The 72,089-nt window shown below is 44.7% G+C and overlaps 1 protein-coding gene and 1 pseudogene across 1 annotated transcript; one reads left to right on the forward strand and one right to left on the reverse strand.

Moving 5' to 3' along the window:
* The first annotated feature begins 22,791 nt into the window (after positions 1-22,791).
* On the forward strand, positions 22,792-24,891 carry LOC149523215 (butyrophilin subfamily 3 member A1 pseudogene; annotated as a pseudogene).
* Positions 24,892-29,724: 4,833 nt separating this feature from the next.
* LOC102462613 (butyrophilin-like protein 2) lies at positions 29,725-59,755 on the reverse strand. Its single transcript, XM_075914244.2, has 6 exons — positions 59,588-59,755; positions 48,085-48,247; positions 45,637-45,987; positions 44,341-44,691; positions 43,372-43,722; positions 29,725-29,963 (listed from the first exon to the last, which is right to left on the reverse strand). The coding sequence occupies exons 2-6, from the start codon at positions 48,155-48,157 to the stop codon at positions 29,854-29,856; spliced, it is 1,236 nt and encodes a 411-aa protein (XP_075770359.2). The 5' UTR covers positions 48,158-48,247; positions 59,588-59,755; the 3' UTR covers positions 29,725-29,853.
* Between the last annotated feature and the right edge of the window lie 12,334 nt (positions 59,756-72,089).

The raw sequence follows: 72,089 nt of genomic DNA on the forward strand, positions 1-72,089 counted from the left end.
CGTATTAGCTCTGAATTTGGTGTACAGAATCCCATGCTACTGTGCCTGATTGAAAGAGAAAACAGGACAATGTAGCACTTTAAAGACTAACAAGGTGGTTTATTAGGTAATGAGCTTTCGTGGGCCAGACCCACTTCCTCAGATCAAATAGTGGAAGAAAATAAGTATGACCATATATACCAAAGGGATACAATCAAAAAAAGTGAACACATATAAAAAGGAGAAATCAAATTTCAGAACAGAGGGGAGATGGGCGGAGAGGAAGGAAAATGTCTATGAGCTAATGATATTAGGGGTGATAACTGGAGAAGCTATCTTCGTAATGGATAAGATCATTAGTGTTTTTGTTAAGACCCTAGCGTAAAGTGTCAAATTTAAGCGTGAATGACAGTTCAGAGGTTTCTCTTTCAAGTCTGGTGTTAAAATGTCTTTGATGCAGGATGCAGATAATCAAGTCGTTGAGACAATGCCCTTTCTGGTTGAAATGGCAAGAAACTGTTTTTCTTTGTGATACTATCTGATATCCGTTTTGTGTGGATTGATTCTTTGGTGAAACGTCTGAGATATTTGTCCAATGTACATAGCATAGATGGACACTGTCGGCACATGATGACATAAATTATATTTCTGGATGAGCAGGAATATGTGTTCTTGATATTATAACTGATTTGGTTAGGTCTAATAATGTTGTCAGCTGAGTAAATATGTGGACAAAGCTGGCCACGAGGTTTGTTGCAAGGGAAAGTTCCAGGGTTGGTATTAGTGTGGTATGTCCTGTGGTTGTTTGTAAGAATCATCCTGAGGTTAGGTGGTTGTCTGTAGGAGACTATGAGCCTGTCTCCCAGAGCCTCTCAGAGTGCAGTATACTGTTCCAGTATAGGTTGTAGTTTATTGATAATGTGTTGGACGGGTTTAAGTTGGGGGCTATAGATGATGTCAAATGGTGTTCTACTGTTGGTTTTCTTGGGTCTGTCTTGAAGTAGATGGTTTCTGAGTATTCGTCTGGCTCTTTCAATTTGTTTTTTTATTTCTCCAGGTGGGTAATTGAGGTTTATAAATGCTTAGTAGAGATCCTGAAGTTTCTGGTCTCTGTCAGTGTGATTAGAGCAGATGCGGTTATATTGAAGGGCTTGGCTATAGACAATGGATCGTATGGTGTGTTCTGGATGGGAGCTGGAGGCATGAAGGTAACTGTATGAGTCACTCGGTTTTCTGTAGAGAGTGGTGTCTAATTTAGCATTTGTGATTTGTACTGTGGTATCCAAGAAATGGATCTCTTATGTATAATGGTCCAGGACGAGATTGATGGTGGGGTGTAGGTTGCTAAAATCTCTGTGGAATGTCTCCAGTGTTTCTTGGCCATGGGTCCAGATCTTAAAGATGTCATCAATTTAGCGTATATAGGGAAGGGGTAAAAGGAGACGAGAGCTGAGGAAACATTGTTCTAAGTCAACCATAAAGATGTAAAGTTACATAATGTCTGCTGCCAGATTGGCAGTGATGTCATCTGGGATAATGTTTCTAATTGCTTGTAATCCATCTTCATGTGGGATGTTGGTGTATAGAGCTTCTACATACATGGTAGCAAGGATGGTGTTATCAGGGAGGTTATCGATGTTTTGTATTTTTCTCAGGAAGTCAATAGCATCTCGAAGATAGCTGGTAGTGGTGGATGTGTAGGGTTTGAGAAGAGAGTCTACATAGCTGGATAACCCAGTAGTGAGTGTGCCGATACCTGAGATGATGGGATGTCCGGGGTTTATGGATTTTGGGAAGCAGATAGAACAATCCTGGTCAGGGTTCAGGAGGTATTTCTCTGTGGATTTGGTCCCAAGTAGACGTAGAGAGGTCTTTAAGGAGATAGTGTTGTTTCTTTTGGCATTCTGAGGTGGGTTCAGAGGAGAGAGGTTTGTAAAATGTGGTGTTGGAGAGTTGTCTGGTTGCCTCCTGGTTATAGTCAGACTTATTTATAATGACCACAGCACCCTCTTCGTCAGCTGATTTGATTATAATGTCCAGGTTGTTTTTGAGACTCAGGATAGCACAGTGTTCAACGTGGCTGGGATTGTGTGTTGTTTGTTGTCGTTTGTGAATAATGTCAGTCTGTGCATTGTTGCGGAAGCTTTGTATATAGAAATCCAGATTGTAATTCCAACCATCAGGGGGAGTCTATATAGAGTTATTTTTCCTTTGGTGTTGATTGAGAGGATCTGATTGGTCAGACTGATATTCACTGGCAGTTTGGAAATATTCTTGTACGTGGAGGCGGCGAAAGAAAGCCTCAAGGTCACCACAGAATTTAATCCAGTTTGTGGGAGAGGTGGGGCAGAAAGAGAGACCCTGGGATAAGACAGACTCTTCTGTGGGTTGAGTTTGTAGCTGGAGCCGACAGTGTCCGTCTGCTATGTACATTGGACAAATATCTCAGACACTTCGCCAAAGAATCAATGCACACAAAATGGATATCAGACAGTATCACAAAGAAAAAACAGTTTCTTGCTATTTCAACCAGAAAGGGCATTGTCTTAATGACTTGATTACCTGCATCCTGCTTCAAAGACATTATAACACCAAACTTGAAAGAGAAACCTCTGAACTGTCATTCATGCCTAAATTTGACACTTTACGCTAGGGTCTTAACAAAGACACTAATTATCTTATCCATTACAAAGATAGCTTCCCCAATTATCACCTCTAATATCATTAGTTCACCTTCCCCCCCCCCCACCCATCTCCCCTCTGTTCTGAAATTTGATTTCTCTTTTTATATGTGTTCACTTTTTTTGATTGTATCCCTTTGGTATATATGGTCATACTTATTTTCTTCCACTATTTGATCTGAGGAAGTGGGTCTGGCCCACGAAAGCTCATCACCTAATAAACTATCTTGTTAGTCTTTAAAGTGGTACATAGTCTTGTTTTTTGTTTCAGTTAGACTAGACTAACACAGCTATATCTCTATTACTATTCTACGTGATTGAAAGAATGAATTGATACAGTTATACCAGTGTTCCTCAAAGCGGGCCACAGGCTCAGTCTCAGAAAGCTGCTTCCGGGCCCCTCCCCTTTGTTCACTTACCAGGTCCTCAGCCATAGAGCCTCGTGGCTTCTCTTGGCTGTGGTTCACCGTTTTCAGCTCAGGGGAGACATGGGAAGTAACAGCCCAGGTTACATCACTTCCCACAGCTCCCTTTGGCTGCAAACAGCAGACTAGAGCCAATGGGAGCCAGAGAGCCCCGTGCCTGTGGAGCTGGTAAGTAAACAAACACGAGTGGCCTGATAGCAGATTTTTCAAATTAGGCCCACAGTCCTCTTTGAGAAACATGGTTTTACCCTCTTTGCTAGCAATCCTTCCACGTTTCCACATCTTGTGAACTTCCTTTTTGTGTTTAAGCTCCCCAGGGATTTTACTGCTAAGCCAAGCTGCTGGCCTGCCATATTTGCTGTTTTTACTGCATATCGGGATGGTTTCTTTGTTCCTGCACCTTCAATAAGGCTTCTTTAAAATACTGCCAGCTCTCCTGGACTCCTTTTCCCAATGCAGTATTTCTCAAAGTGGTCTGCTGACACACTCCGAGAAAGTTGCCAACTAGACACACTGGTTTGTTTATTTACTGTCTCTGCAGCCACAGAGCATCATGACTCCATTGGCTACGGTATACCAAGGGGAGCTTCAGGAAGCAACTGTGCCTGTCAGGCACCTATTTTCTGTGATAGAAATAGGTGCAATTTCATAGCACTATGTGGTTTGAAGGGATGGCTGTGATCATTTAGTCTCACCACAGCCAAAATGTAGGATTATCTCTCAGTAGCAGTTACAAAGGCCTGGAGATTCAAGCAAATTTTAACAAGGGGAAGCTGCTATCATTTTTTAAGTAAACCCCAATCCTCCTTATGATTGGGAATCACCTGCCTGGAATCTATGTCTGCAACCATCCGTAGACATGTATTCTATGACAAACCATTGGTTCCCTCTTTATTAGAGTCTTAAGTCAGATTTTCCAGTGCAATAGACCCTTTCAGAGGTCTCAAGCTCTGTTGCCCTTATGTAGTTTTGGAAGGGGCCATGGTGAAGCACAGAATGTATATTCCAGCCTCACAGGTGTTGATAAGGGAAATATCATTAATGCAAAGGGCTGGATGCCAACACATGAGTAGCACTATATATTTACGTGGACATCTTCAAACGTTTGATAACAGTAAAGTGCCTACATAGGTAGGTGGAAGCAGGGCTAGGTCTTCTCTAGCCTCCATCATCTCTAGGAAACTTTCCCCCCAACCTATGTGATGAGTTTGGCAGGGCTCAGCTGTCCCTCGAATGCAACTGCATGAAGATTGAAATTCCAGGAAACTTTTTGGGTTTGGCTGTTGATTAAAGGTATATTGTCCTCATTTCTTCCGTGGATAATTTTTTGGGGACTAATTATGTTTTAATTTGCTTTTATTGCAAGCCAATCAGAGGGGTGGCATAGGTCTGCAGAAGGAAACAGAAAAAAATGACCTATGAGGAGAGGCTGAGGGACTTGGGTCTGTTTAGTCTGCAGAAGCGAAGAGTGAGGGGGGATTTGATAGCAGCCTTCAACTTACTGAAGGGAGGTTCCAAAGAAGATGGAGGAAGGCTGTTTTCAGTAGTGATGGATGGCAGAACAAGGAGCAATGGTCTCAAGTTGTGGTGGGAGAGGTCCAGGTTGGATATTTCACTAGGAGAGGGTATGTCTACACTACCCCCCTAGTTCGAACTAGGGGGGTAGTGTAGACATACCCAGAGTGGTGAAGCACTGGAATGGGTTACCTAGGGAAGTAGTGGAGTCTCCATCCCTTGAGGTGTTTAAGTCTTGGCTTGATAAAGCCCTGGCTGGGTTGATTTAGTTGGGATTGGTCCTGCCTAGAGCAGGGGGCTGGACTTGATGACTTTCTTAGGTCTCTTCCAGCTCTATGATTGTATGATTCTGTGATTGGTAAGTAGTATTTTTGTTTTTCTTTTGCAGCCCAGCTCAAGGAGGAAAATGGTAAGTTGTTTTGACTTATACAGTTGGGAGGGTGAAGGATCAGACCTTACCTCACCAAGCAAGCAACTCCCTGTGTATTTGAAGGCTCTGTAGGATTTTCTAATCTGTCCCAGGGACAGAGGCCAGTTTAATGAATGCCAGCTCATGCTTTTGGAAACAAATCTGTCTCTAGGCTTCAGGATTGGAAGAATGGGCATGTGAATAGGTCCAAGAGTCAATAGCTGGAGAACTCTGTCTAATTTTCAAGGGCATGGCTAATATCTCTAGTATTTAGGAAATAATGGATCTTATTCACTCTCAACTCAGTCTGCTCCTAGTTTAATAACAGTAAATGCCTACATTGGTAAGTAGTATTTTTGTTTTTCTTTTGCAGCTCAGCTCAAGGAGGAAAATGGTAAGTTGCTGTGACTTATACAGTTGGGTGGGTGAAGGGTCAGACCTTACCCCACCAAGCAAGCAACTCCCTGTGTCTTTCAAAGCTCTGTGGGACTAATTTTTCTGTGGGTCAGTGGCCCCCAACCCAAAAACGGTTCCCGCCTCTGGTTAAGTATTTTCCCTCAGATCTGACACAAAGGAAGCAGCTGCTGTTTTTTTAATCACATCAGATTGTGAAATGAAATTGTGGGTGAAAAATCCTGAGTGTGTCTCTCACCCTTCAGTGGGTTCTTCCTCCACAGTTTGAGTTGCTCTGAAGAAGCACTGGCAGCTCCCTTGCTGTGCAGCTCTTGCGCTTATGGTATGCCTGGTGTTTGGCCTGCAGCTCATAGCCAGCTCCATACTGTCAGATGGGGACTGCATCTTACATATGTGACTCTCCTGAAGGCCTCTGGCTACTCCTGACTTGCCAGAGGTGCCAGTTCAGATTGTGGTGGGGCTGGGAAAGGCAACTTTAACAATTATAAGGGTACTTAGGCACCAGAAATCTCTGGGGATTGGAGGGAGGGTTGTGTTTATTTTGGTTTTTGTTTTGTTTATTTGTTTATTTGCAAATAACTTAGAAATTAGCTGATCAGTAATAATTAAATTATTTACAGGTAGGGAAAGCAAGAAACATGCTTCCTGAGCACTTGAGAGTTAAAATTCAATGATATAAACTTCTGAAATGGGCTTGTCACAAATGGATGAGTGAATGAATAGTGGAATCAACAAATCATGTCTGGTTTTAGGATAATTATTTTGTATATCTTGACATGTATCTTGACATGTGATATGGTGCTTTTTGTTGTTTCATTGTAGTCATATTGGTGCCTGGATGAGAGTCACAAGGGGCATGTCTAGATTATATGGCTCCGTCGACGGAGCCATGTAGATTTGTTTACTCGGCAAAGGGTAATGAAGCGGAGATTTAAATAATCGCTGCTTCATTTAAATTAAAATGGCTGCCGTGCTGTGTCAATCAGCACAGCGCTGTAGTCTGGATGCTCCGAAGATGAGTGAAGTTATATCTTTAACTGGAGCAAATATAGTTGGTGACAGAAATAACTTTTGGAACTCCTCACAGCTCCTCTCCAGGTCTGTGAAACTCAAAAGGGCGAATCTCTCACCAATCAAAACTGTTCCAAAATATTTTTTTTAAAGATATTACTTCATCCACCTTGTCTCTTTGTTTGGGTTTTAACCTTTAAAGCTTGAATGCCTTTCATCTCCAGTTCGTCATTAAAAACTTATTGGACCTTCCTCCATAATTTCCCAGTAACTGTGAAAATTATAAAAAGATGAAAAACTTAAAACATTATACAAAGTTATAAAACATAAACGCTACCTCTAGACTGCATGCCTTTTTCTACAGAAGCTTTGGCTAAGCTATGATCAGTACTGTTGAAAAAGCAAGCTGCTTTTTCGAAAGAGAGAGTTTAGATGCTCTCTTTCTAAAAAGCACAGTGTGGATGCAATAGTGCCTTTTGTTGACAGAGCTCTGTTGACAAAGGAGTTCTTCCTCATAAAACAAGGTTTATCACCGTCAACAAAACTGCCACGTTCTATCGACTTACTGTTGACAGAATGCAGCGGTACTGTAGATGCAGGTATAGTTTTGTCGACAAAACCCTGTAGTCTAGACACAGTCAAAGAGGGCATTCCACCAAGCCTTTTTATAAGCCTGAACAGCAGGGACAAAGCATTGCATGGGAGATGGGGGGAAGGGAAAGAGCCTATAGTCCCACTGAGTTCTTCCGAGTTTAAGTGCCACATTGAAACTGCAAGTCACAACAATCACATCTTATCTCCAGATTTTCACGCTAGTGACCCCAGTGACTTCCAGTGCATGAAGAAGGCATGCAGGTTAAGATGGGAGCAAAGAAAATGTCCTTATTGTTAAAAACAACACTGCTCAAAAACAACTTCAACAAGGCCCCCTGACCTGAGAAGTTTCAGTGTATTGATAAATATGACTTGTACTGAAAACATAAACAAAACCTGAGGGTGTGGATAAGTCAGTAATAATTGAATGGAAGGTAAATGTGCTTCAATCATCCAGCCAGACATCACCCACTGTAACTCATTTCCATAGGGGGTACATGGGAGATGTGATTGCAGTAACACTCATCTCCTCTGCACCCATCCAGCTTCCTCCCATTGGGGAAGGAACAGCAGCAGCCCCCCACCCATCCCAAAAAGTGAGCAAAACTTTTGAGCTAGCCAGGGAAACAGGAGGACAAAACCAACTGCTCGGGGGGGGGGAGCGGGGAAATTTAAATTTCTCCCTCCAGCAACTCAAAGTCCTCCAGCAACTCCCTCCAGTCCTCCTCAGCTCATCTATGGGGCTCTTAGGGGGAAAGGAGAGCTCCATACCTGCTCCATACTAGTACATGCCCATATAGTAGGGTTGTTCCAAATCCCAGGCAGCTAGAGCACAGAGGGAAGCAATGCACACAGACACAATTCTTCAATCCCCACCAAACTCAGCTGCCCACCCTGAGCCTTTTCCAGCACAACCCACCCCACCCTCTCACCAGAGGGCTTCTATGGGGGCCCCTCTGTCTCAGGGAGAAGGGGAGCCCCTGCCCTGGACACCCACCCTGCTGCTGCTCCCACAAGATCAAAGGATTTACCTGACACAAGTAAGTGCCTCTGTCCTCCCTGACCTTGGCTGAGCTGGCTGGTGGGTTTCCCTCCTTTTTAGCTGTCTGGCCCCAGGTAAAGTCACATGAAACTATTGAAATGTGCCCCCATTAGCACATCAACCTGGTTGCTCAGGTCTCAGGCTGGCAGTGCCTGCACAGATACTCTTTGCCTGTGTCTAGACTGCACCCCTTTTGAGGAAAAGGGATGCAGATTAGACACAGTGCAATTGCAAATGAAGAGGGGATTTAAATTTTCCCTGCTTCATTTGCATGAACATGGCTGCCGCTTTTTTCCGGCTCGGGGCTTTGCCGGCAAAAAGCGCTAGTCTTGATGGGGATCTTTCGGAAAATAAAGCCTTTTCCGAAAGATCCCTTATTCCTGATTTTAAGAGGAATAAGGGATCTTTCGGAAAAGGCTTTATTTTCCAAAAGATCCGCGTCTAGACTGGCACTTTTTTCTGGCAAAGCCTCAAGCCGGAAAAAAGCGGCAGCCATGTTCATGCAAATGGAGTGGGCAAAATTTAAATCCCTGCTGCATTTGCAATTCCGACTTGTCTCATCTGCATCTCTTTTCCGGAAAAGGGGTCCAGTGTAGACACAGTCCCAAGTGTTTCAAAGCTCTGTGGGATTTTCTAATCTGTCCCAGGGACAGAGACCAGTTTAATGAAAGCAGGCTCATGCCTTTGGATGGGACACTCCTGTTGGGACATTCAAGGGCCTCTCATTGAATTCTTCCCTCATTTATGGAGGGTGGTCTCTACTATTATACAACAGTGTGCAGAACATCCTAGGATCACTTCAAAGGACAAGAGTATACTGGAAACCAGGCCTTATGCTCAGGGGTCTTGGACTTTTCTGATAGAAGATTAGTAACAAGCTGCTAAGGGTGTAGAGTGTTCCCTATGAAGGGTCAGTATTGTGTCTCAGCAGTAATGCAGTTCTCTCTGTGGACTGCACAAAAACCTTTCAGTAGGAAAAGGTTAAGTAGGGCTCTGGGCTGAGGACAATTAGATGGTCTTAAATAGGACTTGGGAAGTCATATTAATTCCGTATGTGCAACACAAATTCCAATTCTGCTGTGCCTAATTGAAAAAATGTGTCAATAAAGTTTTTCAATACTCTTTCCTAGTCATCTGTCCAAGATTCCATGTCGTGTAAGCTTTCTTTGTGTTTGAGCTCACCAAAGATTTCATTGTTAAGCCACAATGGTCATCTACCGTATTTGCTTTTCTTACTGTGCCTTGGGATGCTTTGTTCCTGCATGTTGAATAAGGCTTCTTTGAAATATTGTTAGCTGTCCTTGATTCTTTTCCCCATCATGTTAGCAACACAGGGATTCCTACTCATCATATCCCTAATGTAATCAAACTCCGTTTTTCTGAGGTCCAGTGTATGTATCCTGCTGCTCTCCTTTCTTCCTTCGGTCAGGCAATCTCTGCTACCCAAGTTGCCACTCACATCTATTTCCCCTACTAATTCCTCCCTGTTTATGAATAATAGGTCAAGCTAAGCATGGCCCCTGGTTGGTTCCTTCATCACTTCTAGAAGGAAGTTTAAATACCTCATGTCATAATAGGAGGTTTGTATTGTGTGTCACAGAAATATTGATATATCTTAGTGACCATGAAAGTTCTTTCAAATTAATCACAATAAATTGGAATCAAATCCATCTTCTGTCTTCCATATTGGGGGAATGGGCATGTGAAGAGTTCCACAAATCAACAGCTAGTGAAGTCCCTTTGTTAGCTAATGTTCCTACTATATAAGAAATAAAGGAAATCAATCACTTTGTATTTAATAGGCACCTAATTTGATAACAAAGAAGTGCCTGTGTTGAAAAGTATCGTTTTTGTTTTTGTTTTGCAGCCACACTTAAGGAGGAAAAAGGTAAGTTGCTCTGAATTGTGCATTTGGGAATGAGATGGTTCAGTTATTTCCCCATCTAGATTCCATCAGAAAACTTTTGATCTCTTTGAAAACTCTGTGGCTGCGTCTAGACTGGCAAATTGTCAGCTTGCCAGCTGTCTACAATGCCTCTTGAATTTGCGCAAGAACACTGACGATCTCATGTATTATTGTCAGTGTTCTTGCGCAAATACAATGACTGTGTCCCTGCATAACTGGGACTTCTAGGAGGAGTCGGTAACACCTGAGCTGTAATAAATCTGAAGCACCAAATGTTCAGTTTAGCAACCCATTCACCTTCCCTGATACCCAGCTGGTCATTGTCTATGCTGAAAATAGGTGCAATTTCATAGAACTATATGTTTAGGAGGGATGGCAGTGGTCATATTTCTAAACCCTATGAAAATGCAAGAATCTGTCTCAGCAGTGCTGTACTCCTCCCTCTGGACCCCACAAACCTCTTTATTAGGCAAGAAATGTATTTACGCTGGGCTAGATGGCACCAGAGTGGACATAAGTAGGACTAGAGAGATTATAATAGCTCTGTATTTAGCTTTGTCACTGGGACATAGAATCTTGCTTCCCCTTCTGCTTCTGGTTCCTGTCTCCTGATTTCTGTCTCCTGTTTACTCTTAGCTCCTCTGCAGGTCTGTCTTCCTATTCCATACACCTAACACTGTCTCCAGGTCTGCCCCCGGGCAGGCATTTGATATTGTCTCCAGCTGTGATCTCTAGCTTGCATCTGACTCTGTCTCTGACTCTGGCCCTGCAGCTCACTCTGTGATGATCTCTTCGGTTTTGAACTCTGGATTTGACCACTAACCAATAAGCTTACTACCTACAACCCATTTATTGCATCCTGGAGCTTTTCTCAGGGATGTTCTCTTATCAGGTATTTGCACTCAATTTTTTTGCACTGTGCAGTTACAAAAGCCTTGAAGTTCAAGCAGATGTTAACAAAGTGAGACTGCTATCATTTTTCAAGGTCCTCCTCTGACTGAGAATCATCTGACTGGAATCCATGTCTGTGACCATGTGCAGATGCATATTCCATGAAAGACTCTTGGGTGTTCTCTTTAGTGGAGTCATAAGCCATGTTTTCCAGTATAGTAGGTTTATGGTTAAACTTCTCCCTTCTCTCCTACAATTATCAAGGCTTGGCCATAGCACATATGAGTTTTTGCTCTATCTAAAATTCTCTTGGACTTGTTTGGCTTTGTCTTCAGGAAAAAATCCACCATGACCCAGCATGACATTCATCTGCTTAGGGATTTTCTTGACTGCATTGCTTTTTTGGGATACCGGAGGTATCCCAGAAAAGCAACACTGCATCCAAAGAACGCATCTGCTTTTTCAGAAAAGAAATCGAAAAAGCAGACACATCCCTGTAAACCTTGTTTTAACCAGGAAGAAGGAATGGGTCAAAAGAACAGGTTTCTCCAAAATGTGGGGCCGTGTAGATGCACCAAATTTTAGCAAAGCCTTTTTCAACAGAAAAGCAGAAAAAGATATGCAGATTGCAAACTGCAATTTGTATATCTTTTTCTGACTTACATTAGTAGTCTAGATGTAGCCTTAGTTATTTTTCTTTCTTGGGCAGAAAAAAATAGCATTCTGCTACAAATAGCAGAAAAAACAATTTGAAAAGGCAGCTGCTCAGACTGGGCACCAAAATACAATGTCACCTGACCTTTTGGGTGTGTACTTAGACAGATAGTTCAAGCGACTGTCTTGCCACAAGAGTCTTGCCACAGCTGGAGAAGGCTCTCTAATGTTCAAGGGTATGGCTAATGTCTCTAGTATTGAAGAAATAATGGATTTTGTTCACTCTCAATTCAGTCTGCCCCTAGTTTAATAACAGTAAAGTGCCTACATTGATAAGTAGTATTTTTGTTTTTCTTTTGCAGACCAGCTCGAGGGGGAAAAGCGTAAGTTGCTCTGACTTATGCAGTTGGGAAGGTGAAGGGTCAGATGTTATCCCATCTATATTGCCCCAAGCAACTGTCTGGGTCTTTGAAAACTCTGTGGAGTTAAATAATCTGTCACAATGACAAAGGGGAGGATAGTGAAAGGCTAGATCTTTCCTTTGCATGTGACACCTCCATTGGGACATCCAAGGGCCTCTCATTGGGTTCTTTCGTGATTTGGGGTGGGTGGTCTCTACCATCATACAGCAGAATGCAGAGCATCCTGGGATCATTGCAAAGCCCAAAAGTCTACTGGAAACCAGGCCTTATGTTGGGAGCTCTTGGGCTTTTCTGCCTGAAGACTGTCCTGGATTCCCTTGCCCTTGGCAGCAGGGTACTGTGGGTGCTGTCCCCCTCCATGCATGGGATCTCCAGGAGGAGCTGTTCACATTCTGACATGCAATCTCATTTGGAGGTCTGATTTCATAGAATTGTATGGTTGGAAGGGACTGCAGTGGTCATGTAGTTTGTCTCCTGCCAAGAGACAAGATTGAGTCTTGGCAGTGCTGTACCTCTCTCTGGACTCCCACAAAACCCCTTCAGTAAGAAAAGATTGAATTGGTTCTGGGCTGGAGGACAACTGAACAGTCTTAAATAGGACTAGGGAGGTCATACTAGCTCTGCATTTGGGGCACAGACTCCAATTCTGCTGTGCCCGATTGAAAATTTGAGTTGATAAATTGAAGATGGTTTAGAGAAAAACTATTTTGAACCTCCATTCAGTACTGACCTCCCTCATAGACTGTCCTTTGAACCACTGGTCACTTTTCTTGGCCTCATTTGAGTTGATCACCTTCCTTACAGCAGTAACTGTCACAGCAGTCTCTGAACTATAAACATTGATGATTGGGCCTCCTAGAATAGTGTTTCTCAAGGGCACCGTAGTCCTATGGCAACACCCTAAGTTTTTCACTAAAGTTTTATCAGCATTTAATTTAATTTATTTGATATATCTTTGGGTCTTCCTCCTGAAGCTACAGTCTGGTAGAGTTGTTACGAACTCTGGGTTTGACCTCTAGGCTTGACTGTAGCTCTGACCAGTAAGCCTTACCACTCACACCCCAGTCTTTGCAGCTGGTAGCTTTCCTCAGGGATGCTTTGTTAGTAGACATTTATGGGGTTGCTATCTGGTCCTTAGTGTACACATTTACCTGGAACTCTGCAGCTGCAATGGCACCAAAGTGAGAGGTAAACTTCTAGAGTTTATCATGTAAACCGTAATCCTTCCCCTGACCTGTTCATTCTCAGAGTCACCTGAGTGGTGGCCATATCTGTTACCACTTGGAAAGGCATGTTCCATTACCCACCAGAGGGGCAGACAGAATTGCTGGGCCCTTTTACAAGCTGTGAGGATAGCTCTGGGCCTGGGTCTGCCTCCCTAATCACGCCAGTGGTGATTTAAAAGGCATGGAGCTCTGGCTGAGGCTGCTGCCACAGTAGCAATAGCATCACTGAAAAAAGGGCAATTGCCTTATTTGTCCCCCTCCCGATTGGTGGGCCTGTTGCCAATTCTCAGTCTTCCCCTTGATCCAGATCATAAGCCATCATCCCCAGTGTGAAGGAACTGAGGTGTTTCAGACTGCATTACCATTATCTGTTCTTGGAAGGAGCCCTGAAGAAACACGGGACACATGTTCCAGCCTGACAGGTGTTGCTAAGTGAAAAATCTCCAATGCTGGGGAGCTGGGTTACACACATCAGAGTGACAAGAAATGACTGCATCCAAATGTCTAACAAATTACAGAATAATTTGCTCTTCACAGCATAGCTCTTCAATAATTTGCTACTCACAGCATAGCTCTTCAATTGTGCACGGTTCTGCCAACAATAGTAATCATATCTTTTTTGGTGCATTTTGTTTTTACAGAAGAACAGCAGAAAACGATACTTAAGTCAGTCATTTTCAGCTCAATAGACTCCCAGCACACCGGAGTCTTTTATAATGAAAAGAAGAAAGATTTATTGTTAAATCATCTCCCTTCTCCCCTGACACGCTCCTTACCTGGCAAAAGCATCTTTCTCCTGGCTTGACAATAGCATATATGTGTGTTTTCTGGATCTCTGTTGTGCTGTTCATCGGTTCATAGAATAATAGAGCTGGAAGAGACCTCAGAAGGTCATCAAGTCCAGCCCCCTGTCCAAGGTAGGACCAATCTCAACTAAATCAACCCAGCCAGGGCTTTGTCAAGACAATACTTACAAACGTCTAGGGATGGAGACTCCACTACTTCCCTAGGTAACCCATTCCAGTGCTTCACCACCCTCCTAGTGAAGTAGTGTTTCCTAATATCCAACCTAGAACTCTCCTACTGCAACTTGAGAACATTGCTCCTAGTTCTGCCATCTGTCACGACTGTGAACAGACTTTCTCCATCCTCTTTATAACCTCCTTCAAAGGAGTTAAAGGCTGCTATCAAATCCCACCTCACTCTTCGCTTCTCCAGACTAAACAAACCCAGATCCCTCAACCTCTCCTCATAGATCATTTGCTCCAGCCCCTTAATCACTTTGTTCACCCTCCCTTGGACCCTCTCCAATGAGTCCACATTCTTCCTGTAGTTGGAAGCCCAGAACTGGACACAATACTTTCAGAGCCAAATAAAAGGAATAATCACTTCTCTGGATCTGATGACAATACTCCTCTTAATGCAACCTAATATCATAGAATCGTAGATTACTAGGACTGGATCTCGAGAGGTCATTGAGTCCAGTCCCCTGCCTTCATGGCAGGACCAAATACTGTCTAGACCTGACAGACATTTATCTAACCTATTCTTAAATATCGCCAGAGATGGAGATTCCACAACCTCCCTGGGCAATTTATTCCAGTGTTTGACTACCCTGACAGTTAGGAACTTTTTCCTAATGTCCAACCTAAACCTCCCTTGCTGCAGTTTAAGCTCATTGCTTCTTGTTCTATTCTCAGAGACCAAGATGAACAAGTTTTCTCCCTCCTCTTTATGATATGCTTTTAGATACCTGGAAACTGCTATCATGTCCCCCCTCAATCTTCTCTTTTCTAAACTAAACAAACCCAATTCCTTCAGCCTTCCCTCATAGGTCCTGTTCTCTAGACCTTTAATCATTCTTGTTGCTCTTCTCTGGACCCTCTCCAATTTCTCCACACCCTTCTTGAAATGCGGTGCCGAGAACTGGACACAATACTCCAACTGAGGCCTAACCAGTGCAGAGTAGAGCAGAAGAATGACTTCTCATGCCTTGCTCACAACACACCTGTTAATGCATCCCTGAATCATGTTTGCTTTCTTTGTAATAGCATCACACTACTGACTCATATTCAGCTTGTGATCCACTATAACCCCTAGATCCCTTTCTGCCATACTCCTTCCTAGACAGTCGCTTCCCATTTTGTATGTGTGAAACTGATTGTTCCTTCCTAAGTGGAGCACTTTGCATTCTGTCTTTATTAAACTTCATACCTAAGACCATTTCTCCAATTTGTCCAGATCATTTTGAATTATGACCCTATCCTCCAGATTAGTTGCAACCCTTCCCAGCTTGGTATCATCTGCAAACTTAATAAGTGTACTTTCTATACCAATATCTAAATTGTTGATGAAGATACTGAACAGAGCCAGTCCCAAAACAGACCCCTGCAAAACCCCACTTGTTATGCCTTTCTAGCAGGATTGTGAACTTATTTTATGCCATAAGCCTTCTTGACTACAAGACTATAAGAATGTTTGTACTGGGTCAGACCAAAAGGCCATCTAGCCCTGTAGCCTGTCTGCCAACATTGGCCAACACCAGGTGCCCCAGAGGGGGTGGACAGAAGACAATGATCAAGTGATTTGTCTTGTGCCATCCATCTCAAGCCTCCGATAAACAGAGGCCATGGACACCATTTCTATCCCCTGGCTAATAGCCTTTTATGGACCTAACCTCCATGAAATTATCTGGCTTCTCTTTAAACTCTGTTATAGTCCTAGCCTTCACAGCCTCCTCTGGCAAGGAGTTCCACAGGTTGACTACACGCTGTGTGAAGGAGAACTTTCTTTTATTAGTTTTAAACTTACTGCCTATTAATTTAATTTGGTGTCCTCTAGTTCTTCTATTATGAGAACTAATAAATAAGGGTATGTCTACACTGCCACCCTAGTTCAAACTAGGGTGGCTAATGTAGGCATTCGAAGTTGCAAATGAAGCCCGGGATTTAAATATCCCAGGCTTCATTTGCATCTTGCCGGGTGCCGCCATTTTTAAATCTCCCTTAATGCGGACTCTGTGCCCGCGGCTACACGCGGCACGGAGTAGGTAGTTCGAATTAGGCTCTCTAATTCGAACTACCGTTACTCCTCATGGGGTTCGCACTAGCCGGCTTTTAAAAATGGCGGCGCCAGCTTTATGCTAATGAAGCCCGGGAAATTCAAATCCCGGGCTTCATTAGCAAGTTCGGTATGCATACATTACCCCGCTAGTTCGAACTAGCGGGGTAGTGTAGACATACCCTTAGTTAGTTAATTCAAACTAAGCTAATTCAAATTAGTGCATCTAGACTTAAAAACTAATTTGAATTAGTGTTTTGATAATTTAAACTAGCATGTCCACATTGAGTAGACCCTGAACCGAAGTTAAGGCTGGCCGAAACCAGTGCCAGCAGGGCATCAGGTTAGGACTTAGAGTGTGGAGCTGCTACCTCAGGCTAGCCGAGGGCTGTGCTTAAAGGGACCCGACCCCCACCCCGGACAGATAGTTGTCAGGGTTCCCTACTTGCTTGTCTACCTCGATGAGGGACAGCAAAACAGTCCTGTCTTGGAGTGCCCTGAGTGCCCACACTCAGCACATCACAGCACTTGGCCATCAGCCCGGCTGCACTTACCGCAGACTGCCATCCGAGGGGGTCAATCGGGGGACTGTCAGGATCCAGGAGGCCCTGCAGGAGAGCTTCCACCCTGAGGAGCCCGCAGAGCCACCCAGACCTCCCCATCGGGGGCTCGTACCCCATTCCTCCCTCACCTCCTTCCACTTACTCCTCCCTAGCTCCCCTTCCTGATGTGAAAAATAAAGGACACGTGTTGAAAAATAGAAACTCTCTTTATTTAACAAAACTGGGGGAGGGGGGAGGAATTAACCTCTGGGGAGACTGGGAAAAGGAGGTGGGAGAGGGGAAGAGAGAGGGGAGGAGAGGGGAGGAGGAAACCTGGGAGGAGAGAGCTGTAAGGGGGAAGCCAGGGGAAGAAGGAGAAGGGGAAGTATAAAACTATGGTATGCCATATCTTCAGTACTGTGTACAGATGTGGTCCCCTCACCTGAAAAAAGATGTTTTGGCCTTGGAAAGGGTTCAGAAAAGGGCAACTAAAATGATTAGGGGTTTGGAACAGGTCCCATATGAAGAGAGACTAAAGAGACTGAGACTTTTCAGCTTAAAAAAGAGGAGACAGAGGGGGAATATGATAGAGATGTATAAAATCATGAGTGGTGTGGAGAGGGTGCATAAAGAAAAGTTCTTCATTAGTTCCCATAATAGAAGAACTAGAGGACACCAAATGAAACTAATGGGTAGCAGGCTTCAAACTAATAAAAGAAAGTTCTTCTTAACAAAGCAAATAGTCAACCTGTGGCACTCCTTGCCACAGGAGGCTGTGAAGTCTAGAACTATAACAGAGTTTAAAGAGAAGTTAGATAAAGTCATCGAGGTTGGGTCCATGGAGTGCTATCAGCAAGGGGGTAGGAACGGTGTCCCTGGCCTCTGTTTGTGGAAGGATGGCGATGGATGGAAGGAGACAAATGGCTTGGTCATTGTCTTCAGTCCATCCCCTCCGGGATACCTGGTGTTGGCTGTTGTTGGCAGACAGGCTATTGGGCTAGATGGACCTTTGGTCTGACCCAGTACGGCCATTCTTATGTTCTTATGTTCTAAGCTCAGGGCTCAGGGTCGGAGGTCTCACTAGACCAACTTGATTTTCATACAAACCTGCTCCTGGGTTCACATGTGGCCTTTGGTGGCCAGGTTGACAGCTATCCTGCCCTAGACAGCCACTTTCCTGTGCCTACTGCTGAGATTGTGGACGTTGGAGGCCTCCCCCAAACCTGGATGAGATCCACGATCTCCGCACTAGACCAGGCGGGCGCCCGCCTCTTGTGGCCCCGGGCAGGCTCCTGTGAGCCGCCAGCCTGGTCCTGGGAAGAGGCAGAGGGTTGGGTGGCTGGCTCATGCCGTGCCAGGTGCAGGGTCTGCTGGCTGGGTGCTGGCAGACTTGCACTTGACATGGGCACTGTAGCCAGACCATGCCCCTTTAAGGGCTCCGGGGCCGGGAGGGGGGGCAGAAGAGTTTACCTGGCTTGGCCCAGAGTGGCCACCAGGGCAAGCTGGGGAGGGCTAGCCTCCAACTAGTTCGAATTAAGTGACAACACAGGCCTTAATTCGAACTACTTAATTCAAACTAGGCGTTAGTCCTCGTAGAATGAGGTTTACCTAGTTCGAATTAAGCGTTCCACGGCTGTTAGTTCGAATTGTCTTTGTAGTGTAGACATACCTTAACTTTTCTTTATCTGCCCTCTCCACACCACTCATGCTTTTATAGAACTCTATCATATCCCCCCTCAGTCTCCTCTTTTCTAAACTGAAAAGTTCCAATCTCTTTAGCCTCTCTTTATATGGGACCCGTTCGAAACCCCTAATCATTTTTGTTGCCCTTTTCTAGATAGCTACCTACTAGTCTCTCCACGAAAGCTCATCACCTAATAAACCATCTTGTTAGTTTTTAAAGTGCGACATAGTCCAGTTTTTTGATAGAACTTCTTTAGATTTAGTCATCCAAGATAATTCATGGTGTATTCATTTACGGGGTAATCATTCTTCCATGTAACAGATGAAGCCCTGAAAAAGAGTTTAAAGGGCTGTCATAATTGTTGGATTTTTTTTCAGATGAAACAATGAAGAAATTAGGTGAGTGAAGACCCTGCTGTTGTCCCCACTCTCATTGCTTGCCCATTTGGGGAAGGGAACTATTTCTTTTGTTGCCTTGGTTTTCTTGGGTGCTTCTGAGAGGATTCGGGACACAGGGGCTATGTCTAGACTGGCATGATTTTTCACAAATGCTTTAAATATCCACGAACTAAACATACCTGCTCATTGCAGAGCATTGGCTGTAGAGTGTAGTGGGATGGAATTGCTGGAGCTGCACGTGAGCTGTAGTAGGGCTGTCCCTGTCTCAGACAGAGAGAGGACAGTGTCCTGCCAGTCCTGAACACCCACCTCCTCTGCAGAATGCCAAAGACTCCTTTCCTCCTATATTCCTCAACACGTGCTGCAATCCCTTAGAAGCTGGACCTTCCTGGTCTGGCCCCTTCCATACCTGAGTGGCCCTGAACCAGGGATTGTTTTGGGTCAGAGAAAGTCAAGGTTCCCCATCAACTCTGACTCCTTTGGGGTTCCCTCTAGCCCTGGCCATTGGAATCCAGTCCTGGACAGGCTGGACTGGTTGCCACACCGGCCCTGCTGCAACCGTCTCTGGGCAGGGCTGAATCGGCTGCATCAGCACTCCCCACTGCACCGGACTGGGCAGTGCTCCCAGCCACTGACTTGCCAGGAACTCCTAGCCACTGGATCTGCTGCCATTGATCAGGGCTGTGCTCCTGATCCTGGCCACTCCCACTCCCAGCCAGACTCTCTGGTACAGCAATACTCATGATCCTGCCAGACCACGGATGTTACTGGACCAGAGAGTACCAGATTCCAGAGGTTCAGCTTGTACCTGGATTTCAAATTGCCTTAAATGCCATCTGGTCTCCCATACCACACACATATCTACTACTGATGATTCATCATCCAAACCCTAATCTGTCATCATAAAACATTCTTGCAGCTATCTAGCTACCCACTAGTTTAGATCTTGCTTAATTTCAATCATCCCAGATATGTCACAGTGTCATTCATTTATGGGGTAATTGTCGGTCCATGTAACAGATGAAACACTGAGGAAGAGTTTAAAGGGCTGTCATAATTGTTGGATTTTTTTCTTCAGATGAGACAACAAAGGAATTAGGTGAGTTAAGACCCATGTACATACCTGCTGCTGTCCCCACTTCCATTGCCTGTGTTTTAGGTGAAAGGAACCATTGCTCCTGTTCCCCTCAGTTTTTCTTGGCTGCTTCTGAAAGGAAACACGAGTCTGAGGCTATGTCTAGACTACATCCCTCTTTCAAAAGAGTGATGTAAATTAGGCAAATCGAAAGTGCAAATGAAGCGGGGGCTTAAATTTCCCATGCTTCATTTGCATAATGGCTTTTGAGCACTTTTTCGAAAAAGGGATTTTTGAAAGTGAAAGCACCTTCTGGATGCGATCTTTTAGAAAAAAAAGTTTCAAAATTGTGTCTTTAAAAAAACAGTGTTTTTTTGGAAGAATTGCATCTATACAGCACTTTCATTTTCGAAAAACCTTTGTTGATAAAGTGCTTGGATGCCATTTTGAAAATGAACCACGGGATATTTAAATCCTCACTTCATTTGCACTTTCGATTTGCCTAAATTATATCCCTCTTTTGAAAGAAGGATGTAGTCTAGACATAGCCTGTGAGTCTGTTTCCTTCCCTACTCATAGCAAGGAATTCAGCACCACATTGCATCTCCCCACTCTGCTCTCACATACCAGGCAGAATGGGAAATATGACCTCTTATCCATTGACTATATTAGACTTGAAGGGTGGGACAGACGCACTGATTGCCTGAGAGTACATCTAGACTGTTGGGTTTTTTAAAAAAAACTGGCAGTTTTTCTGACAAAAAAAATTGCTTACATCCACACTACAATTGCATTCTTTCGAAAGAAAATCGAAAGAATGGAGGGGCTTTTCCAGCATTGGCAAACCTCATTCTACAGGGCAGAACACCTTTTCTGAACAAGCTCTTTTGGAAAAAGGCATATGTGGACACACAAGAGGGAGTTTTTTTTGAAAGAAGAGGCCTCTAGGAAAAGCACAGGTGCCCTAGTGCCCACTCTATCCATAGAAATCACAGTTTAAATGCAAGATAGTGTCCATTCAGCATGGATGTTATCTTTTGAAAAAACATCACTTTTTTGATGCCCTTTGGCAGTGTGGATGCTTTTTTTGGAAGAAGATTTTTTGGAAGATCTCTTCCCGAAAAGCATATTTTGAAAGAAGCCTGCAGTCTAGACGTAACCTAAGAGCTACATGTGGGGTCTGAAAATGTCTCAATAACCACAACTGGATTGTCACTGGCTTAGAATAGCTCTGCACAGCAATTGGAGTTTGTATCTCCCAGCTCAAGTATCAGCTTTGCTCGAGTTACTCTACTTCAAAATAGTAATGAGGCCACAGAGGCATGTACTCTGGAGTTAGGTGGAATTGTACTTGGTCAGCTAGCCTGATCCAATGTGGTCACACTGTTGGTTTTTAGTGCACTAGAAATCACATCTCCGAGCTTCAGGGTAGATGCACCCTTAGATTGCCATGAATATAGCTGCTGATGGTTGGAAATGCTGCATGTGTGGATGGAAAGGTTCGTTTTCTGCTTGAGTAAGATGGGAAGATGTAAGAGGGCTTTAGAAACAGATCAAAGCCAAGGAGAAGAGATAATATTGTGAGGTGTTGCAGGAAGAGCAAGACAGACAGACAAATCTTAACTAGAAAGACTGCTGCCCTAATTTCTAAACTTAGTTCAGTATAAGTGATGTGTGTATGACAGAAAGAGAAATAGAATGACCATTCAGGGGGCATTTTTGCCTATATTAACTCCCGTAAAAGGAATTTCCACTTACTGCATCTGGCATCTTCATGTGACCTCAGTCTGGAACTTCCCTACTACTGGAGTGAGGAAATTAAGAGTCAAAGCCTCTCTTAATTCAATGTCTGTTGTTTTCTCACTTTCAGAATGGAGAAAGGCTCAGAACAATTCAGGTAACAGAACACACCCCACATGGACAGAGGTGCCAATGCTGATAGATGTAGCCTGAAAATCTCAGTACATTAGAATCTATCCAAATGTTAACAAAATCATCATGTTTGCTACTATATATATAGAAACAGAAAAATAAACTTTAGCCCATTGTGTAGATGTATCATTGGAAGCTAGAAAGTAAGGACCTTAGGAGCTGTGTCTCTGATAAAAAAACTAGAAAGAGAAACTTTTTCTTATCGGAGACATAGCTCCTAAGGTCCTTACTTTCTAGCTCCCAATGTTATGTCTACACTATGGACTGAAGTCAAATGAAAGTACACAACTTCAGCTAAATATGTAGCTGAAGTCAAAGTAGCTTAACTTGACTTTTGGGTATATCGACACTGCAGGAAGTTGAAGGAAGAACACTCTTCCTTCACCTTCCTTTACTCCTCATGAATGGGGGTTACAGAAGTCAGAATAAGAAGTCTGTTATTTCAAAATTACTTTGAAATAAAAGGCTTGCTCTATAGATGCACACTTTTTTATTCTCAAATAACACTGCAGTGTAGATGTGCCCAAACTGATTTTAAAAAAATTAACCATGATCTTAACCATGTTTATTCTAAGTTTTTATTCTCCAAAGAAATGCCACCAATGGGAGTAAGACATCTAAATACCTTTTAAGGAACTAAACCGTAGGATTTATTTATAGTGAGGTTTGCAGAAATCCCTCAGGAGGTTCTTAAGATAAGAGCCACAATGAAGGCAAAGATGATGTGGTAGCAGGGATGGTGACTGCAATGAGAACCATAACACAGAGATAGTAAGATCATGAAGGGCACTGCAGTGGTGACAGGCATGGCTGGGAGTAAATCAACAAGGTTTATGAGGCATTTGCCAGTGATGAAGACAGTGATGGGTTCCTTTCTCTGATGATAATGGGCACTGGTGGGACTGTTGTTAGTTATAATAGTTATTGTGAGAGAAGATGAAAATGATGTGGGGGAGTCACAGGGAACAGCAATGGGTGATCTGACATTGGAGACAGTGCAGGTAATAATTTGCGTATTACAGCCATTTTCTGCTGACAATAATGATGGCATCATACTGAGCTTACTGAGGCGTAAACCAGCTATCACAGAGCTTGTGTGATCTAACCAACCTCACACAGCAGCAGAATTGGGAACCGAACCTAGTGGTTCCAGGTCTTTATTTTAATGAGTAAAATACACTGTACTATAATGAATTAGTGTTTATTTATATATTATTTATTTATAATGGTAGTAAGAGGGGCATGTTGACCAATGATCAATGATACTGAATTTCTCATTAGAGTTAGCTATCATTGGAAGTATGTTTGCCACAGTTCATGCACAAATCATCACATAGCAATAGCCATAGTGGGACCATTTCTTCTCTCAGTCATAATGGTAATGATGTACTTTCCTGGTGAGAAGTTTAAGTGAAGTTACTCTGGATTCACACCTATGTAACAGATCAGAATTAGTGCAAGTGTGATAATTTGCTCAAGGTCACGTTTATTTTATATAAATAACAAGCAATTCTCATTTCTGAAATATTTATATGAAATATAAATAGGCCAAGTGTGCAGCACTGGTCAAGGCCTGCAGTTCTTACTCAGGCAAAATACCCACTCAAATCAATAGCTGCTCTGCATGAGGAGGGATGACAGGAGAAGGCCCCACAGGGTGTATTTCCTTCCACTGTCACCAGCATCACAGGAGTGATTCTCTAAACCAAAATTTTATTTCTGTAGCTGACATCGCCCTTGATGCAGACACGGCCCATCCCAACCTCTCCATTGCTGGGGATAAGAAGAGTTTGACACATAAAACCCAACCTCAACAACTTCCACCAAACCCAGAGAGGTTCGATTCGACTGCCTGTGTGCTGGGCTCTGAAGCTTTCTCCAATGGAAAGCACTACTGGGAGGTGGATGTTGAGAGCAGCATTGACTGGGACCTGGGACTGGCCAGCAAATCCATAGCAAAAAAAGGGAAACTGTACCTGTCCCCTAAAGAGGGATTCTGGGTTCTGGGTCAGAGTGGGAGAGATTACTGGGCAAAAACAGACCCATGGACCCGGATCACGGTGCAGAAAAAGCCCAAGAAAATTGGAGTTTACCTTAGTTACAAAGACAGGCAGGTGACCTTTTTCAATGTAACTGACATATCTGTGTTGTTCATATTTAATGATTGTTTGTTCTCAGAAGAGGTTTGTCCATTCTTTAAAAATTCCCACAAAGAAACAACATTGAAAATCTGTTCAATTAAAGAGGAATAAAAGTGAAGTGACACTACTAGGATATAGATATTCAGTCCTGCCTATAAAGTCCTGTGCTTTAAGAATTTAGGTCTATTCTTACCATTTAGCTAGTTATGGGGATAAAAAAAGAAAGACTCAGAATTACAGTCTGCCTGTGATTCTGTCTTCTCTCACTATGACAGTCTGAATCCTTGCCCTTTGGCTAATAAGCTGAGAAATGTACAGTCATATCCTCACACAGTCCAAATCATTTATATTGAAATGAGGCAATTTTGGGATGTTAGAAAGGCAATTTAAACTACTGCCTACAGATAAAAGGAAGAGCCTAGAAAATTTAAAGAAAATAAGGTTGATAGTTTCCTGTCTGTGAAGTACCCACTTATCAATAGTTGGGGTTTTGAAATCCTCATGTCTTTAGTGTTTCCTCATTATACTCCCCAGTTCTCTACACTTTATCTGTATGGTCTGTCTGGAACTTTGATTGTTTCTTTCTGCTGTATAATTAATGCTGCTGAGTACAAACCAATTAAGGTTGTGGAATATAATTGGTTATATAATCATAGAATCATAGAATACTCAAATGGAAGGGACCATGAGGGATCATCTAGTCCAGCCCCTTACCCTCATGGCAGGACCAAGCACTCTCTAAATCATCCCTGATAGATACTTATCTAACCCAATCTTAAATGTCTCCAGAGATGGAGATTCTATCTCCCTAGGCAATTTATTCCAGTGTTTAACCACCCTGACAGGAATTTTTTCCTAATGTCCAGCTCAAACTTGACAGCTGCGTCTAGACTGGCATGATTTTCCGCAAATGCTTTTTCCATTAAAAGCATTTGCGTAAAAGAGCGTCTAGATTGGCATGGATGCTTTTGCGCAAAAGTGCTTTTGCGCAAAAGCATCCGTGACCAGTCTAGAGGCAATTTTGCGCAAGAAAGCTCCGGTGGCCATTTTCGCCATCGGGGCTTTTTTGCGCAAACAATTAAGTGCCTGTCTACACTGGCCCTCTTGCGCAAGTATTCTTGCTCAAGAGGGCTTATCCCTGAGTGGGCGCGTCAAAGTATTTGCGCAAAAAGCACTGATTTTGTACATTACAAAGTCAGTGCTCTTGCGCAAATTCAAGTGGCCAGTGTAGACAGCTGGCAAGTTTTTGCTCAAAAGCAGCTGCTTTTACGAAAATACTTGCCAGTCTAGACGCAGCCCTTTTGATTCAGGTTAAGCCCCTTAATTCTTCCCCTATCATCAGAGGCCAAGGGAAACATTTTTTCTCTCTCCATTTAGATACTTGAAAACTGCTATCATGTCCCCTCTCAGTCTTCTCTTTTCTAAACTAAAAAATCCCAGTTCTTTCAGTCTTCTCTTATAGGTCATGTTTTCTAGACCTTTCATCATTTTTGTTGCTCTTCTTTGGACCTTCTCCAATTTCTCCACATCTTTCCTGAAAAGTGATGCCCAGAACTGGACACAATACTCCAACTGAGGCTTAATCAGTGTAGGATAGAGCGGAAGAATGACTTCTGTCTTACTCACAACACTCCTGTTGTGCAGATTCAGACTAACACGGCTACCCCTCTGATACTTGACTCCTGTTGATGCATCCCAGAATCATGTTTGCTTTTTTTGCAACAGTGTCAAACTGTTGATTCATATGTAGCTTGTGGTCCATTATCACCCCTGGATCCCTTTCCGTGGTAGTCCTTCCTAGAGAGCCACTTCCCATTTTGTATGTGTGAAACTGTTTCTTCCTAAGTGGAGTACTTTGCTACAATTGTCCTTATTAAAGTTCATCCTATTTACCTCAGGCCATTTCTCCAATTTGACCAGATCATATTGAATTATGACTCTCTCTTCCAAAATACTTGCCAGCTTGGTATTATCTACAAACTTAATAATTGTACTCTCTATGCCATCATCTAAATCATTGATGAAGCTATTGAACAGAACCAGTCCCCAAACAGACCCATGTGGAACCTCATTTGTTATATCCTTCAAGCAGGATTGCGAACTGTTAATAACTACTCTCTGAGAACGGTAGCCCCATCTAGGTTGTATTTCCCTAGTTTATTGATAGGAAGGTAACATGAGACTGTATCAAACGCTTTACTATAATCTAGGTATACCACATCCACTGCTTCTCCCTTATTGACAAAGCTATCAAAGAAAGCTATCAGATTGATTTTGCATGTTACACTATGTAAAGACTGATTAGTTAAATTTCTGTAAAGTGCTTGGTTAAGGTATAGGTGAGAATTTTACTATATAAATTGGGGGCAAACAAGGAGTAAAGGGGAAAACGGGGAAAAACCCTCAGTAAACATTGAATTGTTTCCATCTCTGGACTTTGGGTTTTGCTGTTGCCTGATAAAGAGAGAAGGGACCAGAGAAATGGGGGGAGGGGAGGTGAAGGATTAACCCCTCTAAGGCTACATCTAGACTGCAGTGCTTTTGCGGGATACCAGAGGCAATACTTTTGGGGGGACAGTACTGCCCAGTACTTTTTTTTTTTAAAGCACTGACTAGTGGTCTCCTGGTACAGCAATGTTACATCCTCTCCTTTTAAAAAAAAAAAAATCAAAAAAGCAGATGTGCTTTTTTGCCATCCTCATGAACCTCGTTTTACAAGGAGGAAGGGATTATTTGAATGACTAGAGTTCTTTCTGTAATTTGCCACTGTGTAGATGTGCCAAATGTCAGAAAAGACTCTTTGACAGAAAAGTGAAAAAAGATACACAAATTGTGGTTCACAGTTTGTGTCTCTTTTTCCTACTTATCTTTGTAGTTTGAACATAGCCTGTCAGACATGGATGCAGATTTTATACTGATGTAACCAAAATCAAGATTTTTACACATTTATTTTGATGTAAAAAAGCGGTTGTTTCAAATGTACATTTTTATGCTGTCTTCATCACATAAAAATAATAATAAATAATAATTTCCTATCGAGTTTTGGTTTGTGATTTTCTCCAATTATGACAATTCATGAGCCTTTGAAAAACAATATTTAATAGAGTTTTGGTAGGGCCTTCCAAGGAGCTCACCTTTAAAAAAAATCAGAACCCATGCAAATCCTTCCTGGCCCTATCCATGACTGTGTTTTCTAGTATTATCCTCATCCTGGGAAGTATCCCTTCCAATTACCATGCGGTGCCCTCCAGGTCCATAAACAAACATAAGAGTTGTTCCTAAGCATACTCAAAAGGTAGGAGGTGTCTGTAGTTATCTTTCGCATTGCTGCCTTCCTAGACTGACCTGACTGGAGAAGATAATGTGCAGGACTTCACCTCTCTGTGTGAGGTCTAGCATGACTAGCACACTATCTTCAGAAATGGGTCATCGCCATTGGCCTGTTCCCCTGTAGACCTGTGGTAACACATGCTATGTTCTACCCACTGCCCCGGCTATAATCCTATCAAAGGTTTGCAGTGGGAGCATCAGTGATTTGCAGTCATAGGAGGAAATATTGTGCCCAGAAAAAGCCATGTCTACACTTGCAGCAGTGTGTAGTATACGTGCACTACTCCCCCATCCATCAGCATGGGTATTAGGAGCAATGAAGACAGGCAGACACAGCTTAGGCAAGAAAAGCCATGTCAGAACCATGGGGTATATACCCTACATGGCTTTGTGCATGCCTATGCAATGCATTCACATCTGCACTGCTATGTTCAGAGTGTAGTGTCCTGCTGCTCTCCCCTTGTGTCCCCCACAGAGGGGGATGGGGCCAAAGAGACCTGGTTCCCAGCCCTCTCCCAACATAGCCCCCCTTCTCTGCCATAGGGAAAGGCTAAAACTGTGGGGAATGCTGTGACAGGGAGAAGCAACAGCACATGTGCCAACTTCCTATTACATTAAATTAGCAGATTCTTAGTATGCACCAGCAGCTAAGCTCTGCCCCTTCTCTCAGTGCCTATTGCTTGCCAACAGCCTCACTAATCAACTCCTTCCTCTCACACCCAGCGTTTACTGCCATCAGCTGCTCCATGATGTGCAGGAGACTCTGAGAGGGAGACAGAGGGAAAGAAGCAGAAAGTGGTGGGGAAGAGGTGGGACAAAGCAGAGCAGGGGACAAGAAGAGGTGGGATGGGGGCAGAATGGGGGCAGTAAAAGTCAGGGAAGGAGGGGGCTTTGGGGAAGGGTGCAATAGGGGCAGGTCCCATGGTGGAGGGGTAGTTGAGCACCCTGAGGTAAAGAGTAACTTGAGACTCCTGGCTCCTCATTCTGCCATCTGTCACCACTGAGTACAGCCTCCCAACCTTACCGATGCTGCTCTCCTGCTGGTGCTCAGAAGGAGAGAAGCACATGATTTGAGAGGAGTGGCTGAGAGGACTGGACTTCTTTAGTTTCCAGAAGAGGTAGGAGGGGTTTGATAGCAGCCTTCAACTAGCTCCTGAAGCAGGGTTCCAAAGAGGATGGGGTTTTTTTCAAAGAAAATGCTGAGATTTTTGAACTGAACATAAGAACATAAGAATGGCCATACTGGGTCAGACCAAAGGTCCTTCTAGCCCAGTAGCCTGTCTGCCGACAGTGGCCAGCACCAGATGACCCAGAGGAGATGGACCAAAGACAATGATCAAGCGATTTGTCTCGTGCCATCCATCTCCAGCCTCTGACAAACAGCGGCCAGGGACACCATTTCTATCCCCTGGCTAATAACCTTTTATGGACCTAACCTCCATGAAATTTTCTAGCTTCTCTTTAAACTCTGTTATAGTCCTAGCCTTCACAGCATCCTCTGGCAAGGAGTTCCACAGGTTGATTACATGCTGTGTGAAGAAGAAGTTTATTTTATTAGTTTTAAACCTGCTACCCATTAATTTCATTTGGTGTCCTCTACTTCTTCTATTATGGAAACTAATAAATAACTTTTATTTATTCACCTTCTCCACGCCACTCATGATTTTATATACCTCTGTCATATCTCTCCTCAGTCTCCTCTTTTCTAAACTGAAAAGTCCCAGTTGCTTTAGCCTCTCTTCATATGGGACCCGTTCCAAACCCCTAATCATTTTAGTTGCCCTTTTCTGAACCCTTTCCAAGGCCAAAATATCTTTTTTGAGGTGAGGAGACCACATCTGAACACAGTATTCAAGATGTGGGCGTACCATAGTTTTATACAGAGGCAGTAAGATATTCTGTGTCTTATTTTCTATCCCTTTCTTAATAATTCCTAGAATCCTATTTGCCTTTTTGACTGCCGCTGCACACTGTGTGGAAGTTTTCAGTGAACTATCCACGATAACTCCAAGATCTCTTTCCTGATTTGTCGTAGCCAAATTAGCCCCCATCATACTATACTTATAGTTGGGTTTATTTTTTCCAATGTGCATTACTTTACACTTATCCAACGTCAAGTTTCTGGATTTAAGAACATGTGAATTAGTGATGACCATACTGCATGAAAACAATGGTTGATCTAGCCCAATATCCTGTCTTCCATCCATGGCCACTGCCAGATATTTCAGAGGAAATAGACAGAACACAACAAACATCCAGAGATCCATCCCTTATCATCCAGTCCCAACATCAGACAGTCAGAGCCGTTTTGTGGTTTCAAAAAATTTCCTGGGCATTGGAAAATTCTTTCCCGCCCAGTGTTAGCAATAACAATTCTAACTGAACCCTGAGACTTTTGTTATGGTGCCACCTCAGTTTATTCCATTAACAAAGCTATAATCAATGTGATGTTTGTTACACAGTGTAAACACCCTCTTTAGTGCCAATATCACATAGACATTTCTGGTTGTTCTGCTCTTCTGTTATTCTGCCTTCTTCTTCACGTTATGCTTCTTAGTTCTCTTAGCTGGAGCTTTCCTGTGACCTTGGCCAGCTCTTCTGAATTCTCCTCCCCTCTGTCTGTTTCCTGTTGCTGAGAGGGAAGGAGCAATGACACAGATGAGACCCCCTCCACACATACCAAAACATAAAATCAATCACCGATCACACTCCACTGGGTCGCAATGAGGAAGGGAAGTCGACAGGAGGGTTTCTGCTGTCAACTCCCAGCAGTGGGAATGCTGAGGTAAGTCAAACTAAGGTTTGTTGACCCCAGCTATACTATTCATGCTGATGGAGTTGCATTCCTTAGTTCAAATTTGTCCCCACTGTAGGCCTGGCATAACAGTGAACCTTCTGACACAGATCTCAGCACCAGAACTAGAGGAATATAGGAAGCAGTTGGGGTGTTCTGGTCAACATATACATTTTTGAAGGAGTCAAATCTATTTTTGCATTAAATTCAATTAATTCTTTCCATTACAATAATTTTTTAAATGGGTAAAATATTTGGCTTCAACTTTTCAATTCAATATGACATATCCATCTTAAATTTGTTCATTTTAAAATAAACACAAAAATGGGTAAAAATCCCTCCATAAGGCCAAATTGGGAGAGGAGGAGATATGAAAAAAATCATATTGAGTGAACTGAAATAAAATGAGTTCTTTGATTTAATGCTCAATTTAGAAAAAAAAAGTTTCAATTCCAGATGAATCAGATTTATTGGGAAGTGGTGGATTTCTCTAATTAGTTTTTTTTCTTAATTGTGCACTGAATTAAAGAGTTTGAAAACATAATTTGAAATCAACTGAAATATTTGAAAGGATTTTTATTCTGAGTCTTTGACATCATTCAGTTGTTATATGTGTCTTTTGCCCTTTCTATGTTTGTGTGTGGGGAGGGAAGTGGCATTAAAATAGCCAACTTTAAAACCAAAACACTGTTTTCAGTTGAAAAGTAGAAAGAATACCGTCACTTTCAGTGATAATATTCCATTATTATCTCAGCTCTCCTAAGCACCAATTAAGCCCTGTTTTGAAGGTTAAGTGGAAGGGTGAGGGTGAGTAGGTCTTGTGTTGGTTCATTGCATTTAGGTGAATAAGGAAAAAAATTAAGATTCTTCCCCAAATTCTGCTGACCTGCAAGACAGACGTCATCTGCCCCTTGCTGATTCTAAAAGGTAATCTCCAATCCATGGGCTGTTATGAAGCTGAAAGAAAGGGAACCATGCTTGCTCTCCCCTTTGGGCTCTGCTGACAGCACAGATATGGAACAACCTTTGTGTGGATCATAGATTCCAAGGTCAGGAGGGATCATGCAATCATCTAGTCCAGTAACTCTCATGCAGGAGTACACATCCCAGAGGTCTGCCAGGAGGTACTCAACTAATTTAGATCAGTGATTCTCAACCTGAAGATTGCAGCCCTCAGGAGATGTCACAAGATGGTTTTAGGGGATCATAACTGTGAGGTTGGCAGTAGGGAAATGCCTATTGCTTCACAATGCTAAGTTACAGCCTTCATCCTCACCTTCCTGGGATCGCATATCAGTCAAGGCTCACAAGTGAATTACAGGCTCAAGTGTCACATTGAAAGGTAAGGACAATATTCATATTCCAAGCGATTTATTTTATAATTATGTGGAAAAAATGAGCAGATGAGTAATCATTGAATAAGTATGCAGAGACGCTTTTGTATTTTTTATCTGCAAATCGTCTTTAAGTGAGGTGCAACCTGAGGTTTGGCATGACTAGACTGTCACAATTAAAAATTGCACCCTCTTTCCAGTTGGCATTTGTCTAGTCACTGGTTCGTGTTAAACCTTTCTCTGATAGACTGAGGAGCAGACTGTTATGTATTTGTTGCCCTATAGGCACTTATGGCTTTTGATCAAGTCATTCTTTAATCGTCTCTTCGTTAATCTAAATATCTCAGTGAGAGAGATTTTCTAATCCCTTCCTCATTCTCATGGCTCTTCTTTGAACCCTCTCCACTTCATCTGTCTTCAGTTATGGGCAGTAGAACTGGACACAGGATTCCAATTCTGTCCACACCAGTGCCCAAGTCAGAGGTAAAATAACCTCTCTCTTAATACTCCAGATGCTCCCGTGTATGCTTCCCAGGATTGTGACCTTCTGATTATCCACCACAACCCAGAATTCTTTATCAGAATCCCTGTTTCCCAAGATAGAGTCACCCACCCTGTAATTTTGGCTCGTGTTCTTTGTTCCTAGAGAGGCAGCAGCATCAGATTTCCCTTCGACAGGCAGAAAGGCGGGAATGATGCTTACCAAACGTGCCAGGGCTAGATCCACAAAGGGATGTGAGGCTTACCTAGCACTTTAGGTGCCTGAGTCCAAAATCTAGATCTTCCAAATTTCCACTCAGTCACTGCCCACTCATGTAAATGCCTGAATTCCTCCAGATACCTACATTTCTGCTGGTGAAGTACACCAGGTTCCTACATTTCTAGTTATGAGCTCATGCACCCTCATCTCATCTCTAGTTTCCATCACCAACATAGTGGCCAGGTCTTTGCATGGGCCCCAAATTGGGTGTCCTCCCCATCTATCCCACCAGAACATACTTTCTAGATCAGACCCTAAACTAAAATCAGCCATAGGAAGAAGTTGCTGTGATTGGTTCATGTGTTCAGTCCCATCATGGGCCCCCCAGAATTCAAGCACAGAGACAGATGGCTATTTAGTTATTTATACACAATAGAATACCCTTGACAGGAGAGAGTGAGGGAGCCCTGGAGCAGGTTGTCCTGTAGCCTTGTGTTTAGAGCACTGGTGTTGTGATCTGCATTTAAGGCCTTGGCCTACATCATACAGGGCAGGGACTTAAAGCCAAACCATTACCATCCCATACGAGTGCTCTACCTAAGGTGAAAGGGAGGTACTAAGTCCTCTGCTGGCTTAACTAAGACACCCCACTCCTTTTGAGGGGTAGGACACTCCTTTCTCCTTGGTGTTGCCAAGTGAGTAGCTTAGGTAGTTCCCCACTCAACCTGCTGATTTCTGTAGATTCTCATTTGAAACAAAATGTGGTTTGGAAAGTAGGTATGGATAAAGAAGCATGCTGTGGCTCACCACCCTAGGAACAGTCTAGAAAAGGCCAAGGGGAGGGGGGTGAACTCAACATGTGGAGTGGAGAAGTACAAGCATGTGATAAACAAAGCCATAAATGGAAAGGTTGAATCTGATTGGTTTAGAAGTTTGTGTTATGTAACCTGTAACTGCCATGTGCTATAAAACAGCAAGGGGAGGGGCTCCTTGCTCGAGGGGCTCTGGCTGATTTTAGTACCAGGGGCTCTCCCTTTGTGCACATTGAATAAAGTCTTATTGAATTGAATTGAATTGAAGTATCGAAGACCCTTGATTCTGCCCAGCACCTGAGTCTCTGGGAACTGCAAAATCCCAACAGTTTCTTGGCGCAGCGAGCAGGGTGAGAAATATCCTTCAGGATCAAGACCTACAATCAAATTAGAGGGTGATTTTGTTCATTTTTCATTTGGTTGTGTGTCCCTGACCTGACTGGTGACTCTCATTCCTTTTGTAGTAAGTGAATCTGGGTGTTGGGGAATTTAAGGGGCTTGTTGCAGTTTTGAAACATTTTGGTTGCAGTCTTAAGACACTGTACTTAGTGTGGGGGCGGGTTAAGCTGTAAGTTCCTCTGACTAAGTGTTGTTGAAGTGGGAAATCAAAGAGGCCATAAGGACCAACAGTTAGTGTAGGGGCAGGTATAGCCATAAGTACCTCTAGTTAATGTGTTGGCTGGCCCAGATCTCCTAATTGGAAATTGTTATTAGTTTATAAACAGAATTGTATTTAAAGATTTTGAGATTGGAGGATATTTAGGTTAAAAAAAGGGAAAGATGAAGGGATATGGTGATCCACAATATGAAGAGTGTTTAATTAGTGCTTTTATAACTATTGTAGCAGTAAGTTTATTAGTTTTCTTGTTGAGATATTTTGGCTGTATGACTGAAAGAAAGAAGGATGACCAGCCCCCAATACAGGTGGGCAACACTGATTTTGTGCATAAACTACAATATTTATCAGAGGAAGATGATGTCCTCAGTGTAGATGTGAGGTTGCTGGGTATAAGATCTGCCCTGTCTCAGTATGACAAGGCATTGAAACAAGGATATCCAACACATGATGATTACCCAACTAAACATCCATATTATGTTGCCTGTTGGTGTATGGGGTTAAAAGACAGTAACGAGAAGGACAAAATGGCTGGTATGTGTTTAATTGGTGATTATGAACAGCTGGTTAGAAAGTGTGATACGCTAAAAGGAAGGGTAGGAGAGTTAGAAACAGAGGTAGAAAAACTGCAAACAGAAGCAAAAAACTATAAAGAAACAGCCTTGCAGGAAAAGAGATCTTGTCCCTCAGCACCTTTGGACCCTACATGTGGAATGTGGGGATATCAGTCTGGTTTTATGGCTCCAGTGAGAGTGCACACTGTCCCTAATCCTAATCAAGGATTACTGTTAGTCGCCTAGAGCACACTCCTATGAGTCCATCTGACCTGCGGAGCATGTTAAAAGAATTGCCATCTTTGCAGCTTAATAACCCAAACCTACCCTTCTGGGAAAAGGTGCAGGAGTGGATAGTAGTGGGAGGCCTGCATGCTTTTGATGTTTTCACCATGATAAAGCAAAATGTCCTGTGCACCCTGACCGTCAGTTTTGGTTTGCATTTACTGTTAAAGGGAAGCAATATACTTTTACTTGCCTAAGCCAGGGTTTTCATAACTCACCTACTTTGTTTCATAGAGCAATAGCTGATGTGCTGGCAAAGCTGCCAGACATGGCTTCTTGTGTTGTACAGTATGTTGATGATCTTCTTATCTCCTCACCAGATCGCCAAACGCACATGAAAGACTTAGAAGTGATCCTGCAGCATTTGGCAGACAGTGGGGTAAAATGTAACGCTAGAAAGGCTCAGATTGCAAAGGAGGAAGTATCATATCTGGGGTACCTAATATCCAAAGGGTACAGGCGTTTAACTGTTGACCACACTGAGGCTATTAATGCATGCCCATGACCAACTACGGTCAGGGCAGTTAGGAAAGTGTTGGGGCTATTCAATTTCTGCCAAACTCAAATCCCCAATTATTCAAGGATTGTCCAGCCTCTTAATAGTCTCCTGAAGGGTGCTGGTGGACCACATGAGGCAATTGAATGGACAATTGACTGTGAACAGGCATTTACCACATTGAAACAAAGGCTAAGTACTGCCCCAGGGTTGGGACTTCCTAATCCATTAATGCCATTTACATTGTACACGCATGTCAGTGAGGGACATATGGCAGCAGTGTTAATGCAAAAACATGGGGACAAACAGCGCCCAGTAGCATACTACTCTTCTAAACTAGATGTTGTTGCTCAAGCAATGCCACCATGCCTTCAGGCAGTAGAAGGAGCTTCTATGGCTCTAAATCAGGCCACACCACTTATTGGTGCACAGAATGTAAATATTGTTGTACCTCACGCTGTCCTTGCTATTTTATCAGGGAAGAAATCTTCAGCAGTCCATGTAGCAAGATGGACTCGATGGGAAACGAGCTTGCTAATTCCTTCAGTACATCTGCAAAGAGCGTCATCGTTAAACCCTGCCACCCTCATGCCTACCCCAGATGAGGGACACCCACATCACTGTTGCCTTGAGGAAGAGCCCATGAACCTTCCATTGGTAAAAGAAACTGAAATACCTGGTGCCCCTTGCCTATACGTGGATGGTTCTTCCTTCTATGTGGATGGCAAGCGACACACAGGATGGGCCGTTTGTACTCAAGATGGACAGCTGGTCGCACATGGCAGTTTGCCTGGGACATCTGCACAAGTAGCAGAACTGCAGGCATTAGTTGCAGCATGTGAAGCTGTGAACATATTTACTGATTTTAGATATGCATTTGGGGTTGTACATGATTATATTAACTTGTGGGTAAATCGGGGATTCCTGACGAGTACAGGATCCCCAATACAAAATGGGGGAATAGTGGAGAAACTTCATGCAGCCATGCAGCAACCTACCGAATTAGCAGTGAAAAAAGGGGACAGACCCTCATAGTAAGGGGAACCGAAGGGCAGACGAACTAGCTAAATGAGCAGCAGTAGAAGGTAAAGAGATGCAACTGATTGCTGCAACAGAGCCTCTCATAAAACCCCCAAACTTTTTTGAATTACAGGACATCCAACATGCTGCACCAAGGAAAGAGAAGTGGTTATGGATGGATAATGGGGGCAAACTGTGTGATGATAACACTTGGAGAGGCCCAGAAAACACATTAGTGTTACCAAATGTGCTGATGGGAACTATGATACAAATATATCACATGTTGGGACATGATGGAGCACGGAGGGTGATCCACCGGATGTCGGACACCTGGTGGCATCCTTAGCTTAAAGAAAATGTGCATGATTATGTGAGGAGGTGTGTAACATGTGCTCAATGTAATTCTGCTCCCACAGTGAAAGTGAGAATGCGACATCAGCCAAGACCAACACAGCCCTTCACACAGTTACAAATAGATTTCATTGGACCCCTGCCAAGGTGCAGAGGGAAAGAATATGTTCTAGTGATTGTGGATCACTTTACTAAGTGGATAGAAGCTTTCCCAGTGGCCAAGGCCACTGCGTCTGATGTAGCTAAAATATTGATGACCGAAATAATTCCCCAATGGGGATTTCCATGCTTCATTGATAATGACTAAGGTACCCACTTTACAGGGAAGGTGATGAAACGGTATGCATGGCACTGGGGATCAAACAGAAATTCCACTGTCCCTACCATCCCCAGAGTTCGGGATTAGTAGAAAGAGCTAACCGAACCATTAAAAACAAACTAACCAAACAGATGTTTTCTGCTACAAGGAAAGACTGGGTCACCAATTTACCAGTGGTTCTCATGTCTAAGAGATCCAGTCCTACTAATCCACATTCCTTATCTCCTTTTGAAATGCTGACAGGGTGGGCGATTAGGACGCCAGGAAATCTGTGCATTGGAGCGGGGGAGTTGTATGTCACGGGTGACCAGCTTGCTGAATATTGCAAATTGTTATCTCAATGTGTCTCACAGGATCCCCGAACTGAACCAGACTCAAAGGCCAGCGAAGAGGACACATGTGAGGTGCAGCCCGGTGATCAGGTACTGGTGAAAGCCTATAGAAAACGAACCTTTGAACCAGCCTGGACTGGACCTCACATGGTTCTCTTGGTAACTCCTTCAGCGGCCCAGGTCACTGGAATTCCAGTTTAGGTGCACCTGTCATGAGTAAGTATACAAGGATGACACTCAACATAGGGCACACTAATCTCTGTTTACCCTATGGACTCTTTGAGGGCCATTCTCAGTATTGTTAAGTGTTTAAATTGATATTTAGTGTTTCACTTAAGTGTTTAAGTGATATTCCCAGTTTAAAATTGATGTAGGAATTTTTTTGTGATCTACTAATTGTTTTGAGTGGTTTCTGAGACTTGAAAGTTCTTTTAGAGTCTCATCTTAATAATGCTGCCATGGCTTTCAGTGTTTTATTGATATAGTCATCTGCGGAGGAGCCACTGGATCAGTTGTAAATGCCATTACTCAAGCTATCAAATCTCATAATAGGGACTGGGTTGAAAATGTGTTAGTAGCAGGGATGACAGTTTATTGTGGTGAGAGTAGGGCTCATGTCTAATTAATTAGATATTACCTTAACTCAGCAACATAGTTGGTTAAGTCCTCACTGTTGTACTCAGCCATCTATTAAAAACTACTAAAACGTATGAGCAAGCATTGGTCTAGAATGGTGTTATCATACTGGCATGGTGTTCAACATGAAAGTTGCAGCCCTGATAGGAGACTTGCTCATGTCACAGGTGCCCTGTTGGATGAGAGCCGCAGTTCTCAAAGACTGAATGTCTTCACCTTGGATGACGGCAGGGGAATGGTCTCTATTGATAACGGGCATTTTGGAATGATCATTCCATCTTTGGAGAGGTGTTAATTCCTGTGGGTTGGTCTCCTGGATTTGAGGCTCAGCCCTTCCACCCACTCCCATTCTCATGTCATAGAAACCTGTGTAGCTGAGTATGTAATAATGGCTGGAGATAACTATATAGCTTTCCCATGGGACCAATGTTCCATCCTGGGAGGATGGGTTTTTCATATAAGAAACATGGAGTCAGGACAAGCCCTATCTCAAATGTTGGGACCTGACTTAATGGTGCATGTAATGTTTAATTTAATGGATGATATCACAGTGAAGAAAGACTCCACTACCTGGTGTGGATTTGGGTATTTAGCTTTGGAAGGTAAGCCTGGCTTGAACATCTCGTTCTTCCTATTGTGGAAGATATTATGAAAGAAGTGGTAAGGCAATTACAGTGATTCGGTGGATAGAAGAGTTTGCTATTGTGGGAAGAGAGATTCCCTGGGGATGGATTTCAGTTGTGTTTTCGCAATGGATATGGGGACTTATTATTACGTTTAGAGTAGATATCATTATGTATTAAAGGTTGAATGTATTGTTTAATTCTGTTACCAAAACTGCAGTTAATTAAGTGTTGATAAGGTCAATTATAGCTCCTAATAAATACAAGGAAGTGGTGTTAGTGGGGTCTAAGAATTGTTCTTAGCCCCAAAACCAAATGGGGGAGCTGAAGGGTATGCATGTGTTCATTTGAAACAAAATGTGGTTTGGAAAGTAGAGATGCATAAAGAAGCATGCTGTGGCTCACCACCCTAGGAACAGTCTAGAAAAGGCCAAGGGGAGGGGGGTGAACTCAACATGTGGAGTGGAGAAGTACAAGCATGTGACAAACAAAGCCATATATGGAAAGGTTGAATCTGATTGGTTTAGAAGTTTGTGTTATGTAACCTGTTATGTAACTGCCATGTGCTATAAAACAGCAAGGGGAGGGGCTCCTTGCTCGTGGGGCTCTGACTGATTTTAGTCCCCGGGGCTCTCCCTTTGTGCACACTGAATAAAGTCTTGTTGAATTGAATTATCGAAGACCCTTGATTCTGCCTAGCACCCGACTCTCTGGGAACTGCAAAATCCCAACAATTCTTAGGAGCCAAACATTCCCCATACCTGCTTGGAAGCCTGGGTACCCAATTTGATGTTATGGATCCCACTAGATAGTAAGACACCCAAGCAATAGGTTCTGCAATGTTGAATCCAAGTCCCCTTTGTGGATCTAGCCTTTGACGGCCAGCACAAGAAAATGCTGTTCCCTCCCTGTTCTCCATATAGCTTCTGCAGGACCAGGCCTTCCTTCTTTTGCAGAGCCAGTAGGTGTGGAGGGGAGGGAGATACTAAAAATCCACACACCAAACCCTTTGCTAAGGTGAAGAAAAGGTTGCAGGTGTGTCTCAATTCTGTAAATGTGTATCAGTGCTCCAGGACAGCAGAGTTAATAATTAACAGAAACTCAGGACATTCTAACTTAACAATAGCACATAAAACAATATGGCCTTGACCCTGTTGAAACCTCTGGGTGCTATTTTAGTGTATTTATAATAAACCATCATAGAAAGTCTTAAATAAGGCATTGTCTCAGTACCCAGATAGCAGTGTCTTAACACCACCCCATGCAATTATATAATGTCAGCTGTATTTCATTTCCCAGAGCTCTACTTAGGTGAGTCTATTTGTTCATCTGGCACAAAACAAGGTGTTTTGTTGACTTGCCACCTTCAGTTCAAAGTCCAGCTCCTCATACCAGTCCTAAGCTCCTCATACCAGTCCTAAGCTCCTCATACCAGTCCTAAGCAGACATGCAACTGAAACATACCCGTGTCAGAGACCTGGGTTTCTTTTAGCCTCAAGACATACCCCCCTTGCTCAGTTCAAGGCTGAAGAGTTCTGCTGATCCCCATATCTTTCATCCTGTCTCTCTGCTTGGGAACCTCCATTATAAGGGCTCAAATGAATCAATTCTGAGGCTCTACAGAGAAGCCACTTGACTGAGATGTTTGAGGGGGCCCTGACCACTGGCAGTGTGAAACCCAAGATAACGTCTCCTCCAACAGCTCCAGTAACGCAATAAAGAGAGGGAATGGTTGATACCTGAGCAGTATAAAAACACAACTGTGCTCACCTAGCTCCATAAGCAATATCCATGTACCTCAGAGTGCTCTTCTTCCCCTGAAGCAGGGCCTGTCTTTAATTTGGACTTGTCAGTTACTGTGTGCATCTATATTATATTAATGGAGATTGCCTATCTCCTAGAACTGGAAGGGACCTTGAAAGGTCATCAAGTCCAGTTCCCTGCCTTCACAGCAGGACCAAGTATCCTCCCTGACAAATTTTTGCCCTAAATCAGCCTCCAAAAGGATTGAGCTCACAACACTGGGTTTAGTATGCTAATGCTCAAAGCACTGAGCTATCCCGCCTATGCCTAGCGATAATGCAGAACAAGCTGGGAAGCAAGACCCCATTCTAAGAAAGAACCCTTAGTTTAGGGAGCTGTGAGTCAAGTCACCATGAGTTCTGGGCCTAACTTTTACTCAGCTTTCAAACAAGTTGGCTGCGTCTAGACTGGCAAGTTTTTGTGCAAAAGCGAACGCTTTTGCGTAAAAACTTGCTAGCTGTCTACACTGGCCACTTGAATTTGTGCAAGAACACTGACAATCTAATGTAAGATTGTCAGTGTTCTTGCACAAATATTGTGATGCTCCCGCTCAGGGATAAGCCCTCTTGCACAAATGTATTTGCGCAAGAGGGCCAGTGTAGACAGGTAAAAACTGTTTTGTGCAAAAAAGCCCCGGTGGCGAAAATGGCGATTGGGGCTTTCTTGCGCAAAACCACATCTAGATTGGCACAGATACTTTTCTGCAAAAAGTGCTTTTGCGGAAAAGCGTCCATGCCAATCTAGACACTCTTTTCCTCAAATGCTTTTAACGGAAAAACTTTTCCGTTAAAAGCATTTGTGGAAAATCATGCCAGTCTAGACGCAGCCGTCAAGTTTGAGCTGGACAGTAGGAGGTTCTAGGTTCAAATATTACATGCAGCAGATGGAGGGGAGAAATAGTGTATGGTCAAGCAATGAAAACTGTACCTGCTGCTGTGTGAGTGTGAAAATTCTAGGGGAAGATGCCGTTCTTCCAGGGCCATCAGCTGGTGGGAATTCTGAACATGGGTGTGCTGTAGGAATGGTTCACTGCTCCTCTGATGTGTGTTTCTCTTGGGCTATGTCTACACTGGCATCTACATCTTGTGCTAGTGTTCTTGTGCAAGAAGTCTTGTGCAAGAAAATGTCCACACTGCCATGTGCGAGCTGTGCTTTTGTGCAAGAGAACCCAGGGCAGTGTGGACGCTCTCTTGCAGAAGAAAGCTCTGATGGCCATTTTAGCCATAGGGCTTTCTTGCACAAGAAATCCCTGCCAAGCGTCCACACTGCCCTCTTGCGCAAGAGCTCCTGCACAAGAGGGCTTACATCTGTTAAAAAAGAGCATAGCTCTTGCGCAAGGAGCCCCCTCTTACCACACCGTACTGTAAATTTACTTGCACAAGGGCGGGTGGGCAGTGTGGATGCCCTCAGATTCTTGCGCAAGAACAGTCGTACTTGCGCAAGAAGCTGCGAGTGTAGACATAGCCTTGCAGTGTAAGAAAAATTTGAGCATGTACTTCTCTACATGGGGCATGGGGCTACAGCTGTTTGCATTTGAATGAGCTTTCCCATACCACTTTGCTTGCTGTGCATGCTGTCAGTCCAGAGGCTTCCCTGTGAAGCTGCTCCTTCAAAGTGTGCATCAGTCCAAGAGTATGGGACTGATTTCCTAGCTGTCTCACACACACGCATCCAGCCAGAGCTCCAGTTGGCACAAGCTGTTGATTGCTGTCCCCTGTTACTTTGCTTTGTTACTTTGTGATGGCCAGATGAGGAGCCATGTTAAGAGATTGTTTGACAAAATTTTTTTTTTTAATCAGAAAATGCTAGTTCATTAAAACTGATTTTTTTTGCATGGAAGGGTCAGTCTCAACAAATTATGTTTTATTTTTTTCTGAGTGGGAACTTTTTTTTTGAAATGGTGAACCATTTTCATGTTTTCAAATAAAAAAAAAATCTAGTTCTGCTTTACAAAACTGCTTTTGATTCTGAGACAGGAACTAATTGGATAGACCCAGAGAGATTAAAATTAAAACTGAAACAACACATTTTGAAATTAGCAAAATCTAAAAGCTTTGCTTGATCTGCACATAATTGTGGGTAGAATTTTTGGTTCGTCACCTTTTTCAAGGCTTTGCCTTTTTTCTGGATTTGTGACAGCAAAAATTTTGGTATCTTGAAAATGTTTAGGGCATGTGGAAAACTGGTTTTTGGTGCCATGTCCACAGCTAGGTACCACAGACAGAAAGGGTGCCTCCAAAATCTCAAAGATGAATCCCGGAGGCATGAGGTTAAGGCATGAGGCTAGAAGACAGGTGGCAGTTTACACTGGACACACTAGAGTTGCACAACTGTTGAATCACTTTAGTGTAGATATGATCAATGCCAATGGAACACAGCTCCCTGAAAGGCAATTTCTAGGACAACTGAAGAACTGAGTTAACACCCCAGCTGGGAAGATGCACAATTTTTTCTCTGCTCCCTTAGGGTATGTCTGCACTTGCTCCCTATCTCGACATAGGGATGCAAATGTAGTGTACTGAAATTGCTAATGAAGCACGGGGTTCAAATATCCCGTGCTTAATTAGCATAACCGCATCCTGCCGCCATTTTGAAATCGCATTATTATGAAATAAAATGACCAATGTAGCAGCATTATTTCAAGAGAAAACCCTTCTCTCGAAATAACTGTTATTCCTCACACAGTGAGGTTTAACAGTTATTTTGAGAGAAGGGTTTTTGCTCTAAATAACGCTGCTACACAGGGTGTTTTATTTCACAATAATGCGATTTCAAAATGGCGGCCAGATGCGATTATGCTAATTAAGCACGGGATATTTGAACCCCGTGCTTCATTAGCAATTTCAGTACACTACATTTGCATCCCTATGTCGAGATAGGGAACAAGTGTAGACATACCCTCAGTTAAGTTGGGTGCATTGCACATGGTGGCTACAAGGAGGAGGGAGAAAAATTGTTCTTTCTGGCCTCTGAGGACAGGACAAGAAGCAATGGGCTTCAACTGCAGCAAGGGAGATTTAGGCTGGACATTAGGAAAAACTTCCTAACTGTCAGGGTGGTAATCTCCATCTCTGGAGCTATTTAAGAGCAGATTAGATAAATGTCTATCAGGGATGGTCTAGACAGTACTGGGTCCTGACATGAGAGCAGGGGACTGGATTTGATGACCTCTCGAGGTCCCTTCCTGTCCTAATATTCTATGATTCTATGACTGTCAAGACACTTGCATGACTTAGACCCCTGTTCGTTCTTGTTATAATTCCATCAGATTCAATGGCCTATGCCAGGGGCAGGTCTGGCACCTTCCTCTCTCTTCTCAAGCCTCACATTGCAGAGCAGTAACAGGGAACAAAACAAGTATTTACCTTTCAACTCCAGCTCGATGGCCACCTTGTCCTTCCAGTCCCCAGCTGCCACACTGCAGAGATATTTCCCTCTGTCCGGGAGCTGGATGTTGTTCAGCTTTAGAGACATGTTGCCCTTAGTCCACTCAGTGCTGAAGACCTCCATCGCACCCCAGGATCTTTCATTCTGCTGGTCCTCACTGAACCTCCCATTGTAGAGGATTTTGACTGGTTTCTTAGAGGGCTGGATAAGGGTCCATTGGACAATGATGTTTGTAGGAATAATGGTGTCTGAGAGCCGGCAGGGCAGGATCACATCCTTTCCAATAACCCCAATAACAGGGTGACTTGGGGGGAGGATTCTGAATTTGCCTGTGTGGATTTTAGAAATGAACAAATAAAGGATTTTTCATTTGAAACTCATTTTTCTCCTTTTTTGGCAGCTACAAAAACTAATGAAATAAAATAAAATTAAAAAGTAGTTTTGAATCTACCAACATTTTGTGAGCCACCTCAAAATATTTTTGTGGTTTTACAATTGATTTTTATATTGGGCATTTTAGATTTTTTTCACCACTCCCTCCTCCCCCTTTTATAAACACCATCAAGAGGTAAAATCCAGGTTTAAAGTCAAAATATAGAAAAGAAAAGCTTAAAAACACAGTGACCAAAATGAAATCTTTCAACTCTTTGCAAAAGACAACTTCTCAACCAAAGCTATTTGCTGAAGATGGGTGAGTAAATAGTTTTTGGAAAAGACATCTTTTGGCAAAAAAAACCACCAAAACATTTCTGCTCAGTTCTAATGGGAATATTGACACTCAGAGTTTCTGTTATGAATAGCCCTCTGTTTAGATGTTGAGACATCACATATAGCACCAAACTTGCAATTTTTCCATACTTGTCTCCACCCTTCAGACCTTCACCTATAAAGCAAATGTTAAAGATTTAGCACGTATTTATCATAAACAAAGAGGCTGATTCACCAACCCGTCACATCCAGTTCCACCACCATCTCATCATACCAGCTGTCAGAATCCAGGCTGCAGATGTATTCTGCTTTGTCAGAGGCCTGGACGTGCTTGAGCTTCAATGAGAGGTTCCCCTGAGTCATTTCAGTGAAGAACAGCTCCGTTCGATCCTGGTATTTTTCCCCTTCTGATTCTGCCTGGATTCCTCCATTGTAGGAGACTTCATGGACTAGTGCTGATGATCTTAACAGCTTCCACTGCACTTTGAAGCTTCCAGATAACGTAGTGACTGAGAGCTGGCATGGGAGGATGATGTCTGCTCCAATGACTCCAATAACAGGGTTGCTGGGAGGAAGGATTCTGTAGGGAGCTGTCAGGAGAGAGCAATACACGTGTTTCACGAGGCATACCTGCGCCGGTCGACAAAGGCTTCCTTGTCGATCGCAGCGCGTCTAGACTGCCCCGACCTGGCCGACAAACAGCTGAACATCAGCTGGTCGTCAGAGCATGGCAGCCATTTTAATTTAAATGAAGCCGCGATTATTTAAATTGCGACTTCATTTCCCTATGCCGGGTAGCCTAATCTATATGCCTCTGTTGTCAGAGGCATATAGCTTAGACATACCCTGAGAGGAGGACCCAGTGTGGGAGGGGTTTGGAGAAAGAACCCACCCCAGGTTATTGATGGTTCTTGTCCATCAAGCTGGGCCGGAATCCTGACCCAGACTTTGTGACAGGATCAAAGGGTTCGCCGTGACAGTGAGGCTTGGCCTAGTCAACCCGCATGACAGGGGCAGCTAGGCCAAGCCTGAGTGAGCACTGCAGCAACCCCACAAGCCAGGCCACAAAGCCACTCACCTAGTTGCCTGCCCTCTCATGAGGAAGGGGAGGCTGGGCCAGAGGAGAGCTGCGTTGTGATCCTTTGAACCAGGTCTCAGTGCCTCTTGTTTGGAGGCCCATCTTCACAATGGGCGGGACAAAACTCCCCTCCTATCCCGCCACTGCTGGCAGCTCTGGGAGGCAATTCTTCCAGTGACAGAGTCTTTTAAAAAGGAGGTGGAATCACCTACCAGATTTACAACCGGCCCTCAGAAGAAAGTGACACATTTACTTTTGTTTTGTGGCCTTGACCTGTCAGTTCCATTCACATGGAGATTTGGCTCATTAAATGATTCCACTGCTTCAGTCCCTGGGATTCCCAACTCCCAAATAATTGGAGCTGGGTCTGGGATGGATTTGGCCCCTCGTCTCCCATTGCCAGACTCTAGAAGATTTACGATTATCTTGCTGTAAAACCAGAAACTGTTTCACTGACCCGTCACCTCCAGTTCAATGTAGGCTTCTCCATGCCAGTCTGAGATATCAACCCGGCAAGTGTATTTCCCTTTGTCAGTTACCCGGATGTTCTTCAGCATCAGGGAGAGATTTCCTTTGCTCAGCTGAGAGGTGAAGAACTCTGTGCGGCCCTGGTACCCCTCGCCCTGCCTTTCTGTTTGGCTTCCTCCATTATAGGAGCTCACTTCTATGCTCTTGAAAGGTCTCACAAGTGTCCACTGGACAACAGGGCTGAGAGGGACTCTCGGAGATGACAGGGAGCAGGGTAGGATAGCGTCTTCTCCAGCGACTCCAATGACAGTGTTGTCAGGCGAATGGATTCTGAACTGGCCTGTATGGAGACACAAATACATATTTCATGTGTTTTGCGTAGTTCCCAATGGAATGCAGATGTGGACTCTTATGGGGACCCTGTCCAAACCCAAATGGAGGCAGCTAGACATGTCAATTCACTCCTAAAGACAGTTCCAATCCATGACTTACAATCTTGGGATGTGCTGGATCTCTCTTCAAAGCACACTAAATATTATAAAATGTATTCACCAGTGTCGGAGCCAGCAATGTGTCCCTTGTTTAATGGACTAAACAGATTATCTCTCTGCTCTGATTTATTTTAGCAATTTATGATTACTTAAAATAAAACATTTGAATGAGCCACATATTTAAAGACAGAAATTATTTTTTAATCTTCCATTATGTTTTTCCCATCAAAATCTAAAGAGACAAATATCTATCTATCTATCTTCGTATTACATGCCCTTCTATCAATCTGTCTACCTCTGAACTTTTCTCTATGCATCCCCCATTTACTTACACCTGCAAGTATATTGATGCATTTTGAAGGATAATAAATATTTGTGCTGAGAAGGTACAGAGTCACAGGGATTTGGATGCTATATCAAACAATGTGTCTTTTCTCTCTACTCTGTTGCACTTCCCTCCTTGCCTTAATCTTCTATTTCCTCAATCAGTCTATATAAATGCATATTGCATTTTCCCATCCACAGGTCTGGAATTGCTTTACAAAGGAGTTCAGTATCATTGTACCCATTTTGTAGATACGCAAACTGAAGGCCCGTGAAGAAACAAATTCACCAATGGACGGGTGTCCATTGTAAAGCATATAGTCATAGGGTTTGAAGAGACCTCAGGAGATCATTGAGTCCAGCCCCCTGCCCAAAGCAGGATTAAATCCCTAGAGGTTTTTAAGCCCCGGCTTGACAAAGCCCTGGCTGGGATGATTTAGTTGGCATTGCTCCTGCTTTGGGTAGGGTGCTGGACTCAATGACCTCTGGAGGTCTCTTCCAGCCCTAGGATTCTATGATCCCAGTCAGGACTTTGTCAAGCCGGGACTTGGATGCAGATTCTACCACCTCCCTCGGGAACCCATTCCAGTGCTTCACCACCATCCTAGGGAAATAGTTTTTCCTAATATCCAACCTAGATCTCCCCCAGTGTAACTTGAGACCATTGCTCCTTGTTCTGCCATCCATCACCACTGATAACAGCCTCTCTCCATCCTTTCTGGCTAATATCAAATCCCTCCTCACTCTCTTCTTCTGCAGACTAAATAAGCCCCAAATCCCTCAGCCTCTGCTCACAGGTCATGTATTCCAGACCCCTCGTCCTTTTAAAGCACACAGAAGTAGAACTTCATTCTCTGGGACACTTTCCAGAACCCAGTCTGTTGACTCCACTCTGCTAATTGCTAGATAAGCAGATTCTTGGGAAAGTTTCAGCCTGTGTCGTACTTAGGGTCAGTGCATGTGACCACACTGGTCCCTTCTGATCTTGGAAGCTGAATAATATCTGTTTCACTATTTTGTGTTTGACTAGCTGCCACACCTTGGGATGGACAGGACAAAATGACACTCGTGGTAAATTCTCTGACCATAGGATTAGACTCTCATTTTCTGAAATGAAAACTCTCGCTCTTAACAATCAAACAAAAACATAGGCCTATAGGATCTAAGGCCAGGCCACTTAGTCCTTCTTTGTAACCCAGACCTAAATCAAGCCCAATACTATGTGCATTTTTTTTTATAAAAACACTCAATCATGACATAAAAATCCACCACATCCTTTAGTTCCAGTGATTTGTCTCCCTCACAGACAGAGATTTGTGTCTTATTTCTAGTTTGAATAATCTACATTCAGCTTCCAGCCAATGGATAATAATCTGCCTCTGAATACTAAAAAGCCTTTTCTTACCACAAATTTCCCTAGGTTACTCCTGGATAATGGCAAAATATCACCTTAACCTTATTTTGGTAAAATGAAATAGAGTGAGCTCCTGAAATCACTTATTTCATGATGTGTGTTCCAGATCTCAAATCCATCACTCTTGGTGCTAGTGATTTTCTGTGCTCCTAAGCAACGATTAGATGAATTGCGTTTTACAATCCGTGTGGCATAGAATTCTCATTACCTGTTGCCAGATGGGCTATTTGTAGAAAGGTCAGAATCTGAATCGTTGTCCCCGATGGAAATAAAGAACCCATCACTGAGCAGGAGCTGGAGACATTTGGCTTTCAAATTACCAGCAGGACATCAAGGGTGCAACTTCCAGCGTCTGATGTTGTCCGCCTCCTCTGGTGAGCAAATGCAAACCATAAAATGACAGCAGTGAGGGTAGGCAATAGGCCCACACTATAGCAAGGACACGAAGAGCAGGTTATAGAAAGAACCCAGTGAGTCTAAAGGCAGTTTTACCCTCCACTTCCACAGGAACAGGCCCATTCTCTTACTACACACATGGAGCAAACATATTCTTTACATGCCCTGTCAAATGTTCATTGATTTCTGTGGGAATTGCAGCAGGAACTTAAGTGTCTCCCAGAGGGGTGAGATAACCACAAGGCTATAGGGACAGTCTCTCTGTCTCAGTGAATATTTAACTGTTTCAACAAGAGAACCCAGCTCTAAAATGTGCAGTTGCCCACTGATGATGTATAGATACTCTGCACTGTCCCTGCAAATTCTTATGTAAGAATTTGAACTAACTTTGTGTGTGGATGACCTATTCGCCTATAACCTACTAGCTGGACTTACCTGGCATTGCTTGGGAAAACGAAGGAACAAAATTTAGAAAATGTAGGAAAGGAGGGGACCCTGAGCCAGGGACCCCCCAGATCCACAGACCATGGCCCACACCTGACCCTCTGAGAGCAGCAGGACCCTCCTCCCCCAGGACCGAGCAGCCAGCCTCCAGGAGAACAGTACACAGCCATGCGGCTAGTAGCAAGGGGACTTCTTTGCCAGGTTGGCTCAGGGATCCACCTGCCCTGCCTTGGCAAGCAAAAGCTCAGAGTTCACATCTAACCCCGAAGGCTGGAACGAGACACAGAAGAGCCCCACTCACAGTACGAACAGCAGCCGGCTGGCTTCACAGCAGTGTAACGCATCGAGGGTTTAACCCGGCCCCTCTGCCCTGTGCTGCAGCAGGCACATGGATTCCTTCTGCTCAGATAAGCCCAGCGAGCTGAGCAGAAAGGCTGGCTGGCTTTGGTTTTGGTTTCTGGAGTGGGGAGTGGCAGGTAGGGAGTGACCCCAGGTAGGAGGGGAGGTTAACGCAGGAGGGGCATCCCAGCTCGTGCCGGAGGCTGCAGGTGCCGTGGGAGGCAGAGCAGGTGCCCAGGCCATTGTGCGCACTGTGTGGGGCGGGGAGGGGGGGGCAGGAAGAGGGTCGGTTATGTAACCTCACGGGTGGGAGGGGACGAGTTCTGGAGAAGCTAAATGAGGGAGGGGCACCCCAGCTCACGCCCAGGGCTGCAGGTGCGATAGGGGGCAGGACAGGACCCCGATTGGGTCCAAAAGTACCTTAAAACCTTCTCCTGGAGGAAAGGTTATCCCATGCAAAGTTTGGTTGCGGTAGCTCGTATAGTGTCCAAGTTATTAGCACACAAACATTCTCCTTTATATATTAGATAGGGTGGTACTTGGACAGATGTGGTGGAAGAAAATCAGATTCTCTGTCTATGTGGGGCACAGGCTGGCAGTTAGGGAGGTGGCGGGGGAGGTGTGGGGAGGAGCGGGGCACCGTCTGTGAGGGGCACAGGGTGACTTTTAAGGAGGTGGTGGGGAAGGGCGGGGAGGAACAGGAAGCTGTCTGTATGTGGCGCAGGCTGGTAGTTAGGGAGGTGGTGGGGAAGGGGGGTGGCAGCGTGCAAAAGAGCCAAACTTGCTCTCCCTTCCTCCTCTCTCACTCCCTACCTTGTGTCTGGCCCGGCGCCATGAGGTTTAACTGTTAATTCGAAGTAAGGGGTTTATTTCGGAATCGCCCTTCTCTGCTGCATGTAGACGTAGGCAGTTATTTCGGGCTAGTCAATTTCCAAAATGGCGACTGCCCGGTAACACGGGATATTTAAATCCTGCGCTTCATTTGCAATTTCGTTCATCCTCATTAGCCTCCTTACTTCGAACTAGGGGGCTAGTGTAGATGTACCCTTATAGAGTCCAAGTTATTAGAGCACAAACATACAAACATTCTCCTTTATATATTAGATGAAGTTAATTCTGTACAAACTTTCTACAAATCAGCAGTCATGATCTCTGCTATGAAACTGACCTAAGAATTGTATCCATATCTGTGTGTATAATGATATTTTAACCACAGTACTCTGTCCTCTCTTAAAATAAATCTGATGTTAGTATATTTATTCTACTATACTAGTATACATATGTAGTACTATATATTAGTACATATATTTAGTATATATTTGGGTAAGATTGGACATACTCATTGATCTGGTGGGTAATGTGTCTGATCTCTTGGGATTGGTAGAACTTTATAGATGGTGAACAAGATTTTACATAAGCCTTGTCAAATATGACAAGGATTTGTGGAAGCCCAGGGAATCTGCATTTTCATTTCTGGATAACCAGCCAGGTATTGTAGAAACTTTTTCCTGGGTAGGAGAATCTAATTATTAGAATAACCATTTATTTGGGGGATTGTTGGCCCCATTCCTTGCAGTTTGTCCTGATTGACCATGGCCCATCTAGTAAACATGGTTATATAGGCGAAAAGGGACCATTATGATCATCTATTGTGATCTCCAGCACATTACAGGTCGAAGAAATTTACCCAGCCGCTCCTGTAAGAGACCCCTACCCTCTGGCTGAGCTACAGAACTCACATTGTGGCTTACAAACTTTATATTACATAGACGTCACCATTCACACTAGGTGTTGCCGGCAAGAGTAAGTCTCAGATCCTACACTGGGTTCTCAAAGTACAAAAAAAGCTGGGCAAAACCTACACATGACCCATACTCCCTGCTATAGAGGAAAACTCCCTTATGCTCTCTGCTAATCTGACCTGAAGAAAAATTTCTTTCCAGCCCCAAATATGGTGATCAGTTAGACCTGGACCATGTGGGCAAGACCGACCAGACAGCTATCTGGGAAACTCAGCTTTACCTCCCAATTTAGTGTTCCATTACTGACCATTGGAGACCTTTGCTAGAGGCACAGATTGGCTACATTGTAGGCAGTCTTATCATACCATTCCCTCCACAAACTAATGAAACTCAGTTTCAGTTATTATGGTTACTAACAATTCTAATGTGTTATAAGCTGAATGTTTCACAGCTGGCATTTAAAACAGTAAAGAAAACTACTACTGGGACATACCACCTATTCCCTCAAGTAAAATAAGTTACACCCTCAAAATACTAAATTTCCAAAAGTTTTGAAAGGAAACATTATATGCCAACAACCTAAATTTAAAAGACCACTTAAAAATGCACATGTAGTGTTCCTGACAGGACAATTTTAATGGATAGCATTGTGTCAAAAGATACGAATCAGAGGAAGATAATAAATACAAAAAATACAAGTACCTATGCAAGGGAAAACGGAAAGAAAGTAATAGGAACATATGACATGAAAATAGCATAGAGAGCTAAAATATGTATAGAAGCTTGGACATACGTATTGTATGGATGATATGGATTGGAGGGAAGCTAACGAAAATATAACATGAAAATGTATAAGAAAGCGAGTTAGCGATGGCTGAAGTCAGAGGAATACCAGATGAGAAGGTGAAGGAACCAAGCCATAGACAGAAAAAACCCATTATGAAATGTGGGTGAGCTTCCCATTATGGCAGAACTTGGCAAGCTGGGCCCCTACTGCTTTCTTCTTGTCTGTTTCTTGTTGACATCAGTCTCTGTCGAGAAACTGCCAGTGACAACAATTCTGTCTGAATATTTCTAAATAAAGGCAAAAATGGATTAACCCTACATTGGGTGCACTTGTCACTGTTGCAATGCCAGGGCCTGATGTTACTGATCTCCACAAGTTTCCTGCTCATCAAGGCAAGAAAGTTATACCTAAAAACTTGCTTTTGTTCAGATTCTGATTTGAGTAAAAATGTTGTCAGGCCGAAATGATTACATATTTGCTTACTCAGTTAACATATTCCTTTTGTCCTTCCTGCTCTCCAAAATCAATTCCCCACTGCTAAAAAGAAAATATTTATAAGGATTGAATCACCAGTCACTGACACATGCAAATCAGCTGTAATGTAATGTTAAAATGCATAAGAACGCAAGGTAGCGATGGCTGAAGTCAGAGGAATGCCAGATGAAGTGAGTAGGGTAATATTGGTATAAAACAGAAGAAAGCAGAAGACTCAGATGGATCTTTCTCTCTGGGTTCCTTTTATGATTTTTAATAGCCAGGAGAGGATTCCTTTCCCACATTTGGTTAAAGATTCCTCAGACCTGACGAAGGGCTTTGTGTAAGCCCCAAGTTTGTCTCATTCATCCACAGAAGTTCATCCAGTAAAAGATATTACTTTTCCCACTGTGTCCGTCTAATGCCTTTTACCCACATGACTGCAACTTCATTTCATCAACAATTAATTTGTCTTAAAATCAGGGCAGATGCTGGACACATTTGTTGTGTCAACCCTCCGAGTATAGAGAACTTGAACAATTTTATATACGGTTTCATGTATATAAATCCCAGAGGGGTGAATAAAGCCATTCAATGATCAGTATTAAGCTCTTTCAAAATCCTGCTTTGGTTAGAAACAACCACCCGTCTTCACAATGATTAATCTCTCCAGTTCAGAGAAAAGTCTTAAATTCCGTGCAACTGAAACAAACACTTGAAAGCAAAATCACTTTTACTTACTTACCAATGATAGGAAGATTAGCCCAGGAAAGATCTGATTTTTGTGTGTGTGTGTCAGACAGCTAGGATTGCTGCTGAATTTTTTCTCTGATTTAGCAGTAATTGCTTTCTTACCTACGCAACAGGACCCAGTGACAATAGGGCCCTCACACCCTCTGTATGGCATGTGGCTCTTGTGAACCTTTGAGCCTTTTGGGTTATCAGTTATAGCAGTCTGCAAAATTTACTATCATATTCTCATGTGCATATAGCTATCTATTAACCAGACACCAGCAAATTTGTGAACAATTTTATTGGAAAGAAATACAGGTCAGGTAGTCATGATGTCACTGAATCTGTGACAAGCTGGGCAGGTAACAATGGGATCTGCTTCTACAAAAAGCATAAATCCAAATATTAATGAGCATGCGTTGTGGTAATAACTACAGTTTAATGGAGGCATATTAATTTAATCCCTAGTTTTGTTCTTGTGTTTTTGCCTTTCACTACAGGATGGCTTGTCTGCTGGCATTGATTCACTTCATCCATTCCCTACTATGTAGGGGTATGTCTACACTGCCATCCTAGTTCGAACTAGGGTGGCTAATGTAGGCATTCGAAGTTGCAAATGAAGCCCGGGATTTAAATATCCTGGGCTTCATTTACATCTTGCCGGATGCTGCCATTTTTAAATCCCCGTTAGTGCAGACTCCGAGCCTGTGGCTACTTGCGGCACGGAGTACGTAGTTTGAATTAGGCTCTCTAATTCGAACTACCGGTACACCTCATTCTACTTAGTCATTGTTGGACCCTCACTTTCTCCTTGTCTCACCAGACTCACATCATGGTTCAGTCTCCTGAGGACTGAAATGCTTTAGTCTAAGCAATTATTGGATTAAGCATGGGAGTAATTTGGTGAAATATAATGGCCTTCGTCATGGGGTCAGGTTAGATCAGTGATCAAAGAAACAGACTCAGAGCTGGAAGGGACCTCAGGAGGTCATCAAGTCCAGACCCCTGCCCAAGGCAGGACCAATCCCAACTAAATCAACCTGGCCAGGGCTTTGTCAAGCTGAGACTTAAAAACCTCTAGGAATGGAGATTCCACCACCTCCCTAGATAATTCATTCCAGTGCTTCAGCACCCTCCTAGTGAAATAGTTTTTTCCTAATATCCAACCTAGACCACTCCCACCACAACTTGAGACCATTGTTCCTCCTCCTGCCATCCATCACTACTGTGATCAGCCTTTCTCCATCCCCACTGGAAGCTCCCTTCAGGAAGTTGAAAGCTGTTATCAAATCCCCCCTTACTCTTCTCTTCTGAAGACTAAACAAATCCAGATCCCTCAGCCTCTCCTTGTAGGTCATGTGTTCCAGCCCCCTAATCATTTTGGTCACCCTCTACTGGACACTCTCCAATGCATCCACATCCTTTCTATAGTGGGGGGCCCAGAACTGGACACAATACTCCAGATGTGGCCTCACCAGAGCCGAATAAAGGGGAATAATGACATCTCAGGATCTGCTGGCAATGCTCCTCTTAATGTAACCTAATATGCCATTAGGCTTCTTGGCTACAAGGGAACACTGTTGACTCATTTCCAGCTTCTCATCCACTGTAATCTCCAGGTCCTTTTCTGCAGAAATACTGCTTAGCCATTCTGTCCCCAGCCTGTAACAATGCTTGGTATTCTTCCGTCCTAAGTGCAGGAATCCACACTTGTCCTTGTTGAACCTCATCAGATTTCTTGTGGCCCAATCCTCTAATCTATCCAGGTCACTCTGGACCCTATCCCTGCCCTCCAGCGTATCTACCTCTCCCCCTAGCTTAGTGTCATCTGCAGACTTGCTGACACTGCTATCCATTCCCTCATGGAAGTCACTAATAAAGATGTTGACCAGTGATAGGCAACCTAGGCTAATGAGAGGGCCACAAGGTTGTTTCAATAACCAAGAGAGAGTGTCCAAGGATAGGGAAGTTTTAACTGCCATTGTGAACCCAAAATTTTCAGGGTGTACCAATGGAACTGTGGCAGCATTTTGTTTGGATGTACTTCACTTTACTTGCCCTAGTTTTATGTGAGTACAATAGGAAAAAAAACATGCATGGATGGAAATTAGCTGGCTCTACCAACCCTGTGTGTGGGCAATGGTAAAAAAAATATGTCTCACAGGCTACATATAGAACTCCCCATTTATGCAGCCTATGGGCTACAAGTTCCCTATTGTTGTCAGAGTTTCTGGGTTGTCCTGGCAGATCCCTGACCAGACCTCTACTCCGTTAACAATGATAAACTTTTGGCTGCATGTGTGTGCTCCCTCTATCTAAAGAGTTAAATTGTGTGCACTTTGGTCAATACAGTAGACTCCTGAGAGCCTCCAGAAATTACAGATTCAGGCAAGGATGAAACCAATCAAGCAAGTTGTGACATAGTGGGGGGTACCTTGCTGGTTGCTATGCTGGGCAGTAGGTTGTGAGTGACCTCCACTGGCTGCTGGCTGCTGTCTGCAGCACAGCCCAGCAAGGCAGGGGATGAGTCATTATGCAAGGGAACTTCTGAACCTGTCTGACGAGTTCTCCCAGGGAGCAGAACAGTGGGAAGAAGGGGAGTGGAGCCCTGACTGGGGGCAGGGCTCAAAGTGAGTTGGTGGGTTTCTGTCTGGGAGCATGGAGGAGACAGCCTGGGGAAAGGGGCTGGAATTTAAGGGCCCAGTCTCCTCCATCTCAAGGGGGGCTGAGGCATCCTAGGCCTGCCCTGTAACCAGATTACATCTGTGCTGTATCCTGGAGAGGCAATAAACACCTCTATTCTACTGGCTGGTGGAGTCTGTTCGTGCCATTACGGGGGTGCAGGAGACGGGAAAACCTCAATGCACTGTGACACAAGTTTATTGCCAAATGCCATGCATTAACAGTTGTCAGCAGAAACTCTCAACACCAAGCCACTGTGCATTCTGCAAGCATTGGCAATGTATCAACACTTAGCAGGCCTATTGCCAAATAAATACATTAATAGATGTTAGCAGATAATCTCACAGCTAAACTACTGTGCATTCTGTAAGTCTTGCCAATGACACTTACCTATAAAGGTGCCTAGTGCACCCTCTCAAAGTGATCACCATTTGTGGAGCCCTTTTATAGACATGTACAAAACAAACAAACAAACACCTTACATCACTTCTTACGTACCAGGTTGCCAGCCTCTGTTACCTGGTTACCACCCTTCACCATGCAGAAGGCGGGGGGGATTACTTACTATCTTTCATGCTGTCAACTTCGACCCAGTCCTGAACTTTGGTCGTTATTTACATTTGTTTGAGGAATTGGCTGGTACCAAGACGTTTCTTATTGAGATGTTTTACTACTCCCCTGTGGCTTACAATCCCCCATGCCCCCCAATGTCCTTCCATGTTCGGCCCGACTCACACAAACATTTAATAATCAATAAGGCCTCTTTCTTGGCTGCCATGTTACTGAACCAAAGTCTTGCTTGCTAGGTTCCAGGCCTGGTGCTGTTTTTATAATACAGGCCTTTATTCAAGCCTGTTGACTCCATATTACTGACTCAACTTACTACACCTAACAGTGGACTAGATGATCTAATGGCTCCTTCTCAAACTAAGCTCTATGACACTATGAAATCTCTCTATACAAAAAAGGTAGACTGTGTGTATCTAAAATTCTAGGCCACAATCTGTGAGTAAAGACAGATTTTCTGAGAATTTTCAAGTAGATATGGGTATGTCTACACTACCCTCCTAGTTCGAACTAGGAGGGTAATGTATGCATACCGCACTTGCTAATGAAGCCCGGGAAATTCAAATCCCGGGCTTCATTAGCAAGTGCGGTATACATACATTACCCCGCTAGTTCGAACTAGGGGGGTAGTGTAGACATACCCTATGATAGTTAAATAGCGCTTAACTGAACATCAGTTTTTAAAAGATTTGTTTACTTATTTTTAGATGATAAATTATGGCACCTTTCTCAGCAGAGAACCACAACTCAACAAAAGTGCTGTCATGTAAAGTATTGGCTATGTTTAATTTGTAATGAAGTTATTAATGATTATTATATCTCATTATTATTATTACATTCAGAAAGATCAATAGCACAGGTGTCAGCCGATGGTCAGGGCAGTGAGTGGTGTGTGTGTGTGTTATACACCCAAGACTTCAACTGCTGGGACTGGGGTCCCTTCGCATCGGGCAACCTGGAGAAGGTTGCCAGGTGCCCCTAGAAGTTTACAGGGAGAGCTTATTACACCTCAGATTTTGACTGCTAGGATACACGATCCCTTCACAGCAGGCAGCCTGGGGAGGCTGAGAGATGCCCCAACGGATCTGTCCCCTGGAAGCGACATAATCCAACTCTCAAGCTTTTCCTATATCTGTCCTGAAGTTCTTTTTAAAATCGTGCTTGGTTCTGTTACAGCAACTGAAGAAGTCAGGTCACAGCTTAAACAGTTACTATTTTGTTACAGGGTAAACTTAGCTGTTAAATGCTACTGCTGTGTTACAGATAATACAGCCACTACAAAGGACAGGACAGAAATTACACTAATAAGTCACTTACAGGTACCATGAAACCCTTTTGGTTCTCTGAGCTCTTATTAAGTGCATGCAAAATAGACATCTAGCAGGTATATATTCTCACCCCTGCGTTCCAGACTTGGCATGGCAAGCATCTTTCTCTCAATCCCTCGGGAAGAAGTAGGATGAGGTTGGGCGTCCCACAGACCTCGGGAGTCAATCAATACCTGCCAGCAGGTGTAGATGATTGGAGCTCAAATGGGGTGGGCTACTAAACCCCTCTTTATACCCGTTGGGTCACTTAGGCTTCTTCCTGGTCTCAAGTGGCCAGTTAGGAAAAATGGCTTTGAATGCCAAGTTTCCCACAAAGGGTGCAAAGCATAATTCACACCTGGGAAAATGCAGACAATGGGCACCTCTGGTATGTGATGGGCGAAGATTCCTCTCCTGGGACAGTGCAGATGTGTCAACTACTGGTACTAGCCATCAGGGTGGCGGGAGGCCTCCCAGTCGTCAGCTAGCCCATTTACTGTCTGGTTTCTGCTTATGGTAGAGTCAGGGACAGGCACCACACCTGCGTTCCCAGGGCATCAAAGACTGACTGCCTTTCTCTTGCTCTCGGGGGGGGGGGGAGAGAGAACAAGATGGGGTTCATGTCTGGCTATAACAGGTCATTCCGAGGCTGTGTCATTGGTATGGCAGAAGGAACTCAATCATTGACATTCTTTTTGGGTTAGTATGCACAGTTGCAGCCAGAGAAGAGAGACTGTTCCGGAGGTCATGCAGGAAAAGAAGTGGCATTACTTCGGAGGGAAGAAAAAAAAACTTGATTTTTTTAATATAAATGAGAGATGGGGGGGGGGGGGGGTTAGGGGAGAGGAGATTAGTTGGATCAGGGAATTTGAATAGAAATCTCACACAATATCCTCTATAAACCTCTCAATTTCTCTTGCCAGAAATGTTCTACTATGTCTAAATACTTAAGTATTGACTAGGCCAGAAAGAGACTGATTCTATATTTAATGTGATGGTAGATTGCTCTTAGATCAGGACTGGATGTCTTTTAAAAGATTTGTTCTAGCTCAGATAAACATTGTGGGTTTTATTGAATGAATTTCTCAAGCCTGTGTTGTAAGAAGTCAAACTTTGTAATCCAGTGTTGCTAGTTATCGTACTTTTAGTGCAAATCTTACAATATATTGTGTTTCTCTTCAGATCTACAGGAGTCATTTGAATCTCAGGTTTCATTTAACAAAAAATAGCATGTTTCTAACACTATTGTTACACAGAATATCTTGCAAACATGATGCAAGTATAGTCTAAATACCGAGGAGCCAAAATGCAATGAAAAAGAGACTTATGTTCATGAAAAAGAGACTTATGTTTATTTTTAATACAATTTTTTAACCAACTCCATCATTTTTCCAGACCTAATTAATGCCCTTAATTTTGAAGGGCTAATACAGTTGTCCCCTCTGATATTCAGATCTATGAAATCTATAAACCTGCAACTATCAATGATCTTCCATTCTCCCCTCCATATTTTCCTTAACCAGTACCTTTTCACACACACAAAAAAAAGGCTTCTTCCCGCTTTCCTAAGTGCCCACAAAAGATTTTTTTCCATGAGAATACGCCAGTGTTGACATAGCCTTTGAGTTGGGGGGTGCTTATGAAACGGCTTGTGGGTGGAACCAAACCTGGTATGTTTGGAGTTCAGCATAGGACCCAATACAGCTTGAGCTATAAAGCCAGCTGACGCTCAGCTTAGGCTATAGAGCTCACTCTTTCTTTTCTCTGGCTGTAAGTGGTCTAAGAACCAGTATGTCAGGGGGTACGCCCCTGACGTGGGTTGCGGCCCCCTTCTACTGGCCCATATCTTGGTCCAGGCCCTTCTCTCAGGGCGTATACAGTACCTAAAATCCCCAAAGTCTTGGCCCCTCTCTCAGGGTATATACAGTACCTAAAATCCCCAAAGTCTTGGCCCCTCTCTCAGGGCATTTACAGTACCCAAGGCCTAGTTCTGGGGCAAAAGCCTCTCCTGGCTTGAGTGAGTCCCCAGGTGCAGCAAGGGATGGTGGGGGGGACCCGGGCCCTCCCTCTCCACCGGGTCCTGGCCCAGGGCCCTGTGGGCAGGGACTCTCGGTCCTGCCAGCTTGGCGGGGAATCCAGCCGCTACGCACCAAGCTGGATTAAGAAACCTCCGCCCTGGGCCGCTTCCTACCACCCTGGCACCTCCCCCCCCAGTCTGTCCATCTGTGTGGCGGTTCTTACCAGGGCTGGGTTGGCAGGATAGGTGTGCTCGTTACTCCATGGGGTTGGGGTTGGGGTTGGGGTCGGCTTCACTCCCGGGGTCCAACACTGGCCTTCAGTGGGGTCCGAGATGTTGCAGGAACACTGGATTTGCAGCCTGGCTCCTCCTAACCTCTGATTGCTCTCTCCTCTGCTGGGCCGCTGCCTGCTTTATATACTGGCTCTGCTGGGAGCATGCCCAGCAGAGCTGTAAGGGTGGGGCTCTTTCAGCCAGTTGGGCCTGGGCCTCTCCCAGCCCTTTAGTGTGGGGCTTGTTCGCCCCATCACACAGTACATGACACTGTGGGTGGGTTACACTTGCAACCTGGAGCAAGAACAAATGGAACTGGGGAGAGAAACTGCAACAGTCCCCTGGTTAGTAAGGGGTTAATTGGTGATGTTCAATGTAAAGTGAACAGGCAGGAAATAAAACTAAACAATGAAATGATACATCCATGTAAATATTAGCACAAGCAGTAGTTGACAGACATTTACACACCCTGTGGGCAAAGTCCGGACTGGGGACCTCTTCCCACTCTTGCACTCCAGCACTGGAATAAGACCACAGGGGTGCTGGCTAAGATCCACCCTGCTCTATCTTTGCTTTAAGGGATGGGCTTCTGCTGGCTGGGGGCCAGGATGAATGTCTGGAGATGAGATAACAAAATGTTCCTTTGTGAGCTGCAATCAAGAGCAAAATGGAGCATATTTCGTGCATGTTGCTCTGACCCTTTCTGCCTTGTGGTAGCTGGTGGCTCTGGACCTGGTGCTGGGGGTTCAACACCCCAGAGCCCCTTTGCTGAACACAAAAAGAGATCTTCTTGAGTATTGCTATGGAAAAATCATTATGAAAAATGATGTGGGCCTGAACGTGAGCAGTGCTAAGCTCTCTGGCCCTGCAAACAGCTTGGGTATGTCTACACTACAGCGTTATTTCAAATCTTATTTCGAAACAGCACATCCACACTGATTGGACACTGAATCACTTTTAAGACTGCCTGGAACTGGTTCAGACAGGGCATCAGGTCAGTAGTTACCTTGTGTGGCTACTGATTGAGGTTATCTGAGGCTTGTGCTTAGAGGGACCCCCCTGGACAGCCGGTTCTCAGGTTTCTTTGCTTGCTTGTGTATCTTGCTGAGGGACAGCAAAGCATTTTTTCTCTATGTGCTCTGGTTTCCCCGACTCAGGACACCACAGGACTCTGCAGCACGGAGCTGGAGCTGCCCCATGGCACTCCGCAGCTCCTGGACATGTTGCTGCATGTCTGGCAGCACTTTCTGCAGGCTGCCTCACAGGCTCTGCAGCAAACCAACCCCCAGGCCTTCTTCCAGACCCTCTTGGGATATGTGGCAGAGCGGCTGCAGGACCTGGATGCTGGTGTGCCCCACCACATCTGGCATCTGGACACCAGCAGCAACTGTTGGGACCACGTAGTCCTGGAGCTCTCTGGAGACCAACAATGGATCCAGAACTTCAGGAAGAAGAAGGGCACCTTCCTGGAGTTCTGTGAGTGGCTTGCCCCAGCTTTGAGGAGATGGGACGCACATACGAGGCCTGCCATTCCCCTCCACAAGCATGTTTTTTGAGGATGACGTTTTTAATTAATTTTTATTACAGTCTCTGAATAGGATTTTTTTTTCTTTTTTCCTGCAACGTAAGGACATGTCTTGCCTTTGATTGCCTCAAGACAAGCATTGCATCATTTTGTACTTATTTAATCCCCCAAAGTTTATCTGTTTTACTCATGTAATTTTACTTGTGTGGAATTAAATTAATGTCCCAATAAGGTGAAATAGCAACATTCCCATTGTGTTCAGAGGGGACCACATATCACCCACACGCTTTAAATGAGACTTTGTCCTTGAGTAATGTGGATTTTTCTGAAATGAAGAAGTGAGATTCCTATTATAAGTCTAATATTGATCCTAACATCTAAAATTATTCCTGTAAGGCCAAACCAATCCACCTCTTCCCCCTCCTACACTGCTCTCCATCCTCCTCCACACCCCTCTCCAAGCTGTTTGGCAGCACCACTGCTCAGTTATCTCTTGGCACCCTGTTGGTTAGTGCCCTGATAGGATACTTGGCAGTGCCCCAATTAGCTGATAAGGGGCGTTGCCAAACAGGCGACTGGTAGCTCATGCAAGCCACAGTGGCTCGTGGGTTCTGAATACGCACATACTTTTTTTCAGGAGTGTCAAACCTAGATCTACCCAGGGACTTGGAATCTGTGGTGCCAGCAACAAACCCCTCCCTCTGCGCTCATCTGCTCTGGACAGGAAGGTTCACAACAGAGTCGTTTTCGACCCTCAGACACTTTGATTGGGGTGCTTGTAATCTGGGTCAGGAATGATAGGAACAGGAGAGAGAAACTGGAACAGTCCCCTGGTTACTAAAGGGTTAATCAGTGCTGCTCAGTGCAAGGAGAAGAATCAAGGAATAAACAGAAGTTTGAAATGATACATCCATGTAAATATTAACATAAGCAGTAGCACTATGACAGCCATTTACACACTTTGCAGGCAAAGACCGGACCGGGAACCTCTTCCCACTCTTGCACTCCAATGCTGGAATAAGGCCACAGAGGCGCTGGCTGAGATTTACCCTACTCCGTCTTTGCTCTAAAGGTCAAGGGCCAGGATGAAGCAGTGGCTGGAGGTGAGATTCAAGGTGCTCTTTTGTGAGCTGCAGGCAGGAGCAACATGAAGCATGTTTCCTGCATGTTGCTCTGACCCTTTCTGCCCTGTGGTAGCTGTTGGCTCTGGACCCACTGCGGGGGGGGAGGGGGCGGGGGTCAACACCCCAGAGACCCTTTGCTGACCACAAGCAGGAATCTTCTTAAGTCTTGTTTTGGAAAGTTCATTATGAAAAGTGACATGAGCCCAAACTTGAGCAGTGCTGAGATCTCTGGCAAAGAGCTTGAGACCATGAAAGCCCAATTAACAGCACTTGCTTCATTGGATCGGGTCAGAGCACTCAGCACCCTGCAGGATCAAACCCTCTGTTTTGTATAGTTCTCTGCCACCGTTACAAATGTACATTTTATTTCCCATTTGAATATCTCTAACTTTAACTTCCAGCCATTGGATCATGTTGTGCCTTTCTCTGCTAGAATGAAGGGTGCATCTACACTGCACTATAACTCAAAATAAGGTAGGCAATTTGAGCTACTCAAATTGTATATCATTTCAATACTGTTTTGAAATTGCTTATTTTGTCAACACAGCACCAAATTTAAAAATAAAGCGCTATTCTGAAACGTCCCTTACTCCTCGTAGAAAGAGGTTTATGGGGATGTCAGAATAGCAAGCCCAAAATGACAGGCTTACTGTGTAAACATAACTCAAATTCATTTTATACAAAACAATGTGGAATATACTATCATTCAAGATATTTTAATCTCCTGAATATATATATTCTATTTCTGTGTGTGTGAAGTTAGAAATATAAAGTGTAAATCTTTTTTCTTAATCTAGGTGAATGCCATTTGTGAATGCCATTTGTGGTATTTAAGCAACTTAATGGCCCGGAGCTCAAGACAATTATCTGAGTCAATAGCCTTGTTTTTCCTGCAAGTCTAAACTGTAGCTGGTCCTACAAAGACATGTAATCATGCCCCCTGATGCTGGAATCCATCTTAAATATGGTATTTTACCATGGGGTGGGGAGACTGGAACATAGGATTCCTGCCTTGGGGAAATTCTATTTAAGGAATGGGAAAGCAAATGACGACTATCTTCATCTGGCTTCATATTCTGCGCTCCACCCCCAAGAGAACACATGAAAAGACATGGAAACAAAAGTACTCTAACAAGTGGGGGGAGGGAGACGCTGTTGGGCCAGGTTAGAAAAAGAAAGATTAGCTCTGGCCTGAGAAGAACTTCACCTAAAAAAAGAATTTGGGTGAGAAATTATCATTTGTCAAAATTTCTCTTAGTGTATTAGGCGTATCTGGCATATTTTGTTTTAGTTTAGTTTAGTAACTTACTTTGATCAGTCCATCATCACTAAAAATCACTTAAATCCTACTATTTATTCTTAATAAAATCACTTCTGTATATTTTGAAACCCAATGTAAATAATTGTTTCCTGAGGGAAGCCACAGCTGTGCATTTCTCTCTTCCATTGCTAAAGGGAGTGAACTGTATGAGATTTCTCTGTGTAAAACTTTTATGCAGAGTAAGATGGATTTATCTGGTGTTCTGAGCTCATGGGATGCTGTGTTAAGCTCCAGGGCTCAGGGTTTGAAGAGCATGGGGCTCTTCAGAAGTTAAGATGTGACTCTATGCTTAGGTGCGGACTCTGGGGCCTCAGCTACAAATGCAGGCATTCCAATTTGCTTGGAGGTGCTCACTGCTTAAGCCCCAGCTCTGCCCCAGACCTTACCCCCCACTCCACCCCTACCCCCAACACCCATTCCCCTTCCTGCATCCCTCCCCCGAGCTGGCATGCCCTCTCTCCCTCAGCTCCTTAGCGCCTCTTACAAAATATGAAACAGCTGATTGCATCAGGAGCGTAGTGTGGGGAGTGAAGGGGAGATGCTAATTGGAAACTCTGCCAATAAGCAGAAGGTACTGTAAGCAGGCATGGGGATGCAGCTGATAGGTGCTACTGATATATTACTGTGGCTGACTGGCAATATACACAGTAAATTCTGGCTCTTCTTTGGGCTCAATTTGTCCACCCGTAGCACAATGGGACCCTACTCAATTTCTGGGCCACCTGGGTGATACCCTAATATACTTAAATAAATAAATCAAATAATATACTCAGTGAGATAGACCCATCATCACAGGAGAATATATCTCAAGCCCATGGTTGCACAGATGACTTACTTTCTAAAGAAGACTCAGAGTCTCCCAGGCTGGCATTTGGCCATGTTTATTGGTCTTCGCTCACAAGATAGCCAGACAAATTTACCAGACCACTCACCTTTGAGATCCTGCTGTACCTCAAGGAGAACAGTGTTGTTTCGAATAAAAAATCTGAGTTTAATTTCCCAATTATATTAGGAGCTGGACACTCAGCCATCTATTTATGACCATTGTCACCCAAACGTGATTTTTTACAAGCACAGCACAATTCAAAGTGGTGCACGGCTTGTGGCTTTGAAGGAATCTTTGAACTTTTACAAATGTGGATTATTACCACTGAAGATTGTACTTTCATTTTATACACGTTTTTAGTTATTGACTAACCAAATGCAATAGTTAAACCGGAAGCTGTTGTCCTTTGGAGAGAAACAGGCAGCCAAGTTCACATGTGATCTGAATAGAATGGGGAAAAAAGGGTCATCCACTTTGATTTCAGCACCTTCTTTCCTGCTCTCCACCAAACCTGCCAGTGCCTAAACCCACTTGGTACCTAAGGTTCTGCAAGAAAAGTTCCCTTTGCAGCTATATTCCTGCCTCTGGGGATGTGCATTGTGACTTCCCAAAGGTATCAAAATGACAATCCTAAATCACAGGTCTCAGAGGGTTGGCGTATTAGTCTGTAACTTTAAAAACAATGAGTAGTCCTGTAACACTGCACCATTATTTTGGAATAACAGCCATTATTCTGAAATAACAATGTGAGCATCTACATAGCTATTCCATTAGTCTGAAATATCAAAATAATGGACGGCTTATTCCAAGTTCTGTAAACCTCATTCCATGAGGAATAACTCCTCGTCTGAAATAGCTCCACTGCTGCTATTTTGAAATAGCTCCTCACCCAGTCTACATAATTTCTCCCCAGTACTTCCTGGGGCTCTAAGTAGAGATAACACATACACATTAGGGAAACCTGCCTAGGACTAATTTTGAGGCTTCCCTGTAGTGTAGATGTGCTATTTCGAAATAAGCTATTTCAGAATATATCGTCTGGAATAGCTTATTCTGAAATAAACATGCAGGCTGCATCTAGACTGGCATGATTTTACGGAAATACTTTTAACGGAAAAGTTTTATGGATATGGGGGTGATGTGGGGCCAAAGGCTTCTGAGTGTCAGAGGGCGGCTCAGGGCTAGGGTGGAGGGTAAACTCTTCAGCTTTCATCCTGAGACTGTTACTTTCCTTTCCATCACCATTCCTTGTGACACTGATGTCTTAACCTTGGGGTCCAGATCCCCAACCTAGGTGTTATATTCATCTACCCTCTGTGACAAACCTGATTTGCTCTTTCTCCTTAACGTCTTAAAAGTCCACCTCTCCCTACGACTAAACAGCTTTTCCAGTCTTTCACCATTTCCCAAAGCTTCCTCCCCCACAACCTCCCCAGCTCACACCTCACGTTCCTCCTTTCTTTTAAACATCATCATTTCAAGTCAGGCTCCTCTTCTGCCCTGTGTCATGCTGCCTCCCCTCTCTGTCACATTCTTCAATACCTCTCTTAGGGTATGTCTACACTACAGCGCTAGTTCGAACTAACTTAGTTCGAATTAGTTAATTCGAACTAAGCTAATTCGAACTAGCGCATCTAGAACTAAAAACTAGTTCGAATTAGCATTTTGCTAATTCGAACTAGCGCGTCCACACTGATTGGACGCAGGGGGGCATTTAAGGGCAGCTGAAACCGGTTCTGGCAGGGCATCAGGTCAGTAGTTGCTTTGTGTGGCTGCTGTCTGAGGCTATCTGAGGCTCGAGCTTAAAGGGACCCCCCTGGACAGCCGGTTCTCAGCTTTTCCTGCTTGCTTGCCAACCTCGCCGAGGGACAGCAAAGCGTTGGTCTCTGTGACCGTCTGTGTCGGTGCTTCCCTTCGGGGGGGGCCGCCGCAGGTGGCAACATGGAGCCACAGCTCGCCCTGCACCTTCTGGTGCACTTTCTGGACTTGCTGCTGCAAGCCTGCCAGCAATGGCTTGAGGCTGCCTGGCACCACCTGGTGAACGTCAGCCCCCTGCCTCTCCAGCTGGCCGCCCTGGGGGCCATGGAGGAGCCGCGGCGGCGCCCCAGCACCGGCGTGCCCCGTCGCGTCTGGCGTCTGGACACCAGCACCGACTGGTGGGACCGCATCGTCCTGGAGCGCTGGGAGGAACGACAGTGGACCCAGAATTTCAGGATGAGGAGGGACACCTTCCTGGAGCTCTGCGAGTGGCTCACCCCTGCCCTGCAAAGAAGGGACACTCGCATGAGGCCCGCCATCCCCCTCCAGAAGCGGGTGGCCATCGCCCTCTGGAAGCTCTCCACGCCGGACAGCTACCGATCCGTCGGGAACCAGTTCGGCGTGGGGAGATCCACCGTCGGAGCGGTGCTCATGCAGGTACGGCACTCGTCGGCCACCGAGCCGGGGAGGAGGGGGGCTGTGAGGAGGGGATGGGCCGCCCCAGGGACAAAGGGGGGGTGGGAGGAGGCGAAAGCGCCCCGAACCGGAGGGGTCGGGCTGTCCCGGCCGTACTACACGCCGCCAAGGGGGTTGCTTCCGGGAGTGGGGCGCGGGGCACTGCCAGGGCACGCACACTCCCAGCCACCCGGGCGCCCCACTGATTGGCGCTTTGCTGTGTCTCTCCGCAGGTGGTCAAGGCCATCAACCGGGTGCTGCTCCGCAGGGTGGTCCGTCTCGCCGACCCGGACGCCGTCATCCAGGGATTCGGCGCCCTCGGCTTCCCCAACTGCGGGGGGGCCATCGACGGGACGCACATCCCCATCCGTGCCCCGGAACACCAGGCGTCCCGGTACGTCAACAGAAAGGGGTACTTCTCCGTGATCCTGCAGGCCGTGTGTGACCACCGGGGACAGTTCACGGACATTAATGTGGGCTGGTCCAGCAAAGCACACGACGCCCGGGTGTACCGCAACTCCTCCGTGTGCCAGCGGCTGCAGGACGGGACCTTCTTCCCCGACCGCCACATCAGGGTCGGGGACGTGGACATGCCCGTATGCCTGGTGGGGGATGCCGCCGGCCCACTGCAGCCCTGGCTCATGAAGCCCTACACGGGGCACCTCAATCCCTCCCGCCAGGCCTTCAATGCCAGGCTGACCAGGGCCCACATCATGGTGGAGGGGGCCTTCGGGCCACTGAAAGCCTGCTTTCGATGCCTCCTCACCCGTCTGGACCTGGCCGAGCACAACATCCCTCCCGTGGTGGTGGCATGTTGTGTTCTCCACAATTTGTGTGAGCGAAAGGGGGAGGCTTTCCTGCCAGCCTGGATGGCTGAAGCTGACCGCATGGCTGGACACTACGGTCAGCCCCGCACCGCCGCCATTCGGGAAGCCCAGCGGGGGGCCGTCCGGATCCGGGAAGCCCTGCGGGAGAGCTTCCTGGTGGAGTAGGAGGAGGACTGACCTCTCCCTGCATGCCCCACTGGGGCCTTCTTCCACCCAACCCCCCCCCCTTCCCCTTTCCCCTCCCTACCTACTGTCAAATAAAGACACCTGTTTTTGAAACAAAAACGTCTGTTTATTTAACATAACTGGGTGCGGGAAGGGAGGAATGAGGGTTGGAGAGGGGAGGGGGAAACCTGGGACGAGGGAGCTGGAAGGGAAGGGGAGGGAAGGGAGGAAGGGAAAGGAAAGCTCAGGGGTGGGAGTCCGGCTGCCTCTCCCGTCTCGCCACACTGCGGGTCCAGGGGCGTCGGTGGGAAATGGTTGTGGAGGGGGGGGCAGGAGGGACAGGGGGTGTGGAGGAAGCAGGAGCGGAAGCAGGAGCGGGAGCAGGGGGAGCAGGGGAAGGAGGAAATGGGAAGCGGTCCAGCAGGTTCTGGAGGTGGCCTTGCAGGGCACGGCCCTGCTCCTCCAGGGCCTCCAGACTCCTCCGGCGCAGCCTCAGGTCCTCCTGGACCCAGTGGTCCTGGAGACGGAGCTGTCGATCCAGGAACCGGAGGTGCCACCTCTGGTAGTCCTCCTGGTTCCTGGCTGTCCTGCTTGCCCGGGCGTGGGCGGCTGCTGCAGGCGGGGTGGTGTGCCCTGCAGTCCCAGGTGCTGCGGCTGTGGTGCAACAAGACCAGCGGTCAATTACCCCAGGGGCCCAGGTGTGTGAAACCCAGCTCCCCTCTGCAAGGCCAGGGCCCCTGCAGGATCCCCAGCTGCTGCTCCGTGGTGGGCAAGGCCCAGGCGCACGGTCCCGGGGCTCCCTCTCGCCCCAGCCCCCCATACACATAAGGGGAACACGAGGGTACTCACAGGTGGATGCCTCCCCGGCCTCAGACGACGCAGGCGAGCGGGTCTGTGGAGTGCCTCGGGGGTCCCGGGTCCTGGGCAGGCTGGCGGCAGGCTCCTGGCTCTCAGAGCCCTCTTCTTCCTCCTCCGTCTCCAGGAGCGGTCCCTCTGCCCCGGGGTCAATCACGTCCCGGGGGGCAGGGACGGCATGAGCCCCCAGGAGGCGGTCCAGGGCGTGGAAGTGGGGGCAGGCCTCCGGGTCGGCCCCTGGCTGGCAGGCCCGGGAGTAGGACTGCCGCAAGTCCTTAATTTTGCAGCGGACCTGCTCCCGGCTGCGTTGGTGGCCCCTGGCGGCCAGGCTGGCAGCCATGCGGCCGTAGACGGCCATGTTCCGGTGGCTAGTGTGGAGATCATGGACATTGGAGGCTTCCCCCCAAACCTCGATGAGGTCCATGATCTCCGCACTTGACCAGGCGGGCGCCCGCCTTTTGCACCCCCGGGCAGGCTCCTGGGAGCCGCCAGGCTGGTCCTGGGGAGCAGTGGAGGGCTGGGAGCCCTCGGGTGGCTGGCTCATCCTGTGGCAGGTGCAGGCTGTGCAGGCACGGGTGCTGGCAGCCTTGCAACTGGCACAAAGTGTGTAGCCAGCCCATGGCCCTTTAAGGGCTCCGGGGCCGGGAGGGGGGCAATAGAGTTTGCCTGGTGTTTGCCAGAGTGGCCACCAGGGAAACCTGGGAAGCCTTAGCCTCCCACTAGTTCGAATTAAGGGTCTACACAGCCCTTAATTCGAACTAGCTAGTTCGAACTAGGCTTAATCCTTGTAAAATGAGGTTTACCTAGTTCGAACTAAGCGCTCCGTTAGTTCGAATTAAGTTCGAACTAACGGAGCGCTAGTGTAGTGCCTAGGAAAGTTAGTTCGAACTAACGTCTGTTAGTTTGAACTAACTTTGTAGTGTAGACATACCCTTATCTTCTTCTCACCCTGCACACCAGAATTAAGTTTTTCATCCAGGCTCTGGGTACTGCTTCCCTCTTCCACAAGAACCTATTCAAATGAAGCATATATTAGCATATTGCCATATTTCATTTGCATAATTAATTAGGAGCCATTTTTTCACAAGAGATTTTTGCGCAAAAAGGTGCCATTTAAATAGCGCCTTTTTGCACAAAATGTCCCTCTTGCACAAGAGCCATTCTTCCTCATTTTTTCAGGAAGAACAGCTCTTGTGCAAGAGGGATTTTTGTGTGCAAAAAGGCGCTGTGTAGATGCCTTTTTGCATAAAAATCACTCCTAATTAATTATGCAAATGAAGCATGGCAATATACTAATCCACGCTTCATTTGCATAGGCTCTTGCGGGAGAGGGAAGCAGTGTAGCTGTAGCCCTGGAGTTTAGTGCATGATCCTCTTCAGTTTGAGGTAAAATCCAGCTGGCTCTCAGCTAAGGCTGTAGAGCAAACTCATTCTTATCTTTGGCTGTAAGTGGTCCAAGTGCCCCTACATGGGACAGTGAACCATAGTAGGTGTGTGGGTTACATCTGCACAGTGCAACAACACGTCCATCTTCATCGCCCACAATTTCTCCACTCGTTCTCTCCTGACTCTGATCATACCACTCCCTATTTATCTTTCTGCAGATAACATTTTTATGCATGGCTCCCTCCCGGCTTCCCCATATTCCTAGAGTTCCCTGTGGTCTTCTTGAGCATGGAATACACACAGCCTTGCTTCACTCAAGTGTCTTTTTAGGTAAAACCCTAGTTGTGTTAACCCACTCAGCAAAATACTGTTACACACCAGTCTGGAATAAGTATTGCACACACACAATTATGCTGCAAAACATAAGCAAGACCTAGAGCTTTTTCACAGCTTGTTGTGGGTGAATATTTTTCTCTTATTATGTAGATCCCCATCCAGTAAAGCACGTAAGATACAGGCAGGTTGTCCCTTTTACATCAGTGTATCTACTGATATGCTCATAATTAAGGACTTTGGGGTATGTCTACACTACCCTCCTAATTCGAACTAGGAAGGTAATGTAGGCATACCGCACTTGCAAATGAAGCCCGGGATTTGAATTTCCCGGGCTTCATTTGCATAAGCCGGGCCCCGCCATTTTTAAATCCCGGCTAGTTCAAACCCCGTGCCGCGCAGCTACACGCGGCATGGAGTAGCTGGTTCAGATTAGGAAGCCTAACCCAAACTAGCTACTCCGTGCCGCGTGTAGCCACGCGGCACGGGGTTCGAACTAGCCGGGATTTAAAAATGGCAGCGCCTGGCTTATGCAAATGAAGCCCGGGAAATTCAAATCCCGGGCTTCATTTGCAAGTGTGGTATGCCTACATTACCCTGCTAGTTCGAACTAGCGGGATAGTGTAGACATACCCTTGCTGACTGATGTCTTTTATTGTTAACTGTTTTTGACAGGGATCATACCTTTCACAGTGTTTGCACAGCCCTGAGTTCATCATTAGGGCTTAACTAATCTATTGGTATGGAAACCAGAGACACGCAATGATCTTTAAAGTAAGGTGAGTTGGAAGAGATAAAATAGGCTTAAATCCAACTTATCAGGAAATAACTGAAGATAATGAACACGGCATCAGTTTCCTTTTCAATATTAATCTTCTGAAAGAAAATAGCACCTTTATAATTTATAGATAACTAGTAGGTGAGGCCCATCATTGACTGGGCAAAAGTCATTTTGTGTAGATTCATTTGGGTAGAATTTTTTATTAATATGCTTGCAAAAGGGAAGGAAAAAAAAGGTTTACATTTGAGGGATTTCAACTTCAAATGTAATTCATTTTATGGAATTACAATACTCATAGACTCATAGACTTTGAGGTCAGAAGGGACCTTTATGATCACCTAGTCTGACCCCCTGCACAGTGCAGGCCACAAAATCTCACCCACCCCTCCTAGAATAATCCTCTCACCTATATCTCAGATATTGAAGCCTTCAAATACTTTGAAGAGCCCAAGATGCAGAGAATCCTCCAGTTGTGATCTGTACCACATGCTACAGAGGAAGGCGAAAAACCTCCAGGGCCTCTGCCAATCTACCCTGGAGGAAAATTCCTTCCCGACCCCAAATATGGCGATCAGCTAAACCCTGAGCATGTGGGCAAGACTCATCAGTCAGACACCAGAAAGTTCCCTATAGCAACTCCTATCATCCCTCCATTGACCTATTTCCCACTGATAATGAATGGTCAATTAGTTACCAAGATCATGTTATCTCATCAAACCATCCCATTCATAAACCCATCTAGTTTAATCTTAAAACCAGATAGATCTTTTGCCCCCACTACTTCCCTTGGAAGGCCGTTCCAGAACCTCACTCCTCTAATGGTTAGAAACCTTCGTCTAATCTCAAGTCTAAACTTCCTACTAGCCAGTTTATATCC

This window comes from Pelodiscus sinensis, chromosome 18 (genome assembly GCF_052426305.1).
Source record: "Pelodiscus sinensis isolate ZL-2025 chromosome 18, ASM5242630v1, whole genome shotgun sequence".
Lineage (NCBI taxonomy): Eukaryota > Metazoa > Chordata > Testudines > Trionychidae > Pelodiscus > Pelodiscus sinensis.

Coding starts and splice junctions, on each gene's coding strand:
- LOC102462613 (XM_075914244.2), bottom strand. CDS start 48,157: ATGGGTTCTTTATTTCCATCGGGGACAACGATTCAGATTCTGACCTTT. Junction 43,723..44,340: donor GGTGGAACTGGATGTGACGG/GTTGGTGAATCA, acceptor AAATCCACACAG/GCAAATTCAGAATCCTCCCC. Junction 29,964..43,371: donor CATCGAGCTGGAGTTGAAAG/GTAAATACTTGT, acceptor CTTCCCTCTCAG/CAACAGGAAACAGACAGAGG.